The following is a 72,089-nucleotide window of genomic DNA, read 5'->3' as shown; positions in this document are numbered from 1 at the left end:
GCGCAGGTCTCTGGCCACCCCCAGGCGGGCCTGGGAGTCTGGCAGGGGGCGGGCGGTTGGCAGCGGCCCGGTGTGGGTGGTCTGTCCAGTGGGTAACAGGAGTCCGGCTTGCAGTTGGAGAGCCGGACCGAGTCCAGGTGTGCAGGGGCGAGGCCTGAGTGGCCCGAGGGCGGCGGCAGCAGCGGGAACCTGGAGCGCTATTCCTGGAACAAAGGCAAGCACTACGCGGGAGGGGACACGAGCACGGGGGAGGTCGCGGCCACCCGAAGGTGAGGGAGGACACGGCGGGAGGACGCCTGTGGCGATCTGGGAGGCGGCGACTGGCGCGGCGGACCCTCCCCCGAGCACCCGCCCCCAGACCTGAGGCGCTCCCGGCCTAGAAGTCCTCGTCTTCCACCCATCCAAACACCCGCTTCATCTCGGCCAGGAAGCCCCGGTAATCATTGAGGAGGGGGCTCTGCTTCCTGATGTAGGGGATCACCCACTGCAGGGCTGGCCCGGTCATGCGGGTGATGAGGAACGTCACCTTCAGGGCATCGTTGGTGAACAGGTTCTCGTCCACTAGCATGTAGGCGCCCGTCTGCACGATAAACTCCGGGAGCCGGTCGGTGTCGCCGTCAAACGTCTCGGGGAAGGGGATCGGGTTCCTCCACCGACGTGTCTGGGGCCTAATGGGCAGGGCCAGGAGGGCCTTGATCAGCTGCACTCGGCCGTCCATCGCGTCTTGCTTGCTTCTCCGAGCTCCACTGGACTAGGCAATGGGCGGCGAAGAGGCGTGGCGGGAAGTGCGTGTATGCGGAGGTGGGCCCGGTCCCAGGTGGGCGGGGCCATGGGCGGTAACTGGCGGGGCTGGGCTCCGCCCACACGACCTGGTGGTTGCTAGTGCGCAGGAGTGATGCTCCGGCTGAGTTGGGCGGGGCGGGAATAGGGGAAGGAGTCTGGGCTAATGCCCACCGGGGGAGGCGGGGTCCGAATCTGAGGGGCGGGGCCGAGGTTTCCTGACGAAGAATACAGGAGTCTTAAGTGGTTTGGGCTCCGCCCACGAGACAGGTGATCTGAAGTGCGCAAGTGCAACAGTTGTGGTGAGGGGCAGCCGCCCTAGGTTTGGAGATGATCAGGGCTCCGCCCCGCGAAGGGAAAATGGGCGTGGCTAACGTGACTTTTCCACAGTTCATTGTGATCCACACAGTCAAAGGCCTTGGCATAGTCAATAAAGGAGAAATAGATGTTTTTCTGGAACTCTCTTGCTTTTTCCATGATCCAGCGGATGTTGGCAATTTGATCTCTGCTTCCTCTGCCTTTTCTTGAACCAGCTTGAACATCTGGAAGTTCACGGTTCACGTATTGCTGAAGCCTGGCTTGGAGAATTTTGAGCATCACTTTACAAGCGTGTGAGATGAGTGCAATTGTGCAGTAGTTTGAGCATTCTTTGGCATTGCCTTTCTTTGAGATTGGAATGAAAACTGACCTTTTTCAGTCCCGTGGCCACTGCTGAGTTTTCCAAATTTGCTGACATATTGAGTGCAGCACTATCACAGCATCATCTTTCAGGATTTGAAATAGCTCAACTGAAATTCCATCACCTCCACTAGCTTTGTTTGTAGAGATGCTTCCTAAGGCCCACTTGACTTCACATTCCAGGATGTCTGGTTCTAGGTGAGTGTGAGTGATCACACCATCGTGATTGTCTGTGGAATAAACTGTGGAAAATTCTGAAAGAGATCCTGCCTTTTGAGAAACCCTACGCAGGTCAGGAAGCAACAGTTAGAACTGGACATGGAACAACAGACTTGTTCCAAATAGGAAAAGGAGTACGTCAAGGCTGTATATTGTCATCTTGCTTATTTAGCTTATATGCCGAGTACATCATGAGAAACGCTCAACTGGAAGAAACACAAGCTGGAATCAAGATTGCCAGGAGAAATATCAATAACCTCAGATAGGCAGATGTCACCACCCTTATGGCAGAAAGTGAAGAAGATCTAAACAGTCTCTTGATGAAAGTGAAAGAGGAGAGTGATAAAAGTTGGCTTAAAGCTCAACATTCAGATAGCTAACATCATGGCATCTGGTCCCATCACTTCATGGCAAGTGATGGGAAGACAGTGGAAACAGTGTCAGACTTTATTTTGGGGGGCTCCAAAATCACTGCAGATGGTGACTGCAGTCATGAAATTAAAAGATGCTTACTCCTTGGAAGGAAAGTTATGACCAACCTAGACAGCACATTAAAAAGCAGAGACATTACTTTGTCAACAAAAGTCCATCTAGTCAAGGCTATGGTTTTTCCAGTAGTTATGTATGAATGTGAGAGTTGGACTATAAAGAAAGCTGAGCGCCGAAGAATTGAACTGTGGTGTTGGAGAAGACTCTTGAGAGTCCCTTGGACTGCAAGGAGATCCAAGCAGTCCATCCTAAAGGAGATCAGTCCTGGGTTTTCATTGGAAGGACTGATGTTGAAGCTGAAACTCCAGTACTTTGGCCACCTGACTCATTTGAAAAGACCCTGATGCTGGGAAAGATTGAGGTCAGGAGGAGAAGGGGACAACAGAGGATGAGATGGCTGGATGGCATCATCGACTCAATGGACATGGGTTTGGGTGGACTCCAGGAGTTGGTGATGGACAGGGAGGCCTGGCATGCTGCGGTTCATGGGGTCCCAAAGAGTCAGACACGACTGAGCAACTGAACTGAGCTGAATGCACCGTTGAAGAGGCGGGGCCATAATCGAAGGGGCAGGGCCGAGGTTTGCAAGGTGGGCACCTGGCTAGAAACGGGAATCAGGGGAGGAACCCTAGACTTTGTTTTTTGTAAAGTTCATGGGGTTCTCTTGCTAAGTATACTGGGGTGGTTTGTCATTCCCTCATACCGTGGACCACGTTTGGTGGCTCAGGTGGTAAAAAATCTGCCTGCAATGCGGGAGACACAGGTTCGATCCCTGGGTTGGGAAGATCCCCTGGAGAAGGAAATGGCAACCCACTCCAGTATTCTTGCCTGGAGAATTCCACGGACAGAAGAGCGTGGCAGGCTACAGTCCATGGGGTCGCAAAGAGTTGGACATGACTGGGTGACTGAACAACAGCAGCAACCTAGACTTTGTGCTGTAGGGCCCACAGCACGTGGAGATGAACACAGTTCCTCTTCTTGGAGTTGAACAGTGTTTCCTTTTCAACCCAACTTGTCCACTCACTCCAATATTCCTGCCTGGAGAATCCTATGGACTGAGGAGCCTGGCATGCTACAGTCCATAGGGTTGCAAAGAGTCGGACACAACTGAAGCAACTTAGCTAGCTAGCTAGCTAGCTAGCAAGCCCCTCTGCCCTAGAGTATCCTTTGCCCACTTTCGGACCGGGACACCACTTGGGTGCAGTTCTTTGAACACATTTTCTTACTTATCCATGCATCTCTCAGCTGGAGAAGTATCACACTGCTGGTTGTAGGTATGGTTGCTTTTCACCACACCAAATATTAGTCAACATAGTTCAGAGTAACATATTCAAGGAGTAATGTACCATGACCAGTCAATGTGAAGAGGGTCAAATGATACAAAATTTCTTAATCTGGTATATTAAAAGACCAAGTTTATCAGTATATAAACCAAAAGACAAAAGAGGTGTTGGATGCGTTCCAAATATGATGGTATACATTTCCATACATGAGAATAAGGGGAAAAAGTAGCCAAGACATTAACCAATTGAAAGAGGAAAAACTAACCATTACAGGTTATATCCGAATTCATTTGTATGGCTGAGTACAAAATTAATATATATTCCATACACACTTTCATATAATTCAGTAAATAATCAATTAAAATAGATAATACTGTTAATGACTCAATTCAGAAAAGCAATTCAAAAGAAATAGTGCCTAGGAATATACTTGAAATATCCTAAAAGCCACTTAAAGAACATTTTGAAATGTGAAAGGGGGGATATAAAAGAATACTCAAGCAAACACAAATGCAAACTCGGGTCTCAAATAGGATGGCACAACATCCTATTTGGCACCACTAAAGATGCTAATTTTCCCTGTGTGAGGAGATAGAGGAGGTGTGGACTTGTGTGCTGCCTCATACCAACAAGGTGACAGCAAATTTGTCTCCACTTGCGTGAGTTGCAACAGTGCTTGGTGATCTCATGATCTTCAAGTGTAAAATCTCCTGTGGACGAGGCTATTCCAGAATTATCCACAAGTAAAACAAATTCAAATTATATGAAACACTAGTTTTGTGACATTGGACATCAGGCAGCCACAGTAGTATTCCTAAGTGTGAAAAAATACTTAAAGTGAACCCTAGTATTGCCTCAGTTTACAGTCAGGAGCAAACATCCAACTTGCCTGTTTGTTTATGAGTGTGCTTTGGCTTGTTTGTTTACTCTTGTTAATCCCAAATGGAAAGCAGATGTGAAAAGTCCTCCAAGACTCCCAAAGTTTTCTCCTGATTTTTGTCCTGTAGATCTTAACTTTCTATTGAGGATGTTTAACATTCCCTTCCCATTATGTCTCTTTCCCCAAACCTGGGCTCTCTCCATCCAGAGTGGACACTTCTTTTTGCCACGAGTTCCCCTGGGGGAGTTAGAGTGGGAGGGTGAACCAGCCCGAAGCTCTCCCTGGTCTGTGGACGGTGACAGCTCAGAGGGCCTCCAATAGCTGAGGGGAGACAACACACACTTGGCTGAGCAGGAGTGGATCCAGTCATCCAAGCCACATCTGAATGATCTTAACCTTGGGATCAGCAAGAGTAAACAAACAAGCCAGTGCACACTCATAAACAAAGATTCATTCCTAGATTCCCATCACATGCTTGGGAAGGCCATCTGTTGCCACCTGTGGCTGTCCTAGGCTGAAATGGAGTCTAGTTGGTGACAATACCCCATATGTCACTGACTATCTGCTCATCGAACTCATTTCCTTAAAAGCTGCTCACCACCCAAAACAGCATTTCTGAGAATCTCTAGAGAGAGGTATACACACTGAAATGGAGCAGGACCCTATAGTCCTTTCCCCCAAATCCATGTCTTCCACCTACCTTTTGTCTTTAGAAAAACTTTAGTCAAAGAATAAATTTAATCAGAGAAGTGAGAAAATGTAAAAGCAAAGGAAAACAGTCTAAAAAGACAAAATAATATTAATTTAGTTAAAAGTCAAGGACTTTTATTTCCTCCTCAAGGATTATAGAGAATATTCTGAGCCATTTGAGACATTTGACAGCTCCTTTGAGCTGTCTTGTAGATATACTGAAACCCCAACCAGGTGCAAGAAGTTAAGTACACGATGACAAAACTGCTGCTATGACATAAGCTGCCACAATTCTGAGAACTGGTCTCAAAGATATGGGAATAAACTAACCCTGGAACTGACAATAAAGTTGAAGCTAATCAGACCACCGTGTGACAAATTTCAAGATTACTGTTAGAGCTGATTGTGCTGTTTCTGCATGTAGCCCCATCTGTCTGCCTATGCATCCCTGAAACTCTTGCCCACTGATTATCAGTGGTGGGGAGTCAGCCTTCGGACAGGAGTGCCCCACCCCTCTCTGTTGCCAGCCTCTGACATAAAACAAACTCCTTTCCACCAACCTTGCCTCTTTATTGCCTTCAGAGCAGTGAGCAGTCGGACCCCACTTTTGATAACAATACCATGGAGATAGTATACGAGTTGGGTGTGCAGTGACCATAACCGAGTGGGAGTATCTCACACACTCACTCTTTAACACAGAGTTTAATAATAGGGCTGTAAATAAAGTTCCAAGTGCTATGGGAGACCGGGGGAGCTTCTCTGACCTCTGCATGCTGAGGAACCACTCGGGCAGGACATGACATGTTATACCTACCTTGGGGCCCTCTAGACTGGATAACAAGAACTGAGTCGTGGATACCTCAGCCTAAGATCTTCATAAAATCCCAGGGAGAGACCCGTGCCTACTCACCCAGGACATTTTCAATCAGGACAGACCACAGAGGTCTTGCTTTATTTTTCCTTGGAAGAAGATTTTAAGGTCTATAAACATTCCTTTGTTGTCATTTAGTCTTTAAGTGGTTTCCAACTCTTTTGCAACACCACGGACTGTGTAGCCCGCCAGTCTCCTCTGTCCATGGGATTCTCCAGGCTGGAATACTGGAGCGGGTTGCCATTTCCTTCTCCAGGGGATCTTCCCAACCCAGGGATCGAACACACATCTCCAGCGTCTCCTGCAATGGCAGGAGGATTCTTTACCATGGAGCTACCTGGAAAGCCCATAGGCAGCTGAAAACTCATCTGACAATTCTCTGGGACTGGGGTTCTTGAAACTTGAATACATGCTCAGCTCGAGAAAGGAAGTGTAATTCCAGTTTATTGAAAATTTTACACAAACAGTGGGTAGAGTATTGCAAACAATGTCAAAAAGATTCTGACCTTGACTTATGTATTTTGATTCTGGTTCTTCAAAGCCAGGTCTCACCCCAACACCCACTAGGCTGCTTTCTATAATCACCCAGGACTCGCTACTTCAGGGTTTTTCTCCTTGCCCTTGGCACATGCTGGATGTGACCTAAAGCCAGTTGGAACTGTGAGAGATTTATTATCCTTGGAAGCATCTTTATTAAATAATGGTTGGGGTTTTGGTGGCTGCATACTCCAGCTTCCTTGTCCCATACTTGAGATGGATTTGAGGTGCATTCTACATAGTCTCCCATCTTACTCCCTCCATGAATAAGCTCCAGTTGCCCCTAGTGCCCACCTGCTAGATCATCCCTCTTAACTGGCTGCCTTCCTTCTAAGTTTCACTTCCCCACACACTGCTCTCTAAGGTTCCCTCTCAAGTAAACTATTTATATTCACAGGTTTGTCTCAGGGTCTACTTACTGGAAATGCACATATAGACACCATATACATGAAAAATGCATTTAACTTACTCTCATACTCAAATGTTTGGCTGGAAGTAGAATTCTAGGTTTCAAATTATTTCCCACCAATATTTGAAAGATAGAGCCTATACCATTATTTTTCTCTTGGGTGTGACTGCTTGTATTTTTGATATATAAGGTCTCTGTGTATACATTTCTGGAAAGTAGACCCTGAGAAAAACCTGTGAATATAAATAGCACTTCCAACTGGCCTTGGGTCGTGTCCTTCTCTATTGATGAAGTACATCAGGAATATAGAAATGTATGGAATGTATGGGAAACAGTATAAGAAATGTCTGTATACTCATCTTCCAGCTAAGGAAATAAAACTTCAAACACAGTGGCTCCATTTGTCCCTCATGTAAACACTATCCTGGATTTGGGCTTTGCCATTCTTATGTCTGTGGAATGATTATGTAGAGCAAGTAGGGGTCAAAATCCAATAATTTTGGAGCTTCCAGATTGGTGAGCCCACAGAGATGTAGGGAGAGTGGCCTGCCTGGCAAGGGTACAGAAGCTCTGTGCCCTTTCCTCATACCTGGGCCTATGCATCTTCCATCTGGCTGTTCCTGCATTATGTTCTTTTAAAATAAACTGTTCATCTAGCACTAAAAACCTCCTACGTTTGGTGGTTATGAAGCAGAGAGACACTGGGGAGAAATTACTTATAATTTACCAATCAAACAATGGTATTTTAACAGCAGTGATAAAATGTACAGTATTGGAGATTTGATTATTCACCTCTTAAACCTTATTATAGGCTTCCTGTGTAGCTCAGCTGATAAAGAAGCTGTCTGCAATGCAGGAGACCCCAGTTCAATTCCTGGGTTGGAAATTTCCCCTGGAGAAGGGTAGGCTACCCATTCAAGTATTCTTCGGCTTCCCTGGTGGTTCAGACAGTAAGGAATCTGCCTGCAGTGCGGGAGACCTGGATTTGATCCCTGGGTTGGGAAGATCCCCTGAAGGAGGGCGTGGCAACCCACTCCAGTATTCTTGCCTGGAGAATCCCCATGGACAGAGGAGCCTGGTTGGCTATAGTCCATGTAGTCACAAAGAGTCAGACATGACTGAGCGACTGAGCACATATCCCCAAACAAATGTGAAAATGTTAACAGTACTAAAAGGTTTGCTGAACTTTTTGCTATGAATGAATGAAATCATTTTCAGAATCATGGAATTACTGGAAAGGAAATGGTGAAAAGTCACTGCTGTCCACACAAAATAAATATATCTGAAACCAAAGCCCAATGGAGTCTTTTATTTTCTAACTACTGAGTGATTGAGACATATTTTAGTTTTACAAAGCAGAGAAATTAAACTGTGTTCTATTTCTAAGAATGCTGATATACATGAATGCAATTAAATGATAAATTTTCTTAATTTTAAATCTAAGTGATTTAAGTGAAGCCTTTTTAATTACTCATGATCTTTAATTCTAAACTTCCAGAATCATTGTTTAAGTTAAATGGGCTTAGATAGGATTTCATCCTGCTCTTCTTTTATTTAATGACACGGTTCAAAGTTACCACTGCCATAAGCATTGATTCATGCCATGCTTCACGTTAACTTGGCTGTGTTAATTCTGTATCAGCCTAATTAGCCGAAATCCATCTTTACTATAGTATTCAGTTGGTGAAAACAATAAATTCATGTTGTTCCTTATGTAAAAATGTGTTTTCTTTAGTCCCTGTGATAAAGAGAAAACAATCATTTTTCCATTAAAAAAAAAAAAAACACAATAATTTTGTTCTCTAACCCCTCCCAATGCCCTTGGGTTCTTCTTTCTCTGCTCCCCATCATCAGTCCCAGGGTCAGCCTCATGATTTTTTGGAGCACTCTCAGATAATAGAATGTCTTTGGTAACCTTAGTATTCCACACAATCAGTGTTCAGTAGTTTATATGTCCTGCTCAAGGAAATAATCACAACTCTAATCTTTCAGTGTCAAAGCCTCTCCTTTCTCAGGCCTGGCCTGGGCTTCAGCCTGCAGTAGGAAAGGGAAGCAGGGTGTAGCATGATGCTTCCACTGGGGCTCAGCCAGCATCTGCTTCCCTACCCCTTTTCACCTACTTGTCCCCCAGGGTCTGTTGCACAAAAGAACAAGAGGTCTAGGTCACAACCAGTCCCCCTATCTGGATCAAGTTTGTGGTGGTGTGGTGTTTAGTCACTAAATTGTGGCCTACTCTTTGCAACACCATGTTGCAACCCCCATGTTGCAACCCTGTTAGGCTCCTCTGTCCATGGGGTGAAGTTTAGCAGCTGTTCAAATCTGATTGTTTAAATTTTTTCCCTTAGTGGGGTCTTTCATAGCTACTTTAAAGACCACATCTCTGGGCTTTGATGTATGTAGTTCCATATGTATGATAATGTACATATGTAGCTCCCTGACATACAGCTTCCACACAGAGGAGAGCTCCCCATATCCTCCCAGTCTCTCCCATTTTAAATTTATTTGTGGTTCTGACTTCTTCCCACTGTCTCCCTCGAACCTCAGGGGAGACAAATCAAGTGGTCTTCTTGAAGTCCTAATCCCCTCTAGTAAATTAGGGCATTTTTCACATGTAAATGCAAGATTTTCCAACTTCTCTCAAGAGGGCCCCTCTAAACTGAAATCCCTCAGACTCTAAGTGAGCCAACATTCTCCAAAGGTGAGTAACCAGACTTCACATGTTTGTGGCCTTTGGGTAGCAGGAAGAAGGGTCAGAGGTATAGGCAGCCCATGAACAAAAAACACATCAAACCAGAAGAGGTGAAAACACAGCTTCAATTTTAATAGTCCCTTCGGGGGAAAGATTTGTTGACCCACACCATTGTTGAGTGTTTTTCATAATTCTCAGGGGCCATATGTGGGTAAGTCACATGACGTTTAGGTAAAGGCCAACTCCATCCTGGTGTTTTTTGTGTCAGCCCCCACAGCCACTTTGTCAGCGCCTCATCATTTCTGTGCCTCCCTAGTTGCCTACCAAGTAAAAACATCAACATGTTTCTGGAGGCCACGGTGGGTTTTCGGTATTCATCTGCTATCCTTCTGATGATGGGTGTGGGCCTTCTAGGACTGACTTCAGAGGCTCCTTTATCCATGACTGGTTAATGCCAGAGACGGGCTTCAGCAAGAGAACACAACTGAGAAAACCTGTGAAAGATGATGGAATCTAGAATCACCAGTAGGAAAAATACCAAGTGGTTCCAGAAGCCCCTCTGCATTTCCATCTTCCCTAACAGACACATGTGCCCATGCACGCGCGCGCGCGCGCGCACACACACACACACACACACACACGGTCATAAAATACTGCCTTGAGGCAACATCTGATTGCTTTATCATTTAATTCCCACATATATATGAAAACATTTTTAGAATCTCTATTTTGTTCCATTAACATATTTATTAATTCCTGTTTCAACTGTTAATTCTATAGAGTAAATTTTAATATACTGTATGACACATGCCCCCACCCCCACCCCCCGGACTAATCCCTCACATTTTCTCTTCAAGGTATTTTTATAATCTAGACCTCCAGTTCCACACACACAATCAAAATCTTGTGATTTATGACTGAGATTGCACTGAATTCATAGATTAATTTAGGGAAGAATTTATATCATTCCAAAAATTAGTCTTCCTTTCCAAAAGAAAGTTACTTAAAAATATTATAAAGTGTCCACATAGGAAGTTCATAAAAATTTTCATGTATGTTTTTCCTATGTTTTTTAAAAAGTTAATTATATTTGTAGATGTTTTACACTGATATCATTTGAATAGAATATTTTATTTCCATTATATTTCCTAATTATTAGAAGCATATGCAGAATCTGTTTTTATGTGTTTAACTTATATCAACAGTCTCTCTTGATCTACTTGCCTTGAATATTCCAAGAAGGCAATACCTGAAGAAAAAGACAGTTTGCTACCTTTCTGTTAATAAAATACTATAACACTAATAATAGCTCATCCCTCTTCAGTTTCTTTTAGACACTGAAAACACTATTTTAGTCTCTTTCCATGACTCTATATGAGATGGGAGGAAATCTGGAAGACAGAGCCTCTCAAAGAAGGGTGTGTGTGACCTGGGTCCGTCTCAAAGACCTCCTTGCCTCAGTTTCTTCAGTTGTCACATGAAATTGACCGCAGTAGGGTCACCAGTGTAGGAATGTATCAAATTTCTTCATAATACTCATGCTAGACTCTTAGGAAAGCACTATAAACACAAAAACAAAAAACACCACCACCACCACCAGAGTTCTGTCCTCACAATTACCCCTCTTGCAGCCTGTGAGAACCCACATCATGACACTAAAGCTGGGACTGGAACTAACTAAGCCTGTTTCTAGAACCTGTGCTCCACATCACTTCTCTATAAAGCAAATGACAGTCTCATACCATCCCCAACTTGTAGGGTTGGAGTTTATCAGGTGGACTAGTATGGTGATGGTAAAAAACAATGTTACTTTACTTCGGATCACTCACCAACGTCAGCAATATGGTTGTTCTGTATCAAAGACTTGCAAGGTCATATGGCATGAGAAGTATGGCTACTCATAGTCAAATTTTCTACAATTAGACACCCCACTTGTGACGTGAATTGTGCATTCCAGAGTTGTGGCCAAGGCTGTATCTAGAGATCGAGAAAGAAGCAGAAAATTCTACCTGAGGCCAAGTTCCTGTTTGGCACTTGAGGCCAAAACTGCTGAATACTGCCCAGAAGACCTATGGATATGCAATGGATATTTTAACTCCTAACACAGGAAACATTTCATGGGAGAGATTTTGAATGAGCCAGGGAAGATCTCTGAGGCCAAGAGAACTGAGTATCCTTCCAGGGAACAGATATGAAGATGGTACCCAAATATGGGTAGTATTTTCCCCTTTCTCTAGCACCTCTCAGTCATGCAGTGCTCAGCCTCACACCAGAGATAACATAGCTGGTGGTATCCATGGCGCCAAAGTCAGAAAGTTCTTCGGGGCATTGTGAGTCATCATGACTCCTGGGTCTGACCAACCAGGCTCTCACAACAAGGGATAAGACAGGGAGAGAGAATACTCCTGCTAACTTCTTGCAGTCTCTTCAGGACTATCCTTCCAGAGAAACCTGAGTGGTCTGGGTGATAAGCTATCCAGACATACCAAAGCAAAGTAACATTGTTTTTTACCATCACCATACTAGTCCACCTGATAAACTCCATCCCTACAAGTTGGGGATGGTATGAGACTGTCATTTGCTTTATAGAGAAGTGATGTGGAGCGCACGTTCTAGAAACAGGCTTGATTAGTTCCAATCCCAGCTCTGTGTAACCTTGGACAAGTTAGACGAGACCACAAAGCAATCTCTTATGAGCACTGCCGGTAACGTGTGTGTGTGTGTGTGTGTGTGTGTGTGTGTGTGTGTGTGTGAGATTGTGAAGGGAAGAAGCCCCTGGGTCCACTGGATTCAGTGTATTTCATCATCTTTTTCAGGCCTTCTCAGTTGTGCTCTCTTGCTGAAGACTCTCTGTGGCATCAACCATTCATGGATAAAGGAAGCTCTGAAGTCAATCCTAACACACCTACATTAACTAACAAGAAGGAAGAAAAACACCCCAAATCCCGCAGGGTCTCCCAAAATGTGCTGATCTTTTTACTTGATAGGCAACTGGGGAGGAACAGAAGTGACGTGGATTTGTCCAGGTGGGTGTGGATGCTGACATAAGCCACACCCAGGGTAGAGTTGGCTATTGCCAAAAAGTCATAATATCTACTTGTTTATGCATGCCCATAATTTTAGAGAAAAAAAGCAAAAAAAATGTGGAATAACACACTCCTTTGTTTCAGCTGTTAAAATAAAAGCTGAATTTTCACCCCTTTTGACTCAATATGTGTTAATGCTGATACAGTTTTCCTGGGTTACACTGGAGGGGGGATTCTGTTCATCCTAACAGTCTATGCAGAGGCTCTCAGACATAGCAGAGATGGTGAGATCACACTGCATGTCCGATTTCTTTCACCTTTAATTCAAAAAAAAAAATCAAGAGACATTATATAGTTCTAAGTCACTCAAGGACCCAAGACTCCTGTCCCCTAGGCCTTTTGGAAAGACACTCACTGTGTTGCATTCTAAAACCTGTTTGCTTATCCTGGTGAGAAGACACTGTTTAAGAACAGGCCATAAGGTCGGGGGGGTGGTGGTGGCATTTAAGACAGTCTTTTTAAAATGTTGATGTTCATGAGAATATCATTTAAATATTCTGCAGCATCAAATTGTCTTTGTTGGCTCTATTTACTATAAAAAAAATCACAACACAAGGCATTTAAAAATGGGAACACATATTCAGAGCTTTCCAATGGTACTACTTGTCATTGTCCCCAAAGAAGTGGAATCCTCCGGTCCCTTATCTGCACCATGTGAAGTACACCTGTTCAGGCCACAGCTGGGTGAACAGAATCCATTGGACTGAAGTGATGCCAGCGAAGATAGCTCCTCAAGAGATGTGCTGGGAAAACCATGATGCCCACTGGGGTACATTGGAAATGGGAGATTGGGAAATTGGGCATTCAGAGTGGGAGCTAAGCTAAAAGGAAGACAGGATGAGCTCAGAGGCAGGAGCTGTTGGGGTGTGGGAAAGCCTGCTGACCAGTGAGATGTTCGGCTGGACTCTTGCCCTTGTTGGACTTGACAGACTCCCCAGAACGATTGGTATCCATACTGCACATCTCCCAAGGGTGGTCTGACCATCCATGGAGGACTGACGGCTGACAAGGGCACCACATGTACTCATGTGACCTCTGACTTCTCACCCACGGAGGGGCAGGATATGGACTCACATAAGAGTCTAGGGGACTTCAAGCCCAGAGAGGCCCTCCTCACAGAGGTTCAGAGATGTGCTGAGTTTAAAAGAGGCAAATATCCCTTATGTACTAGGAGCATGAGCTCTCAAGATGTCCACTTGGAGGGCTTGATTTGTTTCTCCAGAAGTCAGAATCACAAATACGAAGTTCAAAAAAAGAAAAGGGTAGGAAAATATGAAATTCAAAAAGGTTGGCAGAAAGAGAGAGAGTCAGAGAGAGAGAGACAGAGAGAGACACACACGCACACAGATATGGCTGGGATCCTCCTAAAGGAGTTTCTACCATGAGATGTTTGCAGAGGCTATATGCAGCTTTAACAGAGGATCAGGATGCAGGTGAGGCTCAGGGACTAAGCTAATTGGAGAGTGCTTCATACAGTGCCACAGAGAGACATATTGTCTCCTTAATTTCTGCATGCTGCCTCTCCTTGGCCAACGTATCTGCTAGCCAGAGAGAGAGAAAACCATGGTAACAGCAGTCTATGGATGTCAGCCTTCTGGGGCATAGAGCAGTGGAGAGAAGGGAATAGGATTTATCTGGGTGGACAAACAGAATAAACAATCCTCCACTTTTTCCACAGGCAGCATCTACTGTTGGTTTGTTCAGATGGAGGAACACTTTGCCCAACATAGCCACCTTATCACTGAAAGGTGAGATAAATTTGGCCATAGTCCTGCCTGGAAGCTAAATTATAACCTTAGTGGCCAGCTGTCAGTTTTGTAACCCAAAGACCCAAAAATGGATGGTTAACGATCCACCGACCAGGGAGTACTTAGGGCTGGTTCACCCTGCTACCCTGACTCCCCCACGGAGAACTTAAATGACAAGGAGAGGCTCTCAGCCAGATGGAGAGGGGCAGGAACTGGGGAAAGAGAGCACAGCGGGGACAAAAGGTCCCTCAATATCATATATTCCCTGTATACATATATTTCCAGATATATTATATTTAAGTTGGTACCTTAATTATTAAAATAATTACTGATAATAACAATACTGTTTGTGGATATATTTAAGTTGAAATAATTACTTAAATATATCAGTAATTATTGAAATAATTACTGATAATAACGATACTCATCAATTCATTCAACAAATAGTTCTTGACAATTCTGTGTGCCAGCCACACAACAATGATCAAAAGATATAATATTCCTGCCCTCACTGAAAAAACTTCCCTGATACCTCAGTTGATAAAGAATCCGCCTGCAATGCAGGAGACCCGGTTCAATTCCTGGGTTGGGAGCTTACATTATAATTAAGATTTATTGATTTCTCAGGTCCTGTGACTCTGATGCTGGGAGGGATTGGCGGCAGGAGAAGGGGACGACCGAGGATGAGATGGCTGGATGGCATCATGGACTCGATGGACGTGAGTCTGAGTGAACTCCGGGAGATGGTGATGAACAGGGAGGCCTGGCGTGCTGCGATTCATGGGGTCATAAAGAGTCGGACACGACTGAGCGACTGAACTGAACTGAACTGTGCCAAACACTTCATGGGTACTGTATATTCCTTTCAATAATGCTGTGGAGTAGGTACTCTTAGCTAGTCTTTCAGCTAAAGAAGCTATAATTCAAATAACTTCAACAATTTGCCTAAGATAAAACACACTACTGCAGTGGGTAGCCTATCCCTTCTCCAGGGGATCTTCCTGACCCAGGAATTGAACCAGGGTCTCCTGCATTGCAGGCAGGTTCTTTACCAACTGAGCCATGAGAGAAGCCCATATTTTGCAAAAACGGATTTCAAACCCAAGCAGAGCTTCACCTAAAATCAGTACTCTTAAATACTGTGTTACTATTTATATTCAAATTAGCTAAAACTATAGCTGAATATATGGTCATAGAATATCCACATGACTACTGACTAAGTTTTATTTAATAAATGAATAAAAGTGTTTAATGAAATCATTTATTTAATAAATTGTCATTCCTCAGAGTCAATCATTCACATGAATATTAAATTATAGAACTCATTTTGTATTGCCTTTGATAGATTCTTTTTGTACTTTGTAAATTTACATGTGGCCATGTATGACAATGTATGACAACATGGGTAATTTTTCAATTAAACTTGGAAGAGACACAGAGATATTTACTAAAGTTTTGTGAAGATAAGAGATTATATCACATAACACACAGTTAAACTTGCTAAAAATAAACCTCTAGTTTCCCAAATTTCACCTAACTACTGTTAGATTTATTACCTCAGTATCAGTGTCTTCTCTCTCACAGGTTCCCCCAACCCTCTCCCAGGCCACTCTACATCCTCAGAATTTCCCTAGTCCTTTATAGCCTCTCGCCAAAATTTGGTTTGCCAGTCTACCTATTAATAATAGGACTCATTCAAGCAATGAGATTTCAGCAAAGCAGATATGCTTGGCAGCCACTCTCTTTGTGTCTCTGGCTAGTTTCATCTTAACACATTACATTTTACAGATATTTTTACAGTTTGAATTTTATATTTTGTAGTTTTTAATAGCTTGACAATTATATCTCATATTTTAAAATCATTTTATTTCAATGGAAATTTTAAACAGTGAAAAATGTAAAAAAACGAATGTTCTATAATTGCATCCATGCTCAAGAATTAACCAGAATTAAAATTCAGAAATATATTGTGACCATGTTTCCATATGATTAAATACTTTCCAGATCACACAATCTTTTACTGAGTCAACATATATTCATTGATTCATTAAAATATATTTTTAGACCTCTACTTATGTGCTCTTAACATGTGTATGGTGTTTTGACAAATTATATAGAGTAAATAATAATTTTTAAACAAAATTTCAGCTGTATACCTTTATATTGATCATTTGTGATTTAATACATTAGCTTTAGATTTTATGCTGCCGCTGCGCCTGCTGCCAAGTCACTTCAGTCGTGTCTGACTCTTTGCAATCCTATGGACTGTAGCCCTTCCTCCAGGCTCCTCTGTCCATTGAATTCTCCAGGCAAGAATACTGGAGCGGGTTGCCACTTTCTCCTGCAGGGCATCTTGCCCACCCAGGGATGGAATCTGTGTCTCCTGTGGCTCCTGCATGCAGACAGATTCTTTACCACTGAGCCACAGGGAGACCCTTAGAGTTTATAGAACTAATCAAATGAAAATATTAAGATAGAGTATGGAAAAACCATTGAATACATTTTTAAAAACATGGTTATATAATTAAGAACCAAAATATTTATTTTTGCTACAGATTTAATTTTTCATTAAAACAGTAAAACTAGTCTCTGAAATATGTACCTTTGAAATGAAAGTCATCTTTGAAAAACATTGTCATTTTTGTTGAGAACATGTATGCTTGGGGAAAACATAATTGTTTTGTTTTGTTTTTAGGTAGCAAATTATGCTCAGAGACTGAGATTGTCTTTGACAATTTATGTAACACAGGTTCACTGCGGGAGATGAGTAATTTCACAATCCAATAGCATACAGGATAATGTCTCTTAAAAAGCCAATAAAGAAAGAGTTCAAATCAATACTGGAGTAATGACACTATGGTTCCGGACAAGAGGGAGATGAATAAAGTCCAAATTTAGTTGAGCTGCACCTTTCTACAGCAGGCCCTCCAGAGTGGGCTTAGTCGACCACAAGCAGATGCCCATCTGCCAGGGCAAAATGTTGCTAGACCACGTTGCTAAGGAAGGTAGAAGCTATGCTGGAGGACAGGGCACATTGCTAAGAAAGGAAGACACCTATACTGGCAGCCAAAACGATCTCCTTAGGATGCTGCAGGCAGGCAAAGAATCATTTCCTCCAGGTGGGAGCTCATCCTCACCCCTACCCCACTCTTACCCACCCCTCAACACAAAGTCTTCAGAGAATTATTTAGATCTGCAAAGAGCTGCCTTGCCCAGATGGAACGCTCTGGAGATACTGTTCACATCTCTTGGTATTTAAAGCTTAAATGTTCTCCAGTCATAGTCGCTCCTCCTTGTGTTCTTATGGATAAGCACCCAGCAGTGCCAGTCAATAGCGGAATTAATGTATGCTTGAGAATTTCATGGACTGAAGAGCCTGGCGGATTACAGTCCATGGGGTCACAAAGAGTGGGACATGACTGAGTGGCTAACACTACTTCTATGACAGCCACAGATACCAATGATAACATCCTGACACAGCTTCCTCAATATGAACAACTTCACTCTCAGAGCAAAACAGCTTCATTCTTAGATCAAAACAAGTGGGTTTGAAATCATATCTAACGAATATACAACAGTAATTCTCAAAACTCACAAAACACACCACATCTTATGATGAAGTCAAAGTGTTAGTCACTCAGTCATGTCTGACTCTTTGAGACCCCACGGACTGTGGCCTGCCAAGCTCCATAGAATTCTCCAGGCAAGAATGTTGGAGTGGATTGCCATTCTATTTAGATCTTCGTGATCCAGCGATGGAACCCAGTCTCCGGCACTGCAGGCTGATTCTTTAACATCTGAGTGCCCAGGGAAGCCCCTATGATAAAGTAGCCAGACACAATTTCTGTCAAGATATTTCCTTTATTCAGTCTCTTCTGCTTTTGTCTAGTGGAGATTCACTGCCTGGTGGCTAGAAACACTAAAATAATGCAGCCAGTGTAGTGGTCTAAATCATTACATTTTGTTAATAAAATTTTTAATTTTTTTCTTTCAATATGTTTTCATGTCAGGATGATACAATTCTTCTGAATGGAATTACTTATTTCATATTAAACCCATAGTGTATATGATAATACTTTATATCATAATTTTTAATGATCAAGCTTTTTGGGTAGAAAAGTTTTTTTTCTTTTCTGTTTGCTCCGATGAGCACAAGAGGCTGTGGAGTCACATATGTTTTGTTGTTGTTGTTTTACTATGTTTCTCCTCTGCTGTTACCATAGAAATGAAGTGGCATCAGAGAGTCATGTCATTTTCAATAAACATGCTTTCGTATTTGTTTGTAACATTGTTTGACAAATGTAGTTTAAATCTACTATCCAGATATTCTGGCTTTTCTTTTTAGTTAGGCATTTAGGTTGCTGTGCTGCTGCTTACTATTAACAGCTTCATGATTTTTATTAGTGTGATAATGGGTTGATATAATGGGCTTCATTCTCTTCCAGCCTATTTCTGACACTGATTTTATCTTCCCAACAAAGTGCATCTTAGTCTCTCTTTGTCTCTGTCACTTTTATCTTTGTCTCTATCATATTTAGCTTAGTGTTAGTGGCTCAGTTGTGTCCAACTCTTCACAACCCCATGGACTGTAGCCCACCAGGCTCCTCTGAAATAGCCAAATTTAGAATAATGATGTTTTACAATTTATATCTAGTTTATTATTTTAAAAGAACAAAGTAGATTTCTCTTGTTATTTGACTAATGCTAAATATTCTTCACAATATTGTGCAGGAAGAAAGAAGAATGGCGATTCAATTATGTGTTTATTTGTTGTTCTAAAGAATCCACTGCTGTGACAAAACAGCTCCCACTGCATTAGGTTATACACTACTGAAAACAGAGATAGGATCAGGATCCTTGTATTAAATTGGAAGAAATTAATTTCATTTCCAAGCTCTTTAAAGTCTTTACATGAATTACCTCATTAGATTCTTATAGCTAAGCTATGAGTTCAGTCCTGTTACCTACTCTGTATTACAGCAGGAAAAAGTGTTTAAATAGGTATAGTATCTTGCCCTAAGGTACAGTGTGGGGCCCTAAATGGGAAACCTTGAAAAAAGAAGGGCTAGCTTTGCGGTTTACAGCTAAGATGGCGCCTGGCGGAAGAGATGAGGGCGTGGCATAAGTTGTTTGTTAAAACTTTTGATTGGCGCTCTTGATTTCCCTGCACGTGGACAGCGCGTGATCACCATGGACTCCTGCTACAATGAAGCGCATGATGACTTGACCTTTAACGTGATTGGTGCAACTATGGGAGGTCCCTTGCAGAACCCCCTTGCTTGCCTATATAAACCAAGAGTTTGTGGCAATAAAGCGGAACTGCTTAGATGGAACCCCGGTTGTGTCTGATTGTCTCTGGCTCACCAAGGGGCTGGGTTGGCGGACAGCAGGCTCACCTCTCCTCAGGACCGCTTGGCTTTGCTGAGGGAAGTTCCACTGCCTCGCTCTTTCTGCGGAGCACCCCCCGCAGTACAGCTTGTTAGTAGTAGTTGTTTTTGAATCTTGGTATTTACTGCTGCTCGAGTACACATGTTTAAATTAATCATTACCGTAGAGTGTAGGTAATGATTAGTACTGGCAAGAACAGCTCATGCAAAGTGATTAAGGTCAAGACAGAAAAGAGACCATAAGGTGTCTGGGGAACTGGGAATGGCTTAAAATGATAAGTGTGATGGTTAATGAGCAGGAGGCCAATGATAGAGTTCCTTTGTCTGCTTGGTGACTGTCTTACTCCATTCAGGCTGCTATGATAAAATATCACACATTGGAAAGCTTATAAACAACTGAATTTATTTTTAACACTTTTAGAGGTTGGACGTCCAAGATCATGATGCCAGCATGGTCAGGTGATGGTCTTCTTCCTGGTTCATTGTTGTTCAGTCGCTCGGTCACGTCTGACTCTGCGACCCCATGGACTGCAGCACACCAGGCTTCCCTGTCCTTCACCATCTCCCAGAGTTTGCTCAAACTCATGTCCATTGAGTTGGTGATGCCACTCAACCATCTTGTCCTCTGTCCTCCCCTTCTCTTCCTGCCTTCAATCTTTCCAGCATCAGGGTCTTTTCCAATGATTTGGCCCTTTGCATCAGGTGGCCAGAATATTGGAGCTTCAGCTTCAGCATCAGTTCTTCCAATGAATATTCAGGGTTGATTTCCTTTAGGATTGACTGATTTCCTTGCAATCCAAGGTACTCTCAAGAGTCTTCTCCAACACCACATTTTGAAGGCATCAGTTGTTTGGTGCTCAGCCTTCTTTATGGTTCAACTCTCATATCCATACGTGACTACTGGAAAAAAATATATATATATATTTTGACTTTGACTCTATGGAACTTTGTTAGCAAAGTAATGTCTCTGCTTTTTAATATGATACCCTGAAGAAGGAAATGGCAACCCACTCCAATATTCTTGCTTGGGAACTCCCAGACATGACTTAGTGATTAAACAATGAGTGAGCAGAAAAGTTTAAATATGAAACGATAGGTTGACACTATTGAAAAAAAAGAAACAGACGTAAATGAGTAATGTAATGCAACATGATATTCAAAAAGCAGAGAAAGTATAATCCTAGAAAAAAGAGTTATTCCCAAATAGTACAAGAAGAAGTTAGTCATAATCTTCTTTAATACTAGTAAGAAATTTCAACTCATGGAAAAAATGAAATTAAAAGGGAGAAATTGACACCAATGAGCAGACAAAATTCTTGTGAAAATAGGAAAAATAAAGCCATTGCTGAAGTGAAACATTATTAGAAACATCAGGAATCAGAGTGGATGGTGCAGAAGAAAAAAGGTCTGATACCAGGATATAGAATAGAACAGAGAAAAAAAAAACCCACAAAGAAAAACTAGAAGAAGGCAACAGATAAGAAAAGGAGAGAACAAAGCACTAACCTATGGGTTGTTGTAACTCCTACCACAATTCTCAACTGGAAATGTCATTTTTACAAGGGAAAAATATCAGGCTGGTTTTAAAATTCTTTTCTGTAATTTTTAGTGTCAAAAGGCGTACTAATTTACCACAAACTCAGTAGATTAAACAGAAATATATTGTCACATAGTCTGGAGACTATAATTTGGAGATAAAGGGGTTGGCAATTTTGGTTCCTTTTGAGGGCTGTGAGGTAGAATGTATTCCAGGCCTTTCTTCTAGCTTCTAATCGTTTGGCAATCTTTGGTGTTCCTTAGTGTTATAGGATTCTCCAGAGAAATGGAACCAATACGATGGGTGGATGGATAATAACAGATAGACAAACAGATTTATTATAAAGAATTAGTTCATGTGATTATGGAGGCTGAGCAGTCCCAAGACCTGCAGTCAGCAAGCTGTAGACTCTGAGTCCAAAGGCCTGAGAAAGTAGGAGAGCTGATGGTCTAATTTTACAGTCTGAAAGTCAGTAGGCTCAGGCTGGAGAGTCAAGAACAGCTGATGATTCAGTCCAAATCTGAAGGTCAGAAAAGATCAATGTCTCAGCGCAATCAGGGCAGAAGGGGTTCTCTATCTCTCTTTTTTTCTGAGTAATTCCCTCTTACTCATAGGAGGGTCAATGGTTTTGTTCTATTCAAGCCAACCACTGATTAGATTATGGCCACTCGGATTATGAATGGCAACCTGCATTACTAAATCTACCAAATTTAAATGTTAATCTCATCCAAAAAACACCTTCACAGACACACCCAGAATAACGTTTGACCAAATAGCTGGGTACCCCGTAGTTCAGAAAAATTTGATACATAAAATTAACCATTGCACTTAGCTTCTGTTGCATCACTCTGATCTGCACATGGTACTCTCCATTTGTACATATATGTGTCCAAAGTCACCCCTTTTATAAGGACACCAAGTCATATCAGATTAGAGCCACCTTAGTCTAGAATGACCTCATTTTAATTAATTACACCTGAAACAACCTTATTTCCAAATAAGGTCACAGTCTAAGGTACTGGGGGTTTGGATTTCAACACATGAATGGGGGGGGGCAAAATTAAACCCATCACAGAAGGCATATCAGTGACTTTTCTCAAAATTAGGAGAAAGGAAATACGTGACACAGAAATTGCAAGCAGGGTCTTGAGTTGTACAACTCCAGAGGACACAATCTCAGAGACTGCAAGGTGAGTTGTGTTTCTGGAGGCACCATGCACACCTCATCCTAGGTGACAAACAATGGAGTTACATACAATGGGCATTCTTCTGTTTTGCAGGCAACAGGAAATCTCAAACATGCACTGACACAGAAAACACAGGCACCCGCGAACCCGGCCTGCAAAACAAAATCAACCGCGACCTAAAGGAAAATGATTTAGGATGAACAACTATATTAAAAGGACAGCGGTACAGTGGTTGGAATTTTGTGGAATAAAAACTACCCTTTAGCCCCTTGCGGCTCACGGCGGCGGGTGCGCCGGTGCTTCACAGCCGGGTGCGCTCCCGGGGCCGCAGTTCCGCGTGGCGCCTCGCCTCGTCCAGAGCCTAGCAGCTTAGAACTAGTGCGGACCAGGGGAATCCGAAAAAACAACAACAACAAAACAAACAAACAAAAACTACCCTTTACTTTATAAAAGTATATACTGTTCAAATATTTTTAGATTAAGCTCATTTTATAGTCAAAATCCAATTTTAAAAAGTCATTTTGTTTTATTTTATACTAAAAACCCAATTTTTAAGTCACTTCGTTCAGTTCTTATTTGAGCTAATGATAGTAAATACAAGTCTCTACAATTCAACACTATTACTGTTTCCTTCTGTTGTTGTCAGTCACTCAGTTGTGTCCAACTCTTTGTGACCCCATGGACTATAGCCTAGCAGGCTCCTCTGTCCATGGGATTCTCCAGGCAAGAATACTGGAGTGGGTTGCCATTTCCTTCTCCATTGTTTCCTTTGAACAACATCAAATATCACCCTAACAATTTATATTTGTATACTGCTATAGAATTAAAAAATAATTTTACAGCATCATTTATTAATTCTCACAGCAACCTAATTTCATTGGAGCATGTATGTTATCTCTGTTTAAAATATCTTGCCTCAGGCTTCCCTGGTGGCTCAGTGGTAAAGAATCTGCCTGCCAATGCAGGGGACACAGGTTCAATCTCTGGTCTAGGGAGACCCCACATGCCATGGGACAGCTAAGCCCGTGTGCCACAGCTACTGAAGCCTGCACACCCTAGAGCCTGTGCTCCCCAACGAGAGAAGTCACCACAACAAGAGGCCCATGCACGGCAACTGTTTAGCAGCAAAGACTCAGCACAGCCAAAAATAAATAAATCAAATTATTTAAAAAATGATAGTGTTAGGAAAAAAAGAAGAAGCTGGCCTTATATATCTTACCTCAGATCATCTGGCTATAAGACATGAACCCAGAATCCACTTGGTACATAATTCATTAAAATATGTTTAAAATATTTTGCTGAATGTATGACTGTGAAAGTCTTGGATAAAAAGAAAGTTTTGGCTAAAAAGAATACCCAGAAGAGTATCTCCAGATGCTAGATGTGGGTGTGGGTAGACATCAGTATATAAAAGTTAACTTTAAATCAACATTCAAACATTCTCTCTTCTGTGAGTCTTTTCTTGGTTTGGTTTTACCACGTTTTTTACTTCTGTTGAATTGTAACCTCATTTCAAAAAATGGGACAATTTGAATAAACTCATGTTTGTTAAAGAACTGTCCATCTTTGAAATAAAACTAAATTGTCTTTAAATATGAACTTTACACAATCCTGAATCTATCTCTCCCTTGTGAATACCAAGGAAACAGTGCCTTAAATTCAGTTTTTAAATTATTTTGCCATTTTCCAGGATGTTTAAATAGTAAGATACAGGTAACTGAGGATAAAGATACAAATTCAGGGCAAAGAAATGAAGATTAGAAAGGTGGGATTTGCTAGACAGGCTAGTGGGATGGATCTTTTGTGCTGTACAAATGGTGTTGGTGGGGACCTAAATTCACTGTTGTCATGGAGACCTTTGCACCTGGCTGACATCTATTTCTGCTTTATTGACTATGCCAAAGCCTTTGACTGTGTGGATCACAATAAACTGTGGAAAATTCTGAAAGAGATGGGAATACCAGACCACCTGATCTGCCTCTTGAGAAACCTATATGCAGGTCAGGAAGCAACAGTTAGAACTGGACATGGAACAACAGACTGGTCCCAAATAGGAAAAGGAGTACGTCAAGGCTGTATTGTCACCCTGCTTACTTAACTTCTATGCAGAGTACATCATGAGAAACGCTGGGCTGGATGAAGCACAAGCTGGAATCAAGATTGCTGGGAGAAATATCAATAACCTCAGATATGCAGATGACACCACCCTTATGGCAGAAAGTGAAGAGGAAATAAAAAGCCTCTTGATGAAAGTGAAAGAGGAGAGTGAAAAAGTTGGCTTAAAGTTCAACATTCAGAAAACGAAGATCATGGCATCTGGTCCCATCACTTCATGGTAGATAAGATGGGGAAACAGTGGAAACAGTGTCAAGACTTTATTTTGGGGGCTCCAAAATCACTGCAGATGGTGATTGCAGCCATGAAATTAAAAGACCCTTACTCCTTGGAAGGAAAGTTATGACCAACCAAGATAGCATATTCAAAGGCAGAGACTTGACTTTACCGACTAAGGTCTGTCTAGTCAAGGCTATGGTCTTTCCAGTGGTCATGTATGGATGTGAGAGTTGGACTGTGAAGAAAGCTGAGCGCTGAAGAATTGATGCTTTTGAACTGTGGAGTTGGAGAAGACTCTTGAGAGTCCCTTGGACTGCAAGGAGATCCAACCAGTCCATTCTAAAGGAGATCAGTTCTGGGTGTTCTTTGGAAGGACTGATGTTGAAGCTGAAACTCCAGTACTTTGGCCACCTCATGCGAAGAGTTGACTCATTGGAAAAGACTCTGGTGCTGGGAGGGATTGTGGGCAGGAGAAGGGGACAACAGAGGATGAGATGGCTGGATGGCATCACCGACTCGAGGGACATGAGTTTGGGTGAACTCCAGGAGTTGGTGATGGACAGGGAGGCCTGGTGTGCTGTGCTTCATGGGGTCGCAAAGAGTCAGACAGGACTGAGTGACTGAACTGAACTGACATCTATTATTTTCTTTATTGAGATGGCAATCACTTAGCTTGTGGGATCTCTGATGCATCTTGCTTCGCTTTCTCTTAAACTGTTTGTGAATGAAAGCAGACATTAAATATGCTAATCCAGTGTCCTGCCTTTGGCAGCTGTTCTTCCACTACATTTATGATTTGTTAAAGCTCATCTATAGTTCATTTTAGCCATGGTGTTGGGAAGAAGAAGCAGACAAGTAGGATGCCTTAAACTGTTTGCACTTTTGCCTGGGGGACAGGAAAGTGACCTTTCATCTTTGTTTGCCTAGACTATAGTTTTCAAGTGTTTAAAGACCATTTCTTTCCAGACAATACACCAAGGGTAAAAATAAAAGTGAAAGTTACATTATTTGTTTTTTAATGTTGTTATTATGATGATTTTAGCTTTAATAATTCAAGCTGAGGGTTATGTGTAGAAAACAGTAATAATTTATTTCTGGCCCCATAGCTGTCAGTTCATCGTAGTCAGTGACTCTCATATTGATAAACTAAAAGCCAAATAACCAAATTAAACAAAAAGCAGTTTTAAGGAGGATGTGCCATTTCCCATGAGCCAGTTTTATCAAAGAAACATTGTAAATATTTAATAAATGTTTTTAATAAAAATTGACAGGTTATAAATAAATACTTTAGATTTTATGAAAGTTATGATTATCCATGGTTAAATAGCAATTTATAACTCAGCAAGAAGTCATCCAACTAGTGTCAGTATTTAATTTGATATTGCTTTGTTATACAGCATTTGGGGCTACATTAAAGAAAACCAATTTTCTCTTCTGCATTACTATATCAGAAGCAGAAAAAGCATCTTTCCTGTCTGTATCTACATCTGTTGTTTCAATATCAAGAATATGGTATTGTTGCAGGAAGGGGAACCCCTTCCAGGGCCTGAAAGTGGGCTCTTGTCTAACACTCAGAAATGAATTGTCAGAGGAGATACATGTGCTGACAAAGCAAGAGATTTTACTGGGAAGGGGCACCCAGGCAGAGAGCAGTAGGGTAAGGGAACCCAGAGCTGCTCTGCCACATGACTTTCAGTCTCAGGTTTTATGATGATGGGATTAGTTTCTGGGTTGTCTTTAGCCAATCCTTCTGACTCAGAATCCTTCCTGGTGGTGCACGCCTAGTTCAGCCAAGATGGATGCCAGTGAGAAGGATTCTGGGAGGTGGTTGGACACGTGGTGTCACTTTTGACCTTTCCTGAACTCTCCCTGTTGGTGGGGGCTTATTAGTTCTGTGTTCCTTACCAGGACCTCCTGTCATAAAACAACTCATGCAAATGGTGACTGTGGTACCTGGCCAGGGTGGGTGGTTTCATTCAGTGTGCTTCCCCTAACAGCATGTTTTGCTTAGCAGACCTTCAACATCAATGCAAGTAAGTCAGGTACCACAGCAGCATAATGACTTGTAGTCAAATACAGATGTGACAAAGAGAACTTTTAACACATCAAAGCAGATTCTTGCTTTTGTCCATAAAAAGGGAAACTTTTACAAGCAAATATTTAACTGTTGGTCACAGCAGAAAGCCAGACTTTTTTTTTTTGGTAGCTAAATTAGTCCCTGACAATAACTCTCTATAGAAAATAGTATTTTATATATTACTTTGGTAAATCTAAGTCCCATAAGTCATAGGGTAAAATTGAGGACCTTAAGACAAAGTTATATACTCAATAATGTAACTGTGTCACGTTCCTCAATAGCCAATGCCTACAAAATACTAATAAAATTACTCTTCTTTGCACACCCATATCACCAAGGCATAATTACTTACTCACCCTTATTTGCTGGAGTTCAGCCCACTCAAAGAGTTATCACTGGAATTTCCAAAGTGGTTAAGAATCTGCCTGCCAATTCAGGGGCATGGGTTCAATCCCTGGTCTGGGAACATCCCACAGGCTACAGATCCTAACTACTAAGCCCACATTGTAGAGCCTGCGGGCCTCAACAAGAGAAGCCTGTTTGCAGGCAGCTAGGGAAGCCAGAGCATGGCAAGGAAGACTCAGCACAGCCAAAATAAAAAATAAATACAGAAGTATATTTTTTAAGAGTGTTTCCATTAAGTATTTCTGAGCATTGAGAGTGGGACCTGCTCACCTGTGCTCTGGAACATGCTGCTTCGTGGCTTGCCTGGACTTCTATTGTCCCCAGGCCTCTGGTGCTGTTGATAAGGCAGAGAGGTGCCTGATCTCCTGCGAACAGCTGTCATTCCTCCACTGTGGATGGTCACTCATCCTCTGATTCCAAGTTGTGGGACAAGTCGCTGCTCTGTTGAGTTTCTCATAGCACACATTTCAGGGAGCTGAGTGTTATAAAGACCTTGATAGTGGCTTAGGGAAGACCCCCATGAAGAAAACGGCTTATATTCACTCCCAGACATGGCTGCTCACTGACCACCGGCCCGGTTCAAGCAGCCCAGTTCAGCCTTGAGGTGGGGAGCACTGGCATGCCACATCACCACACCCCAGAACCCAGAACATTTCGCCACAGAAAAAGAAGGAATTCTTTCCCCCTGAAAACAACTCCTTTTCTGCCTCTGGATGATGGAGCTAATACATTCATTTTCCGTAGAGGGAACCCCATGCCCATCTCCACGGAATGGACTCTGGATGCTATGGCCTAAAAAAGACCATTCACAATACATAGCATTTGGCCAATGTTTGGCCTATTCTCAATTTAAATTACACCACAAAGGGCTCCTATCGTCCAGTGCTGTCTATTGTGATGGTCTTGTTCAGGCCAGGTTACCTGGGATCAATGCAGTCTAATTTCTAGCCACAGGTTTTCCTTTAGTGACAAGTCAAGGTAAGATCAGACCTCTTATGCTCCCCAATTTGCTGAAAACTGTTCAGAATATTTATGGACATCTTTCAAATTCAACAATGATCTCAGGCATAGGACGCATTTTGTCTATGTGTGACTCTGCCGAGGTATAATCTATTTTTAAATACACCAATTTATATTACTACACAACAAAGGAAAATATAAGCAAGGTGAAAAGACAGCCTTCTGAATGGGAGAAAATAATAGCTAATGAAGCAACTGACAAACAACTAATCTCAAAAATATACAAGCAACTTATGCAGCTCAATTCCAGAAAAATAAACGACCCAATCAAAAAATGGGCAAAAGAACTAAATAGACATTTCTCCAAAGAAGACATACACATGGCTAACAAACACATGAAAAGATGCTCAACATCACTCATTATTAGAGAAATGCAAATCAAAACCACAATGAGGTACCACTTCACACCAGTCAGAATGGCTGCGATCCAAAAATGTGCAAGCAATAAATGCTGGAGAGGGTGTGGAGAAAAGGGAACCCTCCTACACTGTTGGTGGGAATGCAAACTAGTACAGCCACTATGGAGAACAGTGTGGAGATTCCTTAAAAAATTGCAAATAGAACTACCTTATGACCCAGCAATCCCACTGCTGGGCATACACACCGAGGAAACCAGAATTGAAAGAGACACATGTACCCCAATGTTCATCGCAGCACTGTTTATAATAGCCAGGACATGGAAACAACCTAGATGTCCATCAGCAGATGAATGGATAAGAAAGCTGTGGTACATATACACAATGGAGTATTACTCAGCCGTTAAAAAGAATTCATTTGAATCAGTTCTGATGAGATGGATGAAACTGGAGCCAATTATACAGAGTGAAGTAAGCCAGAAAGAAAAACACCAATACAGTATACTAACACATATATATGGAATTTAGGAAGATGACAATAACGACCCTGTGTGCAAGACAGGAAAAAAGACACAGATGTGTATAACGGACTTTTGGACTCAGAGGGAGAGGGAGAGGGTGGGATGATTTGGGAGAATGGGAATTCTAACATGTATACTGTCATGTAAGAATTGAATCACCAGTCCATGTCTGACGTAGGGTGCAGCATGCTTGGTGCTGGTGCATGGGGATGACCCAGAGAGATGTTGTGGGGAGGGAGGTGGGAGGGGGGGTTCATGTTTGGGAACGCATGTAAGAATTAAAGATTTTAAAATTTTAAAAATAAAAAAAATAAAAAAATAAATACACCAATTTATATTACTAAACAACACAAAATCTTGTCTGCAGTATCTTCTGGATTCATACTTGCCTACTGTCTGAATGACTGATAAGATGCACCAAATTGATCCCACCCTAAAAAAAAGGAAGGCTTCTATAAAATCAAATTCCATTTGTCAATAAAATGCTGGAACTGTAGTCTTTATAAATGCGGCATTCCAGCTTAAAAAATTCCAAGATACCGGCCCCAACAGGCCCCTCATTCATGACAGAACCATAAAGTTATAATTATTTCAGAATATAATCCAGTCATACCAGAAGACTGACTGTATGCTCCAAAGGGAACTTTAACAAGAGTAAGCAGCCTAAAAATGTATCTATAAACTTACTTTTGTTGCAGTAGTTGATTTTTGGATATCTGAGTCAATTTTTATGTGTATAAGTTTATACTATCAGATCAAATATTTGATCCAGTTTTATGGAAAAAATGGCCTTTTAAAGTTTTGTCATATATTTCTTAAGTACTATAAATTAAATATTTTCTATTTTATTTGTTTCAAAAAAGCAACCAAATGGAAACTTCTATTTATAATAAGGAAACTAGCTTTACTCTCTTTCAGGTCATTTGTTTCATTTAGTGCAATTTTAATCAAGGTTCTTTTTTTACTCACATCTATTTTGCATAAAAATCTCTTTTTTTTTTGCATAAGAATCTTTAAAAAATCTTTTTACCAATCTCTGAGACAGTGAACTGAAAGTTCCTTAGTACTTACTCATTGGTATGCTGGTAAATAGTTGCCAACTGGCTCTCAATATATATATACATGAAGGCCCTGATTTGTAATGTTTGCCAATTTGGCCCTGATTTGTAATGTTTGCCAATTTTCATCATATAAATACTTTCACTTTGGTCAATTTCAACCCACCAACATCATGTCACTAAATATACAATCAGTTCCTGGCCATTGTGAAGTGATATACTCTCAAAAACTAGTGTCAACTAGTTCCAGCACATTGCAAGATCCACTCTCTCACTTCCCAAAGTAAAACTGAAAACACTCACAAATATATCAATTTCTGCAAGTAGAGGGTACATGGTGTGTATATTGTTATTTTTAAGAGATAAACTGTTTTTTTTATAGAGATAAACTGGTTTTTTAATAGATCAGCATACTCATCCTGATCTATTGCTGATTTGTGGGACAAGAAACACAGTTTTATTCCTTTGTTCTCTTAAGATTGTTCAGTCTGCACAGAAGAATGTCTGCAGATGAGATGGGAAAAATTATTTTTTTCAAAATACTAGTCATTTTTAAGTACACTCTTCCCTTTAAATTGAGGCTATATGCAATGGACATGAGTTTGAGTAGGCTCCAGGAGTTGGTGATGGACACGGAAGCCTGGCATGCTGTAGTCCATGGGGTCACAAGGAGCTGGACATGACTGAGCGATTGAACTGAACTGATTTTTCTCTTGTAACAATGGAGTCAAAAACAAAACTAAATGGTTTTTAAGTTATTGAAAAGCATCATCTTTCTTTCTGAAAACATGATTGAATCTTCAAAAAATGAAAATCAGAGCTACCAAATGATTCAGCAATCCCACTTCTGGGTATAATCCAAACAACTGAAAACAGGGTCTCAACAAGATATTTGCACACCCATGTTCACAGCAGCATTATTCACAATAGCCAAGGAGAGGAAGCCACCCAAATGTCCATCAGTGGATGAATGGATAAAACAAAATGTCATATATCACATAGTGCAATATTACTCAGCCTTTAAAAAGGATGGAAATCCAGTCCCACGCTGCAACATGGATAAAACGTGAGGACAGTATGCTAAATGAATAAACCAGTTGAAAAAAAGAAAATACTATATGATGATTCCACTTATATGGAGTATTTAAAGTAGCCATATTCATAGGAACAGAAAGTAGAATGGTGGTTACCGTGGGCTGGGGGAAGGGACAAATGCAGCATTGTTCAATGAATATAGAGTTTCAATTTTGCAAGGTAAAAATTCTGGAGATATTGCACAGCAGTGTGAATATACTTAACACTGGTGAATTGTACATTTAAAAATGGTTAAGAGGACAAAATTTATGAGTTTTTTACCACAATTTTTAAAAAGGTGATTGAAATATTATGATTTGTAGTGCTCTAGTTCTTTTTCTAATCTATCAGTCTTAGGAAGACAAGGTACCAAGTTCATGGAGAGTTTGGTCTCTGGAAATTTGGGTTGGACACAATTTGGTTGTCATTATGGCTTCACTGTGTGGAGGCAAGGGGATATATCTAAAGGAAAAAAAAACAAGTCAAAGTGTCAAGTGGGCCATCACTTGAGCTGTGGATTTTGGGGCTTATACAGAGAGGAAGAAACTGCCAGAAATGGAACAGGACTGAAATAGGAGGGGTCAGAAGACAGCGAATGCTCAAAGTCAAGAGATAACAGAACTTGAAATAATTCTCTTGTAGGCAGTAGGACATTCTACATGATTCCTACCACTGTAATAGGAATATGTGAATTATCCCACACAAAATGAGTGCACTTTTATCCCACACACTTAATTCAAGCTCATTTGAACTCTGGTCTCTATTTTTTTGACCCAATAAATTTACTTAGATTATAAATGGGTCAATGCTAACTAACTACTTTTGGGTTTCATTTTGCATGATTTTGACAAATGTATTTTCTGTCACATATTTTACAGTGCATTTCAAACTCCCATTATTCATAATTTAATTTATATACTAGAATACATTCATACATTTATTTATTCATCTTTTGACCCATCAGCCTGTGTTAAGCCCTATGATTGATAAAGATAAGTAAAGTCTTCAATTAACTTAATCTATTAGAAGAGACATATACACAAATAATTATTAAACATGGACAAATAGGTGTTTTAAGCTAGTTTTAAAGGATATCACAGAAACCTGCATATTTGAGTGTAAATTATTCTCAGGGACTGAATTATCTTTGCCAATAATTTATTTAACACAGGTTCACTGTGGGGATTATAATAATTTCACAAGCCAATAGAATATAGACCAAAAAAAGTCTCTTAATAAGCCAGTGAAGAGATTATATACTCCAAACTAATATTAGATTAATCACACTATGGTTCCAGGCAACAGGGAGATGAAAGGAATAAAGTCCAAATTTAGTTGAGTTGCACCCTTTTTCTACAAGTTGGATTTTCTACAAGTAGGCTAAGGCATTGACTGACATTCAGCTGCCCCTGCCCCCTGCAGCTGGGAGGGAAGTTGCCATGGTAGCTGGCAAGATGATCTCTTTCTAGGGGGTCGCTGCAAGGTTTTCACCATTCCAAGCAAAGAGTCCTTCCCTTCCCCCATCTCCTCAAGGTTTTCAGAGAACTATTTAGATCAGCAAAGAGTCGCCTTGCCCAGACTGAACACCCTCAAGTTAACTGTTCACACCTCTTGGTGAAAGTGAAATGACTTTTGCGGCCCCATGGACTATAGAGTCCATGGAATTCTCTAGGCCAGAATACTGGAATGGGTAGTTTTTCCCTTCTCCAGGGGATTTTCCCAACCCAGGGATCGAACCCAGGTCTCCCACATTGCAGGCAGATTCTTTACCAGCTGAGCCACAAGGGCAGCCCAAGAATACTTGAGTGGGTGGCCTATCCCTTCACCGGGGGAGCTTCCTTACCCAGGAATCAAACCGGGGTCTCCTGCATTGCAAGCAGATTCTTTACCAACTGAGCTATCAAGGAAGGCCTTGGTATTTAAAGCTTAAATGTCCCCAGCCATAGTCCCTCCTCCATGTGTTCTTATCGATAAACTCCCAGCAGTGCTAAAGCTGAACTATTCAGTGCCTATAGTCAACCACAGATATATCAGTGATGACACACTTCCTTAATGTAAACAGCTTCTCTCTTAGATCAAAACAAGTGGGTTGGAAATCATGTTAACAAACACACAGCACTGGAGAGGGAGCTCTTAATTCAAAAGAAGATTATTAAGAAAATCAGGAAATGAAGAAGGTTGAAGAATTGGTACAAAATTCAGAAATCAAAACAGAAGAATATGAACTAAAGAATATGATGACTAGACCACTGGAACTGTGAGAAAATGTGCCAGGTACAGGGAATCAGTTGTGGGTTGAGTCAAAATCTGAGTGTTTAGAAACCTGCACTTGATTCTTTAGGCAGGAAGGAACCACTGAAAGTTTCTGAGTCATTTAAAACTGTTCATATTAAGTAGGAACATTATTGGCAACAATTTGATGAATGTATTAGAGGTAAAGGGAAACTATTACGGGCTTGCAAGCTACAAGGCAATCCAAATGCAATATCCCAGTTAGAGGCCTATCAATGTGGTCCAGGTGAAGGATGATGAGAACCCCAACTAGGCTGATGTGAAAAGAAGCAGGACACAGTTCAGTTTTAAGATTTAATGAAAACAATTTTTTGGACAAAGGTTAGCAATTCATTAGATTCGAGGATTTAGAAGTGGAAAATGACTCAGAAATCAATTACTAGCCTCAGTGGCTGACATGGTGGGTATTTATTTAGCTGAAGTAGGGCACAGAGAGATGGAGAAGGCAATAGCACCCCACTCCAGTACTCTTGCCTGGAAAACCCCATGAACAGAGGAGCCTGGTGGGCTGCAGTCCATGGGGTCGCTAAGAGTCAGACAAGGCTGAGCGACTTCACTTTGACTTTTCACTTTCATGCATTGGAGAAGGAAATAGCAACCCACTGCAGTGTTCTTGTCTGGAGAATCCCAGGGACGGAGAGCCTGGTGGGCTGCCATCTATGGGGTCGCACAGAGTCGGACACGACTGAAGCGATTTAGCAGCAGCAGCAGCAGCAGCAGGGCACAGAGAAGGAGACACAGTTTTTGAGTTTAAAGTAATAGAGTAAGCTTTGGACAGATTTAAGGTGTTTGGGAGACATCAGTGAGGCAATACTTACCAAGCAGTTAAACAAAGGTATTATTCATAGAGGGCTTACTATGTGTTGGGCACTTTGCTAAGCCCTTGACATACATTATATTGCTTAAAACTTACAATAGCTTTACAAGGCTTCTTTTGTCACCATCTTCCCTGGTAATTCAGCGGGTCAAGAAACCACCTACAATTCAGGAAACCCCGGTTCGATTCCAAGGTCGGGAAGATCCCTCGGAGAAGGGATAGGCTACCCACTCCAGTATTCTTTGGCTTCCCTGGTGGCTCAGACGGTAAAGAATCTGCCTGCAATGTGGGAGACCGGGGTTTGATCCCTGGGTTGGGAAGATCCCCTGGAGGAGGTCATGGCAACCTATTCCAGTACTCTTGCCTAGAGAATCTCCATGAAAAGAGGAGCCTGGTGGACTATGGTCCATGGGGTCACAAGGAGTCGGACACAACTGAGTGACTAAGCACAGCGCTCTGTTATAGATTTTTTTATAAAGAGCCTTAGAAAAGTTAAGTAACTTCCTCTGAGCCACACAACTTGCTAGTACTGAGTCAGTTTATATATACCTAAGCAATCTTAAGAACCTGGCTGCGAATGCAGGAGACGTAAGAGATGCCGGTTTGATCCCTGGGTTGGGAAGATCCCCTGGAAGAGGGCATGGCAACCCACTCCAGTATTCTTGCTGGGACAATCCCATGGACAAAGGAGCCTGGTGGGCTACTGTCTATAGGGTTGCAAAGAGTTGGACACAACTGAAGCGACTTAGCACACACAGCACAGTCTTATTTTATAGCTCACTGCATTGGCCACTGCCCTGTATCAGCTCCCTAAAATGTAGATTTGGAGCTTGGGAGAGAATCAGGGCTAACAAAGTAGATTTGGAAGTTTATTCCACAAGCCTGTATTGAACTCTTGCCAAGGTCCAAGCACAGTGCTCTGAGTTGTAAGCACATGAATACCATCAGTATCACCCTAGAGTGGAAATTAAAACAGTGGACTGAATCAATGCGTGTGAACAATAGGAAGAGAAGAGGCTAAAAGTTGGGCACATGAATAGGTAACACTCAAGAAGAGGGACAAGAAGCAAAACAGCCCCTCTGTATCCCTCCGTATCTGTAGGTTCTGCATTCACAATTACAGACCATTTTATATAAAGGTGGATTTTGGTCTCCACAGGGCTCCTGGAATCAATCTTCCTCAGATAGAGGGTTGACTGTATAGTTACTAAGGTTTTGATAAGTTTACAAATTTAACGATAATTACACAGACTATTCATTTTTCCTACAAGCATTATATGTGAACTAAGAATTGACTTCACCCTCCTAAATTGTGTGCTGGGCCTTCAACCTTTTGAGTAGTTTTGTTGTTTGTTAGTTGTTTTTTTTATGATCAATATTGGGGTACCAGACAATCACAAAGTTCTCTAGTAGTTGAAATTGTTTGTGCCAATGAATAGGAAGGGATATTCTTATTCTGCCCCAAATACAGAATGTGCTGTCCTGTGCTCAGTCCCTTCAGTCATATCCCAACTCTTTTGCGACCCTACAGACTGTAACCCACCAGGATCCTCTGTCCATGGCGTTTCTCCAGGCAAGAATACTTGAGCATCAATTCTTTGGCGCTCAGTTTTCTTTATGGTCCAACTGTCACATTCATATATGACTACTGGAAAAACCACAGCTTTGACTAGATGGACCTTTGTCGGCAAAGTAATGTCTCTGCTTTTAATATGCTGTCTAGGTTGGTCATAGCTTTTTTTTTTGGATAAGAAAATATGTTTCTCACTCTCAATGAGGTGACAGAACTCTCAGACTCTTGCTCCTCTTTTATGTTTTGCACTATTTCACATATATATTATCTCTAATTCCCAGCTTTTATGACAACATGGAATAGAAGAACAAATAACATGATGGCATAAAGAAATAACTGGTCAAACTCAGAATGTGGGAGATTCTTTAAGAATAAAAATCTCACTCCTTTTTTAAAATTTTTATTCATTTTTAATTGGAAGGAAAAAAAAACTCATTCTAAAACCAAATCAATAAAAAGGGGTGTCAGGATCAAATGACTGAATGAATGAAAGAGAGGCAAAAAGCAAAGTAACTATGTGGGTGTTATTTGGATCTTCATTTGAACAAAACAAGAGAAATTTGAATATAAACTTGGGACTTAAATGATATTAGGTGATTTCTATTAATTGGCCAGGGAATCACTATTAATTGGGATATGGCATATCCTTATGATTAAGTGATGCATAATGCAGTGGTCATGAATAAAATAACATAATGTCCTGGATTTGTTGTGAAATACTTTGTCAAAAGAAGCCAAATGTTCATCAGCAGATGAATAGATAAAAAAATATGTGGTAAAAAAAATATGTGGTATGTATATACAATGGAATATTATTCAACCATGGTAGAGGAAGTTATCTTTCCATTTGTGACAGCATGGATGGCTTTGAGCACATTATGCTAAGTGAGATTAAGCCAGAGAGAGAAAGACAGCTATGGTATGGTATCACTTATATGTAGAATCTAAAAGAGTGAAACTTGTGGAAAACAGTAAAACTGTGGATATGACGGAATGGAAGGGGGTTAAGAGTGATGGTGTTTAAGGGTACAAACTTATAACAGATAGTAAATAAGCCATATAGATTTAATGCACAGTATAATGAATACAGACAACAATATTGTACTATAGTTGTATAATGTGATAAAATATAGTCACATACATTAAAAGCTCTAAATGTATAGAATCTTAAACTTGAATGATACATGTCAAATTTATTCAATTAAAAAATTTTAATTGATTTTCAGAAAAGAAAGAAAAAAATCAAGGGAGGGATAAATGAAACAAGGTGGTCAAATGTTGACAATTATTGAATCTGGGGAACAGATCCAGGAAGCTCGTTAAACTCAACTTTTAAAAATTATGAATGTTTGAATTTTTATAGTAAAAAATTAAAAATTAATTGAAAGCAAGTTAATGAATTAAACAGTAATCATGCAATCACCCAGGCTCTCATTTTCTTTTTGGCTGCCACTAAGCCCATAGGACACTGGAGCATTAACTAGACAAGGATAGGGAAAACTGATTCTCATTTTCTGAGAATCATTTTGAGACTCATAAGGTGTCCATAGACATGTTTCAGGAGACTCTGAACTCTATGTAATTATACACTAAATTTTATTTGAAATTGTTTCTAGGGAGGTGGTTTATAGGTTTCACTGCATTCTCAAACTCATTAATGATTCACAAAAGTTTAAGATATACTACATTAGAGAGTTTACAAAGCCTTTTCCAGGTTTAAAACTCTACAAACCTGAAGGGGATGAGAACATGCCACTCCAATATGCCACTATGGCATAAGAATTATTTTGTGTGTGTGTGTGTGCTCAAGTGTGCCCAATTCTTTGCAACTCCATGAACTGTAGCCCTTCAGGCTACTCTGTCCATGGGATTTCCCAGGCAAGAATACTGAAGTGGGTTGCCATTTCCTCCTCCAGGGGATCTTCCCAAAACCTGCATCTCCTGCATTGGCAGGTGGATTCTTTACCACTGAGCCACTTGGGAATCCCAAGAATTATTCTGAGTTTCAGGCAATTGAGAAAAGGCAAATACAGGAAGAGCTCTTTGCCTTTCGCCTATGTGCCTAAAGCAGGACATAATTTTTCCTTTCAAAGGTATCCCTTCTCCTCTAGTACTAGGAGGAGGAAAACAACCCTTATCACTGGACATGAAACATGGCATTGAGATGAGTCTGCACACACAGAAAAGAGCTCCTTACTGAAATACCCTTTATAATTAAATATCTTTATAATTTCCCATATATTTACCTTCCTCCAATTTACTGCACACACAGAAAAGAACTCCTTACTGAAATACCCTTTATAATTTAAATAGCTTTATAATTTCCCATATATTTACCTTCCTCCAATTTACTGCCCCTAGAAGCCCAACACCCCTCCCCAACTTTCCTTTGTCCAGTCATTTCTTCATAATTTATCTCCTTTTGTTTCCACGGTATATAAGCTGTCAAGTCTAACAGCTCCCTGGATTTTTCACTTCCTTTCTGTCAAACCTTTGTGCACATATAATTAAAATAAGTTTGCATGCATTTTCTCCTGTTAATCTTGCTTTATCAGTCTAATTTCTACGTCCCAGTTACAGAACATAAGAGAGTAGAGGAAAGTTTTTTTCCTCTACCAACCCATATAAGAACAAGAAATGTAATTTTCCTATAAGAAAGACTCCCTGCACAGTGGAAAGGACTCTAGATTTCATGAACAACTCATTTATAATGCATTTATGTTCTTATCTTACAATAATGCTTAAGTGCCATCAGATATATTTTAATGAAATCACAGATACTAGACCAGTTCAATCACTAACAAATGGCAGTATATCAATGTAATTTTCTCTTTTGTAAATGCTTATCAATGTCACCCAAAAGTCTGTATGGTAAAATCTCACCTTTAAAAGTTTTGTTTCCCAAAAGCTCTTAAGAAGTGGGAAGCATTACAGCAATAAAAATCCCCTGGCTAAATAGGAGAGGGAACTATAATATGTTTAAGTGCCATTATCTTATTGACTGTGAAGAAAAAACATATTCTAGATAAGACCTGAGGTTTCTCTAAGCCAGAAATTGAGATCATGAAGGTGGTAGCTTGTCAATGCAGTTCTATTTGCTATTGTATTGTGCTATTATCCTACCTTTTTAAAAAAGTAAAATAATTTTGCAGGAAAACTGAAATGTTGTATAATGGCTTTATTAAAAAGCCTGGAGCAGTGCAGCCAATAGTAGTAGCCTGGTTTAGATTCAAAGACAAAATTACTATCCAACTGCCCATCATCTAGTGTTATAGTTAATAATCATGCTTTACACCCTGCATAGACTCCTAGTCATAATTTTCCTGTTCTTGTTTTAGTCAAGCCTGATGATGAACCAGTGCAGAGCAGATAGTGTCTGCATGTGTCTGGGTGTATTAGTGAGGGTCATTTATTTGTTAAAAGTCTGTATTAGCTATAGCAACAATAATGTCCCAAACTCAGTGGTCTATGATAACAAGCATTTATTTGTACATTTACAATTCTGCACATTGCTCATGAGCTAGGGTTTGTCAGTTCTTGCCTAGGGAGCCATGTTGCAGATATGAGTTGTCTGAGTTTGGCTCCAGCTGCAGGCTGGATTCAGATCAGCTGTGTGCTGTCATTCTGGGCCTAGGATGAACTGGGCATGCGTTTTGCATGGTGGATCACCAGAACATCAGAGGCACTTACTCACATCCAGTACTCTCACATCCCATTGACTGTATCAAGTCATTTGGCAAATCCCAAGGCTTTTCAAGTCTTTAAAATGCACCAAAGGACTTCCCTGGTGGTCCAGTGGCTAAAACTCTGCGCTTCTGATGCAGGGGGCCCATGTTCGATCCCTGGTCAGGGAACTAGATTCCACGTGCCACAGCTAAGACATGGTGTAGCCAAATATTTTTTTAATGCACCAAGCTTTTTTCTGCTTCAAAATCTTTGCATATATCATCCCCTCTACTCAATATGGTCTTCCCTGACACCTAACCTAACATGGTCCCCATCACCACTATTATATCACTTTCAGAGCAGCCTATTTCTTCCTTCTCAGTCCATCATAATTTTTACTTTCATGGTTACTTAAGTGATCATATTTACCTTTCACATTAGATCAACAGTGTCATTAACCAAAAAAAAGCTAACCCACAACCTCTTTTTTTTCTCAGCTTTACATTGGGTGTATTGTATCCAGCCTGTTATTTTTAAAAGGCTGGTTGAATTAATTAAGTGAAAACCATTAGACCCCTGCAGGGAGAATTTCCACTTTTCAAATGTACTGAGTTTGCAAGGTTGGAGACAAACAAGCATGATTGATTCCCAGTTCTATGTATTTGTTAAAAGGCCTCTGTCCTTTACAAAATCACTTGACTTTTCTGTGCCTGTGTTTACTAACCCTGTACTCCCTATCCCTGACTGTGCTTTTGAGGATTAAATGAGATTGTGGATTTAAGCTCCTAGCCTGATGCTGTGAGGATGTTGTCTGTCAAAATTAATGACCATTTTGCTCTCTTCACCCCACTCCCTGACAGCAGAGCCCCAGTCCCATTCTCGCACCAAATGGCCAGCATTTTAGAGCGTTTGTCATACATTCTGGTTAATGTAGTAGAAATAGTGCTCTTAGATACTATAAGAAAGTAATATGATGTGTGGAACTTGAAACTAATGAACAGTGTCCTAACTGATACTGTTTACATGTCTATTTCACATATGTTTCCCTTGAGCTTGAAATAGATGTGATTTTTACAGGCCAAAAAAAAAGGAATTGTAAAGATTATAGAGATGAAATTCTAAGGGTGAATAGCATCAGCAAGAATAATGCAAAAGGAAACCATGAAGCATGTTTTAAGAGTAGTGCATGTCACCTGTGAATGAAGAATTTTCTGGTCCTAGTCACTAGGCATAGAATATAGTGAGTCCAAGGTGTTGCTTCAAAGATGGCAGGTGAAAAGTTGTTTATGACAGTTGAGTTTGAGCTCCAGATAGACTGCAGCAGGTGATTGGTTACACGTTTAAGGAATGTAGGCAGCACACCTGGGTGCGAGTGGATATTTGAAATTCAGATTTTAAGTGGCATCTGATACTATCTATAAGTGTGACCACTTGAACGTTTGCACTTGGGTCTCAATGCTTATAGGGCTTAAGAACCACTTGAAGAGCTAACTTTATTTTTTTAATATTTATTTATTTACTTATTTTTGGCTGTGCTGGGTTCACTGTTTTTATTGCTGCATGCAGGCTGTCTCTGGTTGTGCCAAGTGAGGGCTACCCTGTAGTTATGGCACATGGGCTTCACATTACAATGGTTTCTCTTGTTGTGGAGCACAGGCTCAAGGGCACGCAGGCCTCAGCAGTTGGCACATGGGCTCTAGAGCACAGGCTCGATAGCTGGGGTGCATGGGCTTAGTTGTCTCGTGGCACATGGGATATTTCTAGACCAGGGATCAAACCTATGTCCCTTGCATTGGCAGGTGAATTCTTAACCATTGGACTACCAGGGAAGTCCAGAGCTAACTTTAAGATGTAGTGAATGGAGTGAATATGTCTAAAAAAGGTGAAATGTACAATCTGATTTTTATTTCTGATATGGACTGTTTTTAAGTGGGAGTGAAAATGTCCTAAAATTAAGATTATGGCAATGGTTGACTACCACTGCACATATAGTACAAACCACTGAACTGTACACTTGAATTGGGTGAATTGTATATTATGTGAATTTCATCTCAGTGAAAGTAAAAGTCACTCAGTCGTGTCCGACTCTTTGCGACCCCATGAACTACCCAGTCCATGCAATTTTCCAGGCCAGAATACTGGAATGGGTAGCCTTTCCCTTCTCCAGGGCATCTTCCCAACCCAGGAATTAAACTGGGGTCTCCTGCATTGCAGGAAGATTCTTTACCAGCTGGGCTACCAAGGAAGACCTCCATCTCAATAAAACTGATTAAAATAAAAAGGCACAGTTCAGATTTGGCCCAAGGACTGTAGTTGGCAGCTCAAGATGACTGTCTTATTTCTTTTCCTGTTGCATGTATCCCCTGAATGAGCTGAAGGGAATCTGCACATCAGCACTTCAGGCTGAGAAGCTCTACCACACAACGCTGGAGTCCCAGAAGTGTGTGATGACAGGTCCCTGTGTTTACATGTAACTTATTAAAACCCCGTTTCTAATACAAGCCAGACTCATACTTTCTGCTCCCCAGTCCCGGCACCATGATGTCGTTCAGTCAGGGAGACCAGGTGCTGCACTGATGAGGATCAGATGATCAAGGACTCTGTATCCCTTGAGGTGGCAAAGACCTCAGAGTTGACACAGCCCTGAAGCAAAATGTCCAAAGTAAAGCTCTGCTGGGCCAGCCCTGTGAAAGCGGACAGATTCTGGAGTTTGCCAAAAGGAAGAAGGAAAAGCATTCTGCTCTCTCCCCTACTCCCATCACTGCACGCCTGGTGCTGACATGATTCACTCACTCCATTTGGGAAATTTGTGAACTGGCAACTAGGATCGAATCACCAACAACTAGATTTACAACAATCCACTGTCACTCTCCAAGAACAGTCTTCTATGTCAACCAAACAGGAGAATTCAGTAGGGAGCTGGCAGAATCCAAGGCCCATGCATCTTTCAAGTCCAGTGATGGACTTTTCTGGAATTCCCACAATGTGTGGTGCTGCTTTGGAATAACCACTTTCCTAGGGATCTGGAGCCTCAGCAGCACCCACTGGCCCCTTTCTATCTGCAGAGTCCATAGGTCAGGAAGCCAGGTGGGCATTCACAGAACACAAGTTCCATCAGGGCACAGAATTTTGGCCATTGTGTTCAAGGTTATAACCCTAGCACCTAGGAGTCAATCACTCTTTCTGAAGTGGACCAATGGGTGACTATCTAAAATCTAGAAAATATTGACTCCAACCACCCAACCATAAAGTGGGGAACTACCCACTAGATGGTAGTCCCGCTGGACCACAAACACATGAGTTTTAAAGAAACATTTCTTGGATTAGAAACTCTGAAAGGTGAAAAAAAATCACAGAATGTAGATTAATTTTTGAAAATAAACACATCCACTAAAAACAGAATATCATGAACATAAATTATTCCAAGGGATGAAGATGAAAATGCCTTTAATCAATAATTTAAAATGCTAAACACCCTTCAGAAGATGCATTCCATTTAGCTAGACCACAGAGGATTTTAAAGGTTGTCTTTGAATTAACTGTTGAGGTTTACTAAGCTATTTTTTTTTCCAGAACCCATTTAAACCAAGTCGTTTATTGCCAAGAGAAGAAAAGATGAACAGGGAATAAAAACGTCGCTTTCTTATTACCCCTTTTTCACTAGAGTCATAGAAATTGCTCTCCAAACATAGCAGGACTGAACACTCTCCACCACGACTGCATCGACCATGTCAGATACTCGAGGTACGTAGCCATCAGGAAGTTTCAGAGATTCCAGGGTGAAAAAGATAGTATCATCTAGCACCCCATTTCTTCCCTGCAGGCTAGTAATGCAGACCTGTAATTACAAATAATGCAAATGTTTATGTAAAAGACTCGTGTACTTTCACAAGGTCTGCATCTCCTCACTCAGGATTTAATCTGTTGTTTAGTCCCTAAGTCCTGTCTGACTCTTTGCAACTCCATGGACTGCAGTGCTCCAGGCTCCTCTGTCCATAGGATTCTCCAGGCAAGAATACTGGAGTGGGTTGCCATTTCCTTCTCCAGAGGAATCTTCCTGACCCAGGGATCGAACCAGTGTCTCCTACATTGGCAGGCGGATTCTTTACCACTGAGTCACCTGGGAAGCCTGGATTTAATCTGTAGGTCACTCCAAATCAGTGATTCCCAACATGGCTGGCACATTTGAGACACCAGAGTGGAGCGCTTTGTAAAACTACTCATGCCAAGACCCCATCTCACATCAATTCAGTCAGAATCTCTGTGGATTCAAGTCTAGTATTAGAAATCCTGCTCTAAATATAACATACTCTGTCCATTAACCTCCATAGTTACAGCAGAGAGAGTGAAAAGGATTGAGTAAGAAAGGAATGCGGTGGTAAACAGAACATCATTTCCCCCACTTCCTCTGTCACATTTCAAGCTTCATCTGTGAAAAGTGAAAGTGAATGCCGCTTAGTTGTGTCCGACTCTTTGCGACCTCGTGGACTATACAGTCCATGGAATTCTCCAGGCCAGAGTACTGGAGTGGGTAGCCTTTCCCTCCTCCAGGGGATCGTCCCAACTCAGGGATCGAACCCAGGTCTCCCGCATTGCAGGTGGATTCTTTACCAGCTGAGCCACCAGGGAAAGCCTGCAAACTGAATTTCTATTAGTCTCCAGGACCCAAACCACACCGAGCGTTTACTGTAAGATCTAGTCCCTTCACCCATGCCATTCATTCTTCCCCAGCAATTCCCTGAACATGATTTGTTTCCTGTTCTGTTGCTCTCAACATTTTAATACCTCTCATATAAACTGTATAATTTAGATCTTAATTATATATGTCTTCTATATTATTCTTTATTTCCTTTCAGAAGCACCACCTTTTCAATAAGAAATAAATTCTTTGGCAAAGAATGTATTTTCTTTTAGGTTTTCCAAGCCAACCAATAGAATCCAAAGCAGCAAATTATCACCACGAACAGGCTAAGTCAAAACAAACAAGGGCAACATCAGATGAATTACCTTGTGCACGTGCTTGTGTCTCAGAGGCTTCACTGAGAGGGCCTTTCTGCTTTGTGTGTCTGGCTGGATGGAAAATACAACTTCTACTCGGTCACCCTGATAAGGCTCAAAATCTAAAACCCACCAGGGAGAGAAATCAAGTTGGAATTATCTCACAATGTTTTCATGTGAAATTTCACAAGTTACTCTGATGCTGGAATACCCTAAAGTAGATTCTATGATATTGAAGTTCCATTTTAAACATTTAAAAACATTTAAACATTTAAAAACAGGTAACCTGTCTTCCCGTCAGAAAAGAAGTTTATAATCTTTTAGGCATTAATTCTCTCTCCTGACTTCAAGCTGTGAGTTGGTGATGGACAGGGAAGCCTGCAGCCCATGGGGTCACAAAGAGTCAGACACAACTGAGTGACTGAACTGAACTGATAGGAGAAGAACATATTGCTACAGGAAGAAACAATTTTCTCAAGTGTTTTGGACCAACGATGAGCTCTACATAATTTACATTTTTCAACTGTCAACAAATCTTTACAGATTTTACACAAGTTAAAAGCGAGTCACAGTGCCCAAATGTACCATGGAGCATTTAAAGCCAACAGAATTATCAAATGCTGCTACTGAAAGTGAAACTTGATACAACCACTTCAGAAAGCTGGCTGCTGCTGCTGCATCGCTTCAGTCATGTCCGACTCTGTGCAGCCCACCAGGCTCCCCCGTCCCTGGGATTCTCCAGGCAAGAACACTGGAGTGGGTTGCCATTTCCTTCTCCAATGCATGAAAGTGAAAAGTGAAAGTGAAGTCGCTCAGTCGTGTCTGACTCTTAGCGACCCCATGGACTGCAGCCTACCAGGCTCCTCCGCCCATAGGATTTTCCAGGCAAGAGTACTGGAGTGGGGTGCCATTGCCTTCTCTGTCAGAAAGCTGGCAATATCTATTAAAATTAAACATTTCTGTACCCTATGATCCAGCATTTTCTAGTTCCATCATAGCCCTTTCTTTGTTCTCCTTGGTTCCATCACAACCAAATTTTAGAAGGACCGAAGACCACACGAGGGACCTCTTGTCTTCTTTCTCTCCACATTTCCTTTGTGTGGCTTTCTATAATATCCATAGGCTGATAATTCCAGTAACTGGAGCTCTAACCAATTTCAGATTCATATATCCAAAAGTTTACTCAAATTATTATGTCTAAAGCTGAGCTCTTCCTAGTCTTCTCATGCACCCAGTTTTGCTCCTTGGTCTTTCCGTATCTCAAAAATGGAAACTCTACCCTTACCATTGTTCCAGCGAAACACTTAGGAGTAACTCCTGACTCCACTTTCCTTCACACCAAATGTCCAGTCCATCAGCCAATACTTTTATTTCTAACTTCAAAGTATTTCTAAAATCAAAGCAATCCTTACAGCCTTCCTTTCTACCAATCTTAGCCAAGTTTCCATCATCTCTCACCAGGACTATTGCAATAGATTCCTAACTTGTGTTCCCAAATCTATCCCTGTCCCACGTAACCTATTCTCAGCAGGACAGCCAAAGCGAACACCTTAAAACATAACTCACTTCATATCACATCACTGTTCAAAGTTCATCCCTCCCCAAAAGGCCAAATCCTTAATATGATCTATAAATCCCTGTGTAGCTCACCTCTTTACGCTTCTCTTTAAGGTCTTTATTGAAACTACTTTTTTTCAGTAAAACCATGCCTAATTTTTCAAGCCATAGCTCCCTAGATTTATCATTATCCTGAAACTATGATTCAGCAGTTTCAAGCTTAGTCCTAAGAATCTAGCCCGGACAAAGAAAATCATATGTTCACAAAAAAGACTTGTATAAGAATGTTTTTTAGCAGCTTTATTTGTAATAGCCAAAAGCTGACAGAAGCCAACATGACCTTCAATAGGAAAATGGAGAAACTGTGATATATAGAATGAGCTACAGACACGTGCAACAACATAGATGAATCTAAAAATACCCTTCTGAGTAAAAAAGTATTAAACAAAGAAGTATATATGTCTGATTTCATTATATCTGTAAAATTCTAGACCAGCAAATTAAATATATGGTGGGGAAAAAAACTCGAAACTGTATTTTGCCTTGGAGATGGGGGCGGGGGGTTGACTGGGGAGGGGCATGAGGGTACTGTTTAGGCACTTGGATTTGTAAAAACCTGAAGACACTCTGAAGAAAAAACTAAAACAAACGAACTTGAGCTGCTGACACAGATATGATGCCTACTCACGATGCTCCAGCCATCCTGCCCCTCCTTCTTTGCCAAGGCAATGCCAGCATTTTTCCACATCAGGACTTTTCTCACATTTCTTCCCTGTGAAATATTTTTCCTAGGTGGTTCCTTCGTCTCCCTCAGGTCTCGGCTCATGTATCACCTCCTCAGAGAGGCCTTCGGGAACCTGCTGTCTATAGTAAAGCTCACCTCACTCTACTCCCAGTTTTACTATTACAATGCCTTCCTCAAGTCCTGGAGAGCAGAAAACAATCTGTATCTCTTTTGGGAGTGGGGCTGGGGGAGGTTTACTTGCATATTGTCTGAGTTCTACCTCTTTCTACCTCATTAGAATATAAGTATTATGAAAACTGTACCTGGAACAGACTGAGGTACTCAAGTATCTGTTGAATGAACAGAAACAGGAAAGAACATACACGGACTCAGCATGATGCGGAACAAAACAAAAAAAATCAACACAATTTTTCCTTCTTTTAGATTCCTATTGGAGAAGGCAATGGCACCCAACTCCAGTGTTCTTGCCTGGAGAATCCCAGGGACGGGGGAGCCTGGTGGGCTGCCGTCTATGGGGCCGTACAGAGTCGGACACGACTGAAGCAACTTAGCAGCAGCAGCAGATTCCTATTATGCTTTAAATTGTAACAGTTTTTACCATTTTCATTGGGTTTTATAATTAGATTAAAAACAGCTATTCTGACATTTCTAAATACGACTAGTTAGGTGCTCAAGTCTTTTTTTCATCTACTCTCTCTTTCCCCCCTGCTGCTGCTGCTGCTGTTAAGTCGCTTCAGTCATGTCCAACTCTGTGTGACCCCAAAGACGGCAGCCCACCAGGCTCCCCCATCCCTGGGATTCTCCAGGCAAGAACACTGGAGTTGGGTTGCCATTTCCTTCTCCAATGCATGAAAGTGAAAAGTGAAAGTGAAATCGCTCAGTCGTGTCCGACTCTTAGTGACCCCATGGACTGTAGCGTACCAGGCTCCTCCGTCCATGGGATTTCCCAGGCAAGGGTACTGGAGTGGGGTGCCATCACCTTCTCCGCTCTTTCACCCCAGGCAGTCTATTATTTCAATTCACTCGATTTATTTTGCAACAGTAAATCCCTCCAGCTGTGCTTTGAGTCCCATCCTCTCTTTACAACCAGGGACTGCGTTTTATCAGTCCTTCCTGCTCTCTTCTTCACTTTCAATTAATCCCTTTGGCATTACCAACATGTTCAAGTGTTTCCCATCTTGAGAAGAATTCTCCTAGCAAGGGCTACCATTGGTGGTGACTTCCTATTGACATGGTGTATAGGGACCAAGAGATTGCCTTTGGAGCTTAGCTATCCAAGGGGCTTCTTCTCTTAGCATTAGTATTTCTGACTAAATGGGTCTTAAGATCCTAGTTGCCACTAGACAGTCATTTTTGGGGACTTCTCTTTGGAATTAGGTTCAATATTTTTACTTATATTCATCTTTCAAAATCCAGCCTGGCAGGGGGTTGCAGGGGTACAGAGACCAGCTGGGAAAGCACCTCACCCAGGCAGCCTTTCCCAGTTCTCTCCATAGCAGTCAATCATTCTGTCTCCTCTACTCAATAATGTGTTTTTTCTTTTTTTTTGTAAAAAAAACATTCTTCTAATGTCAGTCTCTCCCAATTGAACTATCAGCTCTTTGCAGGCGGAGTTTAGTAAAGTCTTAGTTATCTTGGTCTTGCCAATATCTAGCACTCTATCTTGAGCTGAATTAATAAATTGAGATAGCATCAACAAACCAGCAAATCATTGCTTTAGGCATAAAATAACAAAATGTTATACCTGATAATTAATGGACACACACATACACACACTCCTGGAATGTGTTGGAGGAGGTTACTGAGAAGACGTAACCATGGTTGACCCACAAACTGGACCTGGGCACTTGGAGGCTCCTCCTCTCTTCCATGGTCCTTGGAATGCATTTTCCACCTACTGTTCCCACGTTTCAAGGACACAGCCTTGACAGAGTAAGGTATCACTGAGACCATTTGGGTGGTATTTGTGACTGAACTCTGTCAAGGACTCTGTATAAAGTGTTGAAATTCTGGCAGGGGAGGGTATAGATCTACTTGTGCACTCAAAATGAGGTTCATACATTAAAGTCCCTTGCTTATTAAACTTGCTCCTTACCCATCTAGAGTGGCCTGCCTCTTTCTAGGTCTCTGCTTGTTTTCCACATACAGGGCCAGTTTGTGAACCAACAGAAAGGTACAAGGCTACTTCCAAACCTTATTTTAAAGCTTTTGAAGAATAAAAAAATTATCCCTGTATACTTGTATGAATAATATTTTTCAGTTAGATTAGAAATTCAATGCCTATAGGAATGGAAAAATTATACAAATACTAGTGAATCCATCTAATAAATGAGAATGCAACAAATGACAGGATGAACTTTTAAAAATATAACGCATCTGTCCCTTGCTGTACATAATTTTCAACTCCAAAAGTACACCTCAAGTATTAAAGAGCTTCCACTTGGAGTGAAGGACAATGGAGAAGTAATTAAATCCTCTTACCAATTAGTGTTAAGCATGTCACAAATTTGACCCTGGAAATGATGCCTATAACCATCTTCAAATGCAATCTATAAAATTAAAAAATAGGTAAAACCTAATTTAAAATTTTTTACTTTTCTGGCTGAGTCCCTTTGCTGTCCACTTGAAACTATCACAACATTGTTAATCAGCTATACCCCAATATAAAATTAAAAGTTTAATTAATAAAAAAGATAAAGTTGGAGCATTTAAGAAGAGATGATTTACAATGTTTGAAATGTCTTTGTGAAAAGTATCTTGTGTATATATCTGGAATTTCCAAAAATCTCTTTTGCACTGCTTATTAAAAGAACATTTCAGCAATCTAATAAAAAAAAATATATATATATATATAAAAACTGTACCTTTACAAACAACATCTAGAGAGAAGTAAGCTGTGTGATGAATGAACTCAACACCTTCTATCAGAGAGTTCATATAGCCAAGTGAGATTCTAGTACAGGAATCTGGCAGTTCATCGCCATGGCTATTATCACAGAAAGCATCCACCTACGAGAAGAAGAAACATTTACTTCACACATAACAAAAATTTAAAAATCAGAAACATATGCTTAAATCATTGTTGTTTAAGAAATAGTTTAAATAGCTATAACAAACAGTGGTGAATATATTTTACGTAGCAAACATATCATAGACATGAGATGACAAAATAATGCCTGAGCTTCATATATCTTTAATTTTATGCTTTAGAGCAGTTTAGGAAAATTAAGCATCAGTTCAGTTACTCAGTCGTGAGCTTCCCATATATCCTTTTCTGCACTCGCAGTTTCCCCTGTTACTAGTATCTTGCATTTGTTCAATTAGTACATTTGTTCTATTGATGAATCAATATTAATTATATTTAATTAAAGTCCATAGTTTAAATGAGGGCTCACACTTTGTGTTATACCGCCGTATATTTCTAAAAATGTGTCTGAAAACATTATTTGTGCACCAACAAATTAAATGCACTGACCATATTAGATGCAAAAATAAAAGATACTATTCCTGCCTGTATGAATTCATAACCAAAGGAGAGTAAAATGCAAAAATAATGAATTCAAAGCAAGTATGACAAATAGTAAAAATATGTGCAAAAACTGGCTTTCGGGAATTCCCAGTAAGGAAAGAATTTATGATTCAGAGAATACAGGACAATTTCTTGGAGAAAATGGGATTTGATCTAGGCTGTGAAAGAAGAGAAAGATTTTACTAGCAAATGAGAATAGGGCTGAGGAGAAGGGAGATAGCAAAGGAGGAGAGAAAACACATGGAAAAGTAGTGAACAAGGAGGAAAATCATAAGATTTCAGATCATGGCACTTGGTGGGAGAGTGCTATAAAACATGACAAAAAGTTGGGAAAATAAAGGCGGGGGGGCATAGCTCTAAAAGACAAGTCAAATTAGGACTTAATTTATCTACAACAGAGAGGCATTCAAAAGTTTTATTATTGAAAATGAAAAGGTCTTTATATTTTTATTTGCTAATTACACTAATAATACTTGTTCATTGTACAAAAAATACAAGGCAGAGAAAAGAAAAAAGCAAAAACCAATTACACATAATCTGCAAACCCAATACTTTTCTAAAGATAAGCCTTGACCATATTATATTCTGGTACTTACCCTGCTCTAGATGTTTTTACTATGCATAAATATCTATGCACTATTTGAAGGAAAATTTAATAATATATATATTACTAATGTACCCTCAAATGATCACAAGTATGTCAACAATTCATAAAAGCACCATGACTAAGGAATAAAAGTTGCCCAGGAGGGCATGAAAGGGGATTTTTGCTTTTTCTTTTTTTTCTTTTTTTGGATTTTTGCTTTTTCATCCTAAAATTGGAATTATTTCTGTATTATTTTGTGTATATAAAACTTTCCAAATTTAGAGAAAGTTTATATTAAGCATTCAGTTAAGAGCCACTATCTAAATAATAGAGATACTACTACTAATAATAACAACATATATCTTAACCATTTAAGAAAGAAAGGCACAAAGGAAATTTCAATGTTTTCCATCAACCAAGTTATATAACAAAAATCCATACTTTATAGTGAAACCAAGTGGGACCCTGTGGGCCTTTCCTGGGAACAGACCCTCTGTTCCCCACTCCCTGCACCCTGCCTCTTGTTTGTAGAAAAGCTTTAGCTTCCTAAGCCTTCTCCAACTTCCAAAGAGCAAATTTATCAGAGAAGTAAGAAAACACAGAAAGGAAAACAGTCAAGTAAGACAAAATAATTGTTTAGCCATAAATCAGGGCCCTTCAGTTCCTCCACAAGGACTATAGATAATATTGAGCCATATCCTTTGAGCTTTTCAGCAGATACTGAAACCCCCACCAGCCGGCAGAAGTTAATTGCATGCTGACCACCAGCACATAGACCTCAGACCAGTTGGAACCATAAGGTTAACAATGTTGACTTCTGAAATACCACCCAGTTCCTCATCACCAACCAATCAGAAGGATGTCCACGAGCGGATTAGGCACACTGCTCCCCCTCTTCCCTAGCATGAAAGAAACTTGAAATCTACTCTGAATTACGATCGTTCCTTAGGGCATTAGTCTGCCACCTTCTCAGTCTGCTTGCCTTCCAAATAAAGTCGATTTTCCTTGCCCCAACACCTTTTTCTAGACTTACTGGCCTGTCATGGGATGAGTAGAACGAGCTTGGACTCAGTTACAGTAGGAGACAAAATTGGTTGGAACACATTATATATATATATATATATATATATATATACACGTTGACAATGGTTTAAATTATCCTAAAAGCAAAAAGCTTATTTTTTAGAGTTTATTTATTTGTCCACTCTGAGTGGTTTTTGGGATCTTAGTTCCCCAACCAGGGATTGAAACTGGGCCCCTTGCTGCGGAAGCACCAAGTCCTAACCACTGCTCAGACAGGCTGAATAAATAGAAACAAGGTTGGAAAAAAGACAGTTCCCAAACTTATCTTACTTTGATTGCTTTCAATCCATGAGATGTTTTATTTTCCTCCACAACTGCCGTAACCTTTTGCCCAACTTTCAGAAGCACATTGCCAGTCACAACATCACTGCTGAAGTAGATCAACTCATCGATCAAGCCATAGTTACTACAGAACTTTGTCACGACTCCTTGCACAGTTTTTGACTCGGTGTGACCTAAGAAATGAGTAAAGGTTTCATTATTCTCCAAAGGAAACACACATTATAAAGAAGCCCTACCAGAGGAAGATGGGCTTCCCAGGTGGCACAGTAGTAAAGAAACCGCCTGCCAATGCAAGAGACTCAGGAGGTGCCTGTTTAATCCCTGGGTCAAGATCATCTGGAGAAGGAAAACGCAACCTACTCCAGTACGTTGAAAAATCCCATGGACAGAGGAGCCTGGCAGGCTACAGTTCATGGGGTCTCAAAAAGTCAGACACAGCTGAGCATGCATGTGTAGGTGATACCAAAAGAAGATATAGCAGAAAATGAATTAAATCTAAAAATAAATTGGGTTAGATTTAAGATACAGATGACAATGAGAGTAGAACATACTGGTAAAGTGTGCAGGATTTGGGAGGCAGATTACTTAAATTGAAATGCTGGTTCCACCATTTATTTCTGTTTGGCACACTGGCTCCATGCCAAAGGCAGTGGGGCTCTGAGGTGAAGAAAGCTGAGTCTGGAGCCTGACCTGATTTCGAATCACACAGCTCTTTCCGCTTACCTAAATCTGTGTAATCTGGGGTTCATTTCTTACCCTCTCTGAATTTGTTTTCATCTGTAAAACCAGGGCAATGACAATGTGAATTCACAAAGGTGAATCTTAAATGGTCTCACCTTACTGGCCAGGGATCTTGGCCTCCCTAATCAATTGAAATTGACTAGACGCCAGACAAGAAATTCAGGCAAGGCTTTACTGGGGCCCTTGGGGGTGGGGATGGGGGGTGGGTAGCTAAGGAAACAAACAGGCGTCTTTACTTCTCCCAGAGCCTGGTGGCAAGCAGGCTCCTTATGTGGGATGGGGTAGGGGGTGTGTCCAGGGGTCAGGCCTAAAAGGTGGCTTAGGGAGTTTGCACACCCTTCTGGTGATGCATGCAGGGGGCAAGCACAGTACCCTGCTTTTGCTCCCAACCCCCTGCTTGTGCTCCAGGCTCTTCAAAAATGGCAGTTGGGTGCTTTTGGTCTCTTTGTATCTTTTGGGTCTGGAATTTGCCCCAACTGCACCCGCATGCTGTTATTTTTGGTCCCAGTTTCTTTGCATTTTGTTGCTCAAGGAGAAGTGTGTACAGGTGCAAACACTGCAGCAACTTGGTCCCAGGTTCCAGTCTATCTCATCACCACAAAAAATAAGATAATTTTATCAGGCGATAGAGGCATTAACTAGCCTTATTGTGTAAACATTTCACAATGTATACATATATCAAATCATCACATTTTACACCTTAAACTACAATTTTATATGTCAATTATGTCTCAATAAAGCTGGTGGGAAAAGGTTGTTATAAATATTAACTGACATATACATATCAACTGCTTAGAACTGTGAGTGCCTCCCACCAGTTAGAGCTTATATGTTAATTGCTATCGTGGTATCTACATCTAGAAAGTCTAATGTATCAATTATGGTATATAATTTTACTGTAATCAACAACAGCATGAACAGCAGATCTGGAAATTCTTGAGCAACTCAACAGACAAAGCACATAAAGAGATCTGGGGGTTTAAATCTAGCCCAAATGTGCATCTGAATCACTTGGGTTTATTTTATTTTATTTTATTTTTGTGAACCATCACAGCTAGTAAGCCATAATTTGGGATCTGAACCTAGAGGTCAGCCTGCAGAACCCATGCTATGAACCACAATGCCTTAGGTGCTTGACCAAAGACTTGGGTGAACTGACTGGGGAAGGCTAGGGAATAACTTGATTATAACAGATTATAGAATCACAACCCAAGAAAATCCTGAAATTTTGAAAAAAAGAAAAGAAAAGAAAAAGTAAAGGGGACGAGTCACATTTATTATTTTAAATCATAGCACTGAAAAAAGAGGAATACAAGAGAGACAGCTTCCACTCAGGCACATGATAACTGGTCAAAGATTCCTGTGTTGTTCCTTGGGAGGGAAATTAATGGATGATGCAGTGTCAGCTAAAAGCTAAGCAGCAGCCTCCCATCGCAAACTTCGCTAAGACTCAGCTACCTCTCTGGGGCTCAAACTCCTGCAGAAGCTGCAGGGAGATTCGGGCACCTGGAAGCCGGGGCCCTGCTGAAGCAATAATGCTGCTCAAGAGCCGTCTCTGGCAAATTGCCACCTTACGCGAGCGCACAGTGGATTTACTCCCATGGCATGAAGCGCCTGCGGCGGGAGCGCAGAGGTCGGGAAGCGTTTGCAGGGCCTGGAGTCTGGGTGACACCAGCTGGTGTCTGGTCCTCCCTGCCTGTGTCTCTCTGACCCCGCCGTCCAACGGATCGACAACCCTGCGACTTCTCTTGGGGAGATTTTTGAAGATTAAAGCACGTGGATGCCCCTCAGCCCCTGAGCCCAGTGGTTGGCCACAGACAAGCACTCAGTACACAAGAGAATTAAAGCAACCAGAGCAGGGACTCCACCCTCTCAGCAAACGTTTTCATTTTAACGGATCCCCAGCAACAGAATGACGCCTTCTCAATGCTCCCCGAGTCACCCCTCAGTGGCAGAATCTGGGGCAAGTTTTTAGGGCACAAAGGTGAGCAAGTTAAACGCGGCCCCTGCCCTCCGACCGGGGACAGATGTATGATTCGTCCATTTGCCTCCAAACACGCGCTTTTGTGAAACCATAGCAGATTTACCCTCAATTCAGGGTGATGCCCAGTATGGAAAGGCAGTCGCAACACACTCGCATAACACAGGCACAAATTCCAAAGGCATTTGGGGAAATGCAAGGGTGGGGCACAGCTCCCCAGGGAGCTTCTCAATCAACATATTAACTATAGACTCGGGACTCCGGGTTGTGTTCAGGGACTCGGACGCCCCTCCCTACATGGAGGCGCTGCCTGGGGCACACAGCGCCCCTCTGGGCTCATGCGGCCTAGAACTAGGAGTGGGACGCACCGTTAAGTACTCAAGGGGAAGGAAGGGATGAGGTGAGTACCTTCCAGGAGCCTCTGATGCTGCTCCCTCTCTGCTTCCGACGAGTCCACCTTCCTCCAAAAGGCAAGAGCCCTGGAAATAAACCGGAGCATAGTCCTGTAGTCAGGGCGACCTGGGCTCCGCGTGACACTGGGCACGAGGCTTGCTTCTGTCTAATCCTCTGCCTCCAAGCCGCACTCTGATCACAGCAGCTGCCTAGAGGCCGTGCCTGCCTCTCTGCACCGCCCAACTTCTAGTAAAGCCCTCACACAGGACTTGGCTGAGGCTGCTCTACGAAGAACTTTACGGTTCCCACTCTCCAGCCAATCCGGGCGTAGACTCCTGGGAGGAGGGCCCTGAGATGTAGCGAGCTGGTGGGCGGGACTTCGTGGCTCCTCCCATCACAGATGAAGGTGGAAACCTGGAGCCCATGCCGGAAGTCGCTTCCAGTCTAATCCTTTTTTGCATCTGTTAGGGTAGACGAATTCGCCCATTGGGCAGGGAGAGCCTGGTGCCTGTTTTGGAAGATGGCACCACAACTTGCCCTGAGGATGGAGGCGGGCTTCCAGGTGTGGAGCCCCATCCCTCAGGGCCTGAGTTCTTTTCCTTTGCCTCTAGAACTCCTACACCCACCCACACCCCAACAGCACCACCTCCTCATCCCTACACACGCTCCACAGAGGGTTCCGTGATCCGCTCTAAGCAACAGTTTTCTGTTCAACGTTAAACCAATACCATCGATATTGTGGAAAAGTCAAACTTTTGCATCAGCTTGGGGCTCAAAACACAGAGGAGGGCATGGCAACCCACTCCAGTGTTCTTTGCCTGGGAAATCCCATGGACAGAGGAGCCTGGCGGGTCACGACTGAGCAAAGCTACAAAGCTGCTTGGAAGCTGGAGCCAACTGCTGCTTTATAGCGAAGCACTCATGGTCCCGAGAGACAATTTTAAAGTGTGAGCTGGGTGGCTAAGTGAGGAGGATCAAATGATGTAGCACCATGCAGGGAGTTTGGATTGCATCCCGACTAGTATTTGGCTGAGCATGGGTGGGGGTGAGGGGGAAAGGACCATGCACATATGGTCACATTAAGAATATTAAATGAGGATTTGGGTTGTCTTCAGTAAACCACCGGAGAAGGCAATGGCATCCCACTCCAGTACTCTTGCCTGGAAAATCCCATGGACGGAGAAGCCTGGTGGGCTGCAGTCCATGGGGTGGCAAAGAGTCGGACACGACTGAGCGACTTCACTCTCACTTTTCACTTTCATGCACTGGAGAAGGAAATGGCAACCCACTGCAGTGTTCTTGCCTGGAGAATCCCAGGGACGGGGAGCCTGGTGGGCTGCCGTCTATGGGGTCGCACAGACGGACACGACTGAAGCGACTTAGCAGCAGCAGCAGTTAAGGCAAATTCTGAACAGAAGATACAAAGAAACCAAAAAAAAAAAAAAAAAAAACTAAACGCAACTGCCACTTTTGAAGAGCCGTGAGCAAAAGCAGGGTACTTACCAAGCATGCTCCCTGCACACAACAACATCAAGGAGAGGGCAAAACTAAGGCACCCCTCCAGCCAGACTCCTGGACACACCTCTACCCTCACCCTATATAAGGAACAAGCTTGCCCGACGTGGAGGAGTGAGCAAGCAAGTGAAGTTGTTTGTTCTTGCTCCCTGCTACTGCAGCAGGGGGCACCAGTAAAGTCTTGCCTAAATTTCTTGTCTGGCCTCTAGTTAGTTTCTATTGATTTGGGAAGACCAAGAACCTGTAAAATCTGTTACTTTTCTCAGTATCTTTAAAACTCTTACAGGCTGCACCTGACAAGCCTCAGAAATAGCCCCAGACTCTGGAGTCTGGAACAGTGCACACTATCTCCATGTGCAACCTTCCCTGGACAGTGGGCAGCTTAATATCCAGAGCATCTAGTGGTTGTCCAGCCTTTCCCTTCCCATTTATCAAGTTGAGGTATTTCCACTCTATTCTCAGTTTTTGGAGTGACTTTATCATGAAAGGTTGTGGCATTATGTCGAATGTTTTTTAATTGAGATGATCATGTGATTTTGGCCTTTATCCTATTAACATGGTGTACAACACTGATTTTCAAGTTTAATCAACCTTGTGTTCCTGGGATAAATCCCACTTGGTCATTGCTATGGACTGAATTCTGTCCCCTAAAATATATATGCTAAAGTCCTCAGACCTCAGAATGTGACTGAATTTGGAGATAGGGTTTGTAAAGGTGTAATTGGTTAAAAGGAGGTCATTAGGATGACACTGATTCAATATCAGTTCAATATCAAATTCCATTTATCAACCCTTGTAAGAGGAAAATTTGACACAGATTCAGATAGAGGGAAGGCAAAGAAATAAAATAACCATCTATAAGCCAAGGAAAGAGGCCTTAGGAAAAAATCAACCTTGTTGACATCTTGTTCTTGGACTTCTCAGCCTCTAAAATTGTGAGAAAATGAATTTCTTTTGTTTAAGCCACCCAGTCTGTGATACTTCGTTATGGCAGTCCTAGAAAACATACAGTCATTGCAGACAGTTCTTTTATATGTTACTGGATTGATTTGAGGATTTTTGCCTTTGAATTCATAAAGGACATTGGTCTTTAGTTATTTATTTTTTCTTGTGTTGTTTCCATCTAGTTTTTGTATCAGTTAGAATGAGTTTGGAAGTATTCTCTCCTATTCTGTTTTTTTGGAAGAGTTTGGGAAGGATTGCTATTCATTCTTCGTAAAATGATTGGTAGACTTCAACAGTGAATCAATCTAGACCTGGATGTGTGTGTGTGTGTGTGTGTGTGTGTGTGTGTGTGTGTGTGTGAAGTGCTTTACTTACTAATTCAATCTCTTTACTTGTTATAGATTTATTCAGATTTTCTGTTTCTTTCTTATAAGGGTTTTTGGGATTATGCTTAATTTTTATAACAGCATTATTGAGATATATATTGTTACTGTTAGTAACTCAGTTGTGTCTGACTCTTTGTGACCCCATGGCCCATAGCCTGCCAGGCTCTTTGTCTATGGGATTTCCCAGGCATGAATACTGGAATGGGTTGCCATTCCCTTCTCCACAGGATCTTCCCCACCCAGGGATCAAACCCGGGTCTTCTGCACTGCAGGCAGATTCTTTACTGTCTGAGCCACTGGGGAAGCCCCTTATTGAGATATAATTCACATACTATTGAAAATTGCTCAGTTGTGTGCAACTCTTTGCAACCCCATGGACTATACAGTCCATGGAATTCTCCAGCCTAGAGTACTGGAGTGGGTAGCCTTTCCCTTCTCCAGGGGATCTTTCCAATCCAGGGAGTGAACCCAGGTCTCCTGCATTGTGGGCAGATTCTTTACCAGCTGAGCAAAGGGAAGCCCTCATATACTATAGTACTGACCTATTTATACAATTAAATGTCTATTTCTTCTTTGGTTAGTTTTGATCATTTTTGTCTTTCTAGGTCATCTAATTTTTTAGCATACAGTTGTTCATATCATTGTCTTATAGTCCTTTTTATATATAGGGATGTCCTCTCTTTCCTGATTTTAGCAATTTGAGTCTCTTTCTTTGGTGGGTCTAACTAAAGGTATATTGATTTCCTGATCATTTCAAAGAACAAACTTTTGATTTCATTTATATTCTCCCTTTCTTCTCTATTGTCAACTTCATTTATTTCTGCTCTGATCTTTGATTTCTTTCCTTCTGCTTGCTTTGGGTTTAGATCACTCTTCTTTTTCTAGTGTCTTATGGTAGAAGGTTAGATTATTGATATGATATCTTTGTCCTTACTCTGCAATTTCTAAATTGATTCTCACTAATACTCTTTAGTTGCTCTCACAATAAGGCCCAACACCCCAGTGGGCCCTTGGCTTGGCAACTTCATCTTGGATCCCTTACACTGGGTCAGCTGTCAAGGTGCCCAGACATACCACAGGTGCTCAGAGACACCAGCATTCTGAAAAACCTCCTGTGAACATACACTGCCTTGCTGTCTCCCTTTCCTCCAGACACTGAGTCTCATTTCTCTATTTTTCTTAGCATAGTGCTTGGCTCTGGCGTAAGGCCTCATCAATTTTTACAGACTGACTGATAAACTGACCAGTGGACCTATCATGCTATGTGGTAACTGCCTATTCCCTTGGCCATATCCCTCTTATTAGAAGTTCAGGTTCAATGCATGATACTGGATGCTTGGGGCTGGTGCACTGGGACGACCCAGAGGGATGGCACAGAGAGGGAGGAGGGAGGGGGGTTCAGGATGGGGAACACGTGTATACATGGTGATGTATGGGAAAACCAATACAATATTGTAAAGTAATTAACCTCCAATTAAAATAAATAAATTTATTTTTAAAAAAAGAAGTTCAATGAAGGCAGGACCTTGTCTGCCTTGCTCCCTGAATCAGTTGAGACCAGTCAGTTTAAAAGAAAACATTACAGGCATTTCAAGAAGGAAAAAAAACCTAATGCTGGAATTAGATGTTGACTAATCTGTTTAAGGTCTGGAGGAGCAAAGGTCAAGGACTATGGATACCACAAAGAAATTAGCACAGTGCCGAAATTAGTATGTGCCGAACCCATAAAGCTTTCCTGATACCTCAGTGCTGGAGACTGACAGGTAAGGGTGCAATTCAGGAAAGCTGCAGGAACCTCCACCCCTTAAGCCTGCAACTAGTCTGCCACCACCAATATTAGAGAAAGAATGCATTCCTTCTGGCCTCCACATCTTGCAGCAATGTCTCTCAGAGAGACTGTGATTAGAACCTTGCCTGCAAGTGGTTATGGGCATGAAAATGGGTCCAAATGCAAACAAAACTCAGCAGTAATGACTTGCTTGAGTAAAGTGTGTGTGGTCCTATGAGCATGCAACATTTGGCTGATACCTGCCTTTTATATTCTGACTCCCTTTATGGATCCCAATAGTAATTTATCATGGACTTATTTCTTGATCACAACTACTATTTATTAAGTGCTTACATCACTATGCCATCCAATCGCTCTGCCAAATACTTTCCATTTATATAGTCCTTTAATTAATATTTGTTGAATGCTATGAGCCAGACAACTCTTCTGAGCACTTAGAATAAATCAGTGAACAAAGAGACATAAACCTTGGTCCTTAGAACTAACCTTCTCATGGCGGGAGAAGGGTAGATGATAAAAGCAAAAAAAAAAAAAGCAAAACATGTGGTATGTTGGAAAGTAACAAGTGCCATGGGAAAAAAAAATATCAAGACAACGAAGTTCTGGAGTGCTGGGGAGGATTGGTGAGTCGTATTTTAGAATAGGGTAGTCAGGGTAAGCTTCATTAGGAAATAATTAAGCAAGGGCTTGAAGGAAGTTAGGGAGTTAGGGAGGTAGATATTTGGAGTAAGAACTATCCAGGGTAAAACTTTAAAAGCATAATCTTTAAGATCAAGATAAAGACAAAGGAAACTCCTGAGACTAAAGGTTTTAACAAGGTTTATAATGCAACAAAAATCAGCTTTAGGGTTGGAAAGGAAGATACAAAACAATCATTCTTTTTTTTTTAAATATACTTTACAGATGATAGCATTTTCTACTTAGAAACACAAAGAACCAGATATTAATTTCTGGAATTAATAGGAAAATTTAGCAAGGGTGCTAGATGTAAAGTCAATATAAAAATCAATTTTATTTCTACCAAACAATCCAATAGAAAACTGGATAGAACATATGAAAGAAACAGTTGTTAAAGGAGGAAACCAAATTGCCAATAGACGTTGACAACACACTCAGCTTCATCAGTAACTGGAGAAATGTAGATTAAATAGACAATGACAAGCCAATTCACATGTCTCAGATTGGCACAGATTTTAATTTGGTTATATCAAGAACCGGAAAGAATGTGCTGGTACAACTTAGACACTTTGGAAAACAAATTGGAATTAGCTGTTAAGTGTTGAGATGCACATACATTTTGACTCTGGATATCACTCCTCAGTGTGTACCATAGAGAAACTCATATATGCATCAGCAGACAAGTAGAAGCATGTTCATATCAGTACCGTTTGTACTAGCAAACACTAGAAATAACCCGTATGTCCATCAATAAGCCCCTAAAACAGTGCCTGGCACATAGCAACATCCATTAACTCTAGGGAGAGGAGCTGCATAGATACATAAACTATGAACGATTCATAAAATGGCATGTTACTTAGCCTTCTACTCAAAGTGTGGTCCAGGACCTCAGGGTTTATTCTTGCCTTCCTTCTTGCTGACTTGCAAATTCTTTTTCCGACAGTGAAGAACCTGACTTTCAATGTCCCATGTAGGTATTTTTATTTTTACCAGAATGGTGCTTTATTATAGGTCTCATCCTGTTTCTTACTTTTTTTCATTTGCACTGGTCAAGATCTTCCTATGTTGCTGTGTGTACATCTAGTCTCTTACTTCCAACTGCTGCTGCTGCTTCTAAATCCCTTCAGTCGTGTCCGACTCTGTGCGACCCCATAGATGGCAGCCCACCAGGCTCCCCCGTCCCTGGGATTCTCCAGGCAAGAACACTGGAGTGGGTTGCCATTTCCTTCTCCAATGCATGAAAGTGAAAAGTGAAAGAGAAGTCGCTCAGTCGTGTCCAACTCTTAGCGACCCCATGGACTGCAGCCCACCAGGCTCCTCTGTCCATGGGATTTTCCAGGCAAGAGTACTGGAGTGGGGTGCCATACTTTCAACTACAGCATACTATTTCATCATATGTATCCCCCTGTCTTACTGACTTGCATCATTCTTTGCAGAAAAATATATGTTACCACCAAAAAGATCTTAAGCAAAGACCTCATCAACAGTCCCTAGGGAGAATCAACCTCAATGCCTTTGCAATCGCTGTTTCCTCAGCCTGGAATGCTCTTCCTCCAGCTTTTTCATGGCTATTTCTTTCCCACAATCCCTTGGATTTCAACTCAAATGTAATCTTAGAGTTCTTTTCCATACAGGATTCTATAAAAGTGTTCTCTCCTCCTTCTACCATGAAACATCTTATCACATATTCAAATACTGCTCTATTCTCTTTATGTCCCTGGTCACTAGCTTCAAAATCTTATTTACTGATTTATTACAAATGTACTGCTAGTCTCCCTCAACTCAAATATTGACTTCTTTTTAAATTTCATTCTTACACTTTTTAACGTTCAGGATTCCATAAAATGCTGAGTTTCCAGAAAATAGGGTTAGTCTCAGGGCTGTCACGTGAAGCTCCTTGGGTTGTGCACTGCATATTTACATCGTATTCTGTTGTGATTGCATAGGCTTCCAGGGAAAATTGCTAGGAGGCCGGGAGATGTGAATCTTGACTGGTCCTTCAGGAGCAACTCTCAGAGGCACATCTCCAAACCTGCCCATCTTGGAAGCTGCTTGCTCTGCCAGTCAGGAAGGTGGGGAGGGGAATTTGCTGGATTTATTCATTGGAACTTTCATCTCAGGATCTGGAAGCTGTCGCTTGCCACCACCGTACCTGCCTCTCAGCTCCCAGGAAGCTATTGATTGGTCACTGAGAAACTGCTACAGAAAAATCAACATCTCCATGACTACACTTGCCAGCATAAAAAAGAATTTCAGTTTCTTGAGGGCAGGGATTCCGTTGGCATTTTTCTCTGCTATGTTTCTAGCACCTAGAACAATTCCTGGCATTAAAGAATAATTGAATGAAAGAAAGGTAATGTTCTGGGCAATTCCAGATGACCTATAGGGAGGATACATTTCATAACCAAGATGAGTCAGACCAAATCAGAATATTTTACTTTCCCACTTGTCCCTTACTCAACAGACTTCATCCCTACTCCAGATAGTGTTAATGTTATACAGCTGGCTGTAAGCAGAGGGGTGTTTCTCAGAAGTTAACGTGGTTCAGTCCTTAACCCTTCCTCATCCTGATTTTGTGACCTGCCCTTAGGGCTCAGGCTATGGCAATAACTTGCAAGTAAAATCACCCGATAACATGGAGTTTCTGTGATATTGGTGACATTAACTCCTCAGTGTAAGTGAAGTGCAGTCTGTAGTAAAATGATGTTTTAAAACTACAAAGGGTCTTTTGCCAATAAATATTTTACTAATGTTTACAGAAACAACTCTCTAAACTTACAGTAGCATTGCTTTTAACTTTATTTAATTATTTATTTGGCTGTGTTGGGTCTTAGTTGTGGCACACAGGATCTTTGTTGCATCATGTGGGATATTTTGCAGGACACAGTCTCTCTAGTTATGGCACATGGGCTCATCGTACTAAGGCATGTGGGGTCTTAGTTCCCTGACCAAGGATCGAACCTACGTTCCCTGCATTTAAAGGCAGATTCTTAACCACTGGACCGCCAGGGGAAGTCTCTCTCCTTCACTTCTGAAGGATTTATTCACAAATATAGAATTTGGGTATACGTTTATGGGTGGTAAACTGAACCACAGATTAATCCTGGTCCATACCACTTCTTTCAGTGTCGATGCTTCAAGTTTGCCTTTTTTCCCTTGACCATGTAGGTAGGACAATTGTCTAATCAGTGTATATAAATCTGTTGGGTTTCTTAAGAAGTCACATGGATGTCATAGAGATGTTCAAGTGTGCCGAACAGGCATTTTGAGAAAGCGTTAATACTCAGATCAGCCCTTCTTGTGAAACTGGGATGGAGTCATGGTGACTCTACCTCTTGCAGACAGGTTTCAAAAAGTTATGACTAAAAGGAGATATGAGGATTTTTCCACTTCTTTAAATAGTCTTGAAAACATGGTCAAGTTTGGGTTGGACTTGGTTTAAAATAAAGATGAAATGGGCTTTTGAACACACCAGTAAGAAATGCCATGTATGAGGGCAAGGCAAATGAAAACCTGAGTAATTTCTGTGCAGGGTCCAGGGCAAACAAAGGATTAAGACAAGTGTTTAGAAATCACTATGAGGTATGAAGAAGTTTAGTACGTGCCAACTCAAAATATGCCGTTTCAGTTATACTGATTATTTTTATCTGACGTCATCTGAAAAAGGAGAAGGCAATGGCCCACTCCAGTACCCCACTCCAGTACTCTTGTCTGGAAAATCCCATGGATGGAGGAGCCTGGTAGGCTGCAGCCCATGGGGTCACAAAGAGTCAAACATGACTGAGTGACTTCACTTTCACTTTTCATTTTCATGCATTGGAGAAGGAAGTGGCAACCCACTCCAGTGTTCTTGCCTGGAGAATCCCAGGGACGGGGGAGCCTGTTGGGCTGCCGTCTATGGGGCTGCACAGAGTCAGACACAACTGAAGCGACTTAGGAGCAGCAGCAGCATCTGAAAAAAACAACTTTTTCTTAAATCCCCTTCTTTGCCTAGAGACAGATCTTCTAAAAGGAACTCAATTGTCATAAATTCCCTCCTTGGAAGTTTCAACAACCAGGAAATATTGAGACTTACCAAAGGAGAACTAGAAATCCCTCAGGCGTGTCCGACTCTTTGTGACCCCATGGACTGTAGCCTACCAGTCTCCTCTGTCCATGGGATTCTCCAGGCAAGAATACCGGAGTGGGTTGCCATTTCCTTCTCCAGGAGATCTTCCTGACCCAGGTCTCCTGCATTGTAAGCAGACCCTTTACTGTCTGAGCCACCAGGGAAGTCAAGGAGAACTAGAAGTCAACACCAAACCCAGACAACTCTGTCTCAAACTATCAAATCTCCCATCTATGCTTCTAAGGAGTCATTCATTTTTCTATAAATCATTTGCTGTCTCCTAGACTGCCCATCAGAGAAGGCAATGGCACCCCACTCCAGTACTTTTGCCTGGAAAATCCCATGGATGGAGGAGCCTGGTGGGCTGCAGTCCATGGGGTCGCTAAGAGTTGGACACGACTGAGCAACTTCACTTTCACTTTTCACTTTCACTCATTGGAGAAGGAAATGGCAACCCACTCCAGTGTTCTTGCCTGGAGAATCCCAGAGACGGGGGAGCCTGGTGGGCTGCCGTCTATGGAGGTCGCACAGAGTCGGACACAACTGAAGCAATGCAGCAGCAGACTGCCCATATCCTCCCTCCCCTATCCCTGGCAAAGTGGCATTCAGTTCAGTTCAGTTCAGTTCAGTCACTCAGTTGTGTCCAACTCTTTGCGACCCCATGAATCACAGCACGCCAGGCCTCCCTGTCCATCACCAACTCCCGCAGTTCACTCAGACTCACGTCCATTGAGTCAGTGATGCCACCCAGCCATCTCATCCTCTGTCGTCCCCTTCTCCTCCTGCCCCCAATCCCTCCAGGCTATGGTTTTTCCAGTAGTCATGTATGGATGTGAGAGTTTGACTGTGAAGAAGGCTGAGCACCGAAGAATTGATGTGTTTAAACTGTGGTGTTGGAGAAGACTCTTGAGAGTCCCTTGGACTGCAAGGAGATCCAACCAGTGCATTCTGAAGGAGATCAGCCCTGGGATTTCTTTGGAAGGAATGATGCTAAAGCTGAAACTCCAGTACTTTGGCCACCTCATGCGAAGAGTTGACTCATTGGAAAAGTGGCATTATAAGATCTCAAATCTCACTGTCTTTCTGGGTATTTTTTTCTTATGATGCCCATGCTGAAATAATATTAAAAATTAAGAAGTGTATATACATTTTCTGTTAATCTGCATGTTGTCAGTTTTTCTTAATTGACCTATGAAGTGTATATAGCTAAGAGAGTAGAGGGAAAATCTGCTCCCAAGCAGGTAAAATGTAAGGACAATGGGGCAATTCAAGAATAGAGAAATACACAGCATCAAGCGAATATACCAGAAAGGGAAAAAATATGCGTGTGGATTTGGTGAAACTCTATAGTGCAGAGTTACCAGGGGGGAAAATTATGAATTAAAGAAAAGTTGGGACTTCCCTGGTAGCTCAGAATGTAAAGAGTCCACCTGCAAAGCAGGAGACCTGGGTTCCATCCCAGGGTCGGGAAGATCCCCTGGAGAAGGAAATGGTTACCCACTCCAGTATTCTTGCCTGGAGAATTCCTTGGACAGAGGACCCTGGTGGGCTATATACTCCATGGGGTCACAAAGAGTCGGGCACCAATGAGCGACCAACACACACATACACACAAACACACAGTGGGTTGACTGCCCTGGTTTTCTGAGGAGTCAGGGAAGGGGATGGTGTAAAGGGGCAGAGCGCTCCGGGCGGGCTTTCCTTGCAGAATAACGCATTCTGCAAAAGGATCCCTGGAGGGCAGCGCCTTCCAAACCATTCAGGCCCTCCGGCTCTCTTTTTGGGAGTCCAGGAGGAGGCGGGGCTTGTCGGAGGGGCGGATCCTGGGGGTGGGGCAGAGTCGCTGGCAGCAGCTCTGTGGTACCCGGCAAGGGGCGGGGCCACGTTAGGGGTGGAACTGTGCTGGCTGTCGCCAATGTGCGTGCAGGCAGGGGGCGGAGCTGTCCCTGGACAGCTCAGGCCTGGCCTTGGATGTGGCAGAGGAGGCAGTGGGAGACCACCCCCGAGGGGAGACTGAAGGCGGGGCGCGGCGGGGAGGGGCGAGGAGGGATGTGACTGCTGTCTGCCAGGAGCTCCAGGCATCGAGTCCACTTGCCCGCCAGCTCGTGCTGCGGTCGGTCCGCGGGTCCCGCGCCGGCCCGGGCCCATGGCGGCGTCGGGGGCTCTGTCTGCGGCGGCGGCAGCAGCGGCCCTGTCGGGCGTGGCAGTGCGGCTAGCGCGCTCAGCCGCGATCCGCGGCTCGTATGGCGCCTTTTGCAAGGGGCTCACGCGCACGTTGATCACCTTCTTCGACCTGGCCTGGCGTCTGCGCATGAACTTCCCCTATTTCTACATCGTGGCCTCGGTGATGCTCAACGTGCGCCTGCAGGTGAGGATCGAGTGAACGCCCACTACCACCTCCGCCCGGCCGCGATGGCCGCATCGGCTTGAAGGATTACGGGGCCGGGGGCCTCCAGGACGTGCCGGGGAAGGGGCGGCCCAGGCCTCTAAGCCCTAGACCACAGCGGAGGACGAAGCCACCGAGACCCGGCTCCAGCCAGCCACGTCGCGGCTGGTGACGAACTGCACAGAAAGCTAGCGAAAAGGGCCCTTTCCGTCGAACTCAAGAAAATTATCTGAATGCAGCCGACCTGTTGCCTCACTTTGGCCGAAGTGGGGAGCAGAAGGAAGAAATTCTTCAATAGGAACATGAATGATTGACCCTGACCGAAAAGGTAGGAGGCCAGAGGTTGGACTTGCGGGCTGGAGGGAGGCGGTTGCCATGGCATCTAGATATCCAGCCCCTGGGCGGCTTGGGGGAGGAAGGGACCCGTGGAAGCCAGCCTGGAAAGCTGCCGAGCTGAGAGCAGGCAAGGCAGGGTGCACGCAGGCCCTCTGGACTCCCTTGTCATATTTCCAACTTGGGGATGAGAGGCGGCTTCCTGGGCATCTCCGAGGGTCAGCCCATCACCTCGGCCCACAGCCCCGGTAGTGTCACCTGAACACGGGGGGAATGGAGGGAAATGGCCCTGGAGAGGCCCGGAGAAAGCCCTAGAAGAGAGCGGATGCTGGCCCCCTTGTCCTCCACCCCTCGAGAGACAGCCTGGATGGATGGTTGTGTTCTTGGCCCAAGCTCAGGTCTGTCTCTTTCTCAGCCCTTCACAAGACTTCCTCCTGGCGGGTCTCTGGGACTGCTCTCTGCCTGCTCCTGCTGTCTCTGTTGCTCCTCTCCACCCTCCAAAGCTTTGCATCAGGGGACAGGGAAGAGTGGGAAAGACGTGTTCCTCCCAGCCCTGCCCCGTCTCAGCCATGCTCCCTCCACCTCCTACCAGTACCCTCCTGGTGCCACCGAATGTGCTGCTCCAGTCCTGGACAGCCTCCAGCAGCCCCTGTGTCCCACAGGATTTGGGCAAGTGAGGGTCTCCTTGAGTGGAGGGCAGCTGTCAGGCTGGGATGGGAGAGCAGATGGAGAAGAGGCTTGTAGGGTAGACGATAGTTGGGGAGACTAGGATGTCTCTGGGTGAGGAGGCAACTCTCAAGTCCCCATGTTTTTCTTGCAGGAACTGGTGTTATAGAAGGTGAACCGCCCCTTCTGTGGTCTTGTCGAGAGAGTCAAATCCCTGCCTGGGGCACCCCTGACCCTAGAGTTGCCTGGAGAGCAGCCAAGAGAAGGGCCTGACCCCCCCACCCCGGAGGAGAGGAAGGGCCTTCCAGGCAGAGAGCCCGAGGGGTGGAGTGACCTAGTGGTCCGGTTCTGGCATGGGGAAGGAAGTACAGAGCTAGAGACACTCTGGCGGAGCTCTGTTCTCCCCGCCTGCCGGGCTCTGGGAAGGGAGACATTTGCCCTTGTCACATAGATCACAAGTTGGGGAGCTGAACCTGCCTCTGGGCCTGCATTCCCCACCTGCCCCCAGTCTCTGGGAGACCTGGCACAGTGGGATGGGGGAAGGGAGCACAAGCTCCCAAGAGATCTAGAGAGAGAAAGGCCCATGGCAGGGAAGGTGGGGTGTATGGCAAGTCACAGGGAAGAACCAGGGGACAGTCTAAGCTGAAATGGTCACAGGAGAGATGAGTCCCAGACCCCCCTGGGGAGCAAGGTCCTCACACACAGTCAGGCCTCCCCACCCCAACCCAAGCCCCACCCAAGGCTTAACCAAGGGTTCCTTGGTGTTGAGTGGCACAGGCCTCTCAGTTTGGGTGGGGGTGTTGGCTGGCTCCTGGGGCCAAGTGTAATAGGAGGGAAGGGATACATGTGGGTGGGGTGGAGCTGAGACCCACGCATGACCCCATGTCTCTGTCTCCAGGCTGCCCCTCCTGCTAGGATCACACAGGAGCATCTGCTCTGGACGGGCCTGCAGCGGCCCTGGCTGTGCTGCTGACTGGTGCACCAGGAGCAGCACTGAGGGGAGCCGGGAGAGGCCCTGGCCCTCACCCCCCATCCCAGATCCACATCTGCCCCCTCACTGATTGCTCGCGGTCCTGGTCCTCAGTTCCTGGGACTAAGAACCACAGCAGCCTGGTTGCCCCTGGGACAGAGGGGCTGAGCCTCACACCATGTGCCCTTCTCAGCCACCCAGGTCCCGGCTGAAGATCTCTGCCTGCCTCACCCCGAGGCCTGAGGCTGCACCTGGGCTACCACATGCCCCCCGCAGATTCCCACAGACGGAAGGGCGCTGATGGCTTCCTCCCTTGTGCCAAGTTGCCTGGAAACCCCTGGTCCTGGTGGCCCCTCCTCCACCTCAACTGTGTTCCTCCAGGACCATTTCCGGGAGACTGCCAGCCTTTGGAGTGCATCCCTGGAGTTCTGAGAGACTGTGACATGGGGCTGCAGGGGTGGAGAGGAGCGGAGGACCAGGGGCCTCCTTGGGGCTAATGCACAAATGTGTGCACTTTTCAAGTTCACGTCTCACCCTCTGGGTGACTGGATCCCCAGCCGCAGCCTCTTCCTGGGCCAGCCTGAGAGGACCTGGGAAGGGCACTAGGGAGGTTTTTACTTAATATGTGTGTGCCTGTGTGTGAATGTGTGTGTGAGTGCGCATGTTGAGTGCATGTGTGAGTGTGGGATGTGTGTGGGGATGTATGTGCGAGTATGTATGCACATGCATGAGGGCTTGAGTGTGTGAGTGTGTGGGTGTGTGTGTGGATGAGGGTGTGGGTATGAGTGCAGATGCATGAATGCACAGATGCTTGTGTGTGAATGTGTGGATGTGAGTGTGTGTGTGTGAATACACGTGTCAGTGTGCATTTGTGAATGGGTGTATGTCTGTGCACAAGTGTGTGATTACTTGTGCACACACGAGTGACTACGCGCTGCAGAGGCTGCAGAACTGTTTAGCAGGTGTGCAGTGCAGGAAGGGCTCCCTGTCCTTCCCGGGCTTGTGGCTCTGTTGGAGCTGCCTGGGCCCTGGGAGGCGGCTTCCCAAAGTGGAGAAAGTATGTTGGAGATTCAGGGGCCTCGAGCAGAGACCCTTTGCCACCTGCAGAGAATCCCCTCTCCTTGTGGGGCTCTGGCTGGGGGCTGTCCGCCCCCAAAGATACTGGCCGTGGGAGGGGCGGGGACACGTCCTCAGCACGTGCTCCTGCCGCTGCTTTTCTTACTGTTTTGATCTTGAATACTTTGCTGCTTCTGCTCTCCCACCGCTTCCTCATCTCCCGACTGGGCCCCTGCTGCTCTCTATGCACTTTGTTTGCAGTCTGTTTTTCAGGCAGTGGAGCTTATACACAATCACTGACTTGAATAAGACAACTTTTCCTTTTCTGTGTGTGATGAACTCGGCACCAGTCAGCGCAATCTGGTCAGAGAAATGTTCTTGTTTCCAGTGTTGTCAAATCTTGTGTCTATCTAAGTTAATAAAAAATATTCTTTGAATTGAATAAAATAAAAACTGGAGGCCTCTTGTTTCTGGTGTGGTGCCCCCTTGGAGGAGAGGGGCTGGTGGTGAGCTCACCCCACTCTGGTGGCCAGAAGCTGGGGGAGGGGAGCATCCTGAGGGCTGTAAGTGGGTGGGGTCATGGCAGGGATGGTGGCCTGTTCAGAAGTTGCTCTGAGACAGGACTTGACTTGGAGCGCTGTTCCCGGGATGAGAACTCAGCAGCATAGGCCTGGCCTAAGATGTGGCAATTGTCCCAGTTTGTCCCATTCACAAACTATTTGAATAACCAGACAGCTAAGCGTTTTCTTTATTTTAAAGCCTGGTGTTAGAAAGCACTTAATTCAGTTGAACCCAAGGATGGGCTGGGGTAGGTGAGGTGAAATGGACCATCTGCAGATCATTTTGTGTCACCCGGAGGCCCCTCTGCAGCAGCAGGTGGCAGGGACCCATCGCTTCTCTGGCAGTCAGGTTGGTGCCCAGTTTTGGAGAAGATCAACGTTGGGGACCAGAGACCAGCTTCCCTTCCCTCCACCTTAGACGCAAGCTGTCCCATCACAGGGCCCGGGGTGGGGACTCTGAGACTGCCGTAGAGGGAGAGGGGGTGGTGGTCAGAGGCTGGGGGAGGGAGGCCTGCAGAGAAGCACAGCACCCACCTCAGAGGAAAGGAAGGTAGGGCCCTCTTCTGCTCACAGAAACAGAAACGTCAGGTCATGGGGTGGCCGAGACCTGTGCTTAAGCAGAGTCCCACGACAGGACCAAGGCTCTGAGCTACTGGCAGATCTTAAGGCCTGGCCCTGGCATCCCCTGAGGGTCCTGTCACCCCACTGGAGGGACTCATTCTCTGCTCCCCATCCTCCCTGTCTGTCTCCTGACTCTGCCCACCCTTAGACCAGGATCCAGCTCAGACCCCACCTCCACACCTGCACTCACCTACCCAGGCAGGGAGGAAGAGCACACAGCTCCCCCAGCCCTTATCTGGGCACCCTCGNGCTCTTCTGTCTGAGAAGAGATGGCCGAAGTGGGGAGCAGAAGGAAGAAATTCTTCAATAGGAACATGAATGATTGACCCTGACCGAAAAGGTAGGAGGCCAGAGGTTGGACTTGCGGGCTGGAGGGAGGCGGTTGCCATGGCATCTAGATATCCAGCCCCTGGGCGGCTTGGGGGAGGAAGGGACCCGTGGAAGCCAGCCTGGAAAGCTGCCGAGCTGAGAGCAGGCCAAGGCAGGGTGCACGCAGGCCCTCTGGACTCCCTTGTCAT

General features: G+C 42.9%; 3 protein-coding genes and 1 long non-coding RNA gene across 4 annotated transcripts in view; 2 read left to right on the top strand and 2 right to left on the bottom strand.

The window, feature by feature from the left end:
• LOC102185270 (protein FAM127) overlaps positions 1–783 on the bottom strand; it is a 1,228-nt gene extending 445 nt beyond the window's left edge. The window contains exon 1 of the mRNA XM_005702074.3: positions 1–783. This exon is cut by the window's left edge and continues 445 nt beyond it. Within this exon, the coding sequence (XP_005702131.2) occupies positions 377–718 (342 nt within the window). The 5' untranslated portion in view covers positions 719–783 and the 3' untranslated portion in view covers positions 1–376.
• Positions 784–43,092: 42,309 nt separating this feature from the next.
• On the bottom strand, positions 43,093–55,845 carry CT55 (cancer/testis antigen 55). Its single transcript, XM_005700403.3, has 5 exons — positions 55,574–55,845; positions 52,432–52,616; positions 49,828–49,972; positions 44,671–44,783; positions 43,093–43,501 (listed from the first exon to the last, which is right to left on the bottom strand). Exons 1-5 carry the CDS (start codon positions 55,662–55,664, stop codon positions 43,310–43,312), a joined length of 726 nt encoding a protein of 241 aa, XP_005700460.1. The 5' UTR covers positions 55,665–55,845; the 3' UTR covers positions 43,093–43,309.
• Positions 55,846–66,944: 11,099 nt separating this feature from the next.
• Positions 66,945–67,304, top strand: LOC108634478 (small integral membrane protein 10-like protein 2A; the record flags this gene model as incomplete). Its single annotated transcript, XM_018044308.1, is given in 1 exon segment — positions 66,945–67,304. A coding segment is annotated over 1 exon segment (179 nt), but the record flags the coding sequence as incomplete, so codon positions are not given.
• Positions 67,305–67,724: 420 nt separating this feature from the next.
• LOC108634479 lies at positions 67,725–70,837 on the top strand. The gene is made up of 2 exons (XR_001917637.1): positions 67,725–68,536; positions 69,263–70,837. It is a non-coding gene; the product is annotated as an uncharacterized LOC108634479 (long non-coding RNA).
• The last annotated feature ends 1,252 nt before the right edge of the window (positions 70,838–72,089 follow it).

This window comes from Capra hircus, assembly GCF_001704415.2.
Source record: "Capra hircus breed San Clemente chromosome X unlocalized genomic scaffold, ASM170441v1, whole genome shotgun sequence".
NCBI classification, from domain to species: domain Eukaryota; kingdom Metazoa; phylum Chordata; class Mammalia; order Artiodactyla; family Bovidae; genus Capra; species Capra hircus.
Note: the sequence above shows the minus strand (reverse complement) of the source record. Positions and strands in the feature narration are given on the sequence as shown.

What these genes read in the sequence shown, in the direction of transcription:
- CT55 (XM_005700403.3), bottom strand. Translation starts at nt 55,664, where the DNA reads ATGCTCCGGTTTATTTCCAGGGCTCTTGCCTTTTGGAGGAAGGTGGAC. An exon ending in GCATCAGAGGCTCCTGGAAG is followed by an intron (nt 52,617 to 55,573) that starts GTACTCACCTCA and finishes CTCATTTCTTAG; the next exon opens with GTCACACCGAGTCAAAAACT. An exon ending in TCTAGATGTTGTTTGTAAAG is followed by an intron (nt 44,784 to 49,827) that starts GTACAGTTTTTA and finishes GGTGGGTTTTAG; the next exon opens with ATTTTGAGCCTTATCAGGGT.